General features: G+C 39.4%; 1 protein-coding gene across 1 annotated transcript; it reads left to right on the forward strand.

Annotated features, from left to right (window-relative positions):
* The first annotated feature begins 10,358 nt into the window (after positions 1-10,358).
* PI15 (peptidase inhibitor 15) lies at positions 10,359-37,924 on the forward strand. Its single transcript, XM_033082854.1, has 6 exons — positions 10,359-10,551; positions 11,087-11,428; positions 27,499-27,617; positions 27,833-27,965; positions 28,131-28,246; positions 32,004-37,924. The coding sequence occupies exons 2-6, from the start codon at positions 11,156-11,158 to the stop codon at positions 32,137-32,139; spliced, it is 777 nt and encodes a 258-aa protein (XP_032938745.1). The 5' UTR covers positions 10,359-10,551; positions 11,087-11,155; the 3' UTR covers positions 32,140-37,924.
* The last annotated feature ends 34,165 nt before the right edge of the window (positions 37,925-72,089 follow it).

Raw genomic sequence — 72,089 nt, forward strand, 5'->3', positions numbered from 1 at the left:
TTAGTTTTACTTGCCTTTAATCACATTTTTGTCCCTATCGCCTTGATTTTTATTATAAACTTTTCACGTAAATCTTCTGAAACAATTACAAGCCTTACCTTTCTAATATTTTGATTTACCTTCACATTCATTAAGTAGGAATCATCTTTCTTGGTAAATTTTAATTGCATTCTGGGATTTTGGGATCTTTTTAAGCTTTTTTTTTTTTCTCTGCAGTTCATCTATAGCGATCTGTGCCTGTGCATCTCACTTGTAATGTATAAAGACTTCATCAAATGATTGTTCCAATCTCAGGAGGCAACAATCTCTGCAATATTTCTTGACAAATGCAGAACAAATGACATTGGTTGCTGCTGCATTCAGTTCTGTCTAGTAGAGCAAATGCTGTCTTCATGTTTAGAGTATTTCTAATCTTATTTCTTTTCAACTGCAGTCTAGACTTTTCTAAAATAAAATAACTGTTCAACAGCAGGACACAGTTGAGAGTTGCTTTCATACTACGTGGAGCCTTTGTTTCTTGAAAGCAAGAGCTGTTTCCTGCTTAATTTTTCTTTTGTCTTGCAGTCTCTTTGAAACTGTCACTTTTTTGACCTCATGCTGCATATTCCTGTGAGGTCATGTTTTACAAATTCCCTACTGTAGTGGTATTGTCCTTTTTTATTGTCCTGCTTTTCTTCCAATAAATTGATCTGGTTTTTGCTGCTATCATAGAATAACTGAAGTTGGAAGTCTCAAAGTAAGGTCAGCTCTAAGCTCAGACCAGGCTGCTTGGGGCTTTGGCCAGTTGGGTCTTACAAGCTTCCAAGAACACAGATCACCGAAACTCCCTAGACAACCTGTCTTTTGCTATTTTGCCCACATAAGGGAAAAGTTTATTATGGCTGAATGTCTTGTTTCAATTTATATCCATTTTCTTTTGCTCTTCTACTGAGCACTGCTGAAGATACAGTAATTTCACGACTATAAGGCGCACCCTTTTGACTAAATTTTTTCCCCGAACCCAGAAGTGCGCCTTATAGTCCGGTGCGCCTTATCTGATGGACGAATTTGTGAAATTTGCCAAACCGGATGTGCGAGCCGCAATGGGGGGGCGGTGCCGCGAGAGCGCCGAGTCGCGAGGGAGGGTGGGGAGCAGGCGGCCACGGCTGGCAGGAGCCACAAGGGGAGGGAGGGAGCCAGCGCCGGCCCTGTCCCGGGCAGAACAAGAAGCCGGGCAGCGCCACCACGGGCGCAGGGGGAACGAGAAGCTGGGTGGTGCCAGCCCCAGCCCGGGCGCGAGGGAAATGAGAACCCGGGCGGCCCTGGCCCTGGCACGGGGGGAACGAGAAGTGCGAGCCCGCAACACCCCAAGCAGAGCCTGCCCGGCGGTGGCATCGGAGCAGCGGCAGTGAAGCCCCTGCAGCCACCAAAAGGCAGCGCCAACCAAGCCCTTGTGGCTGCCGAATCGTGGCGCCAACCGAACCCCTACGGTCGCCGAAAAGTGGTGGCAGGGAAGCCCCTGCGGCCACTGAATCATGGCAGCAGCGAACCGGCGGCGGGGAAGCCCCTGTGACCGGCGAATCACGGCGGTGCCAGAGCCCCTGCGGCCGCCGAAAAGCGGCGACAAGTGGGGCAGCCCCGGGGAAGCAGAGAGAAGCGGCGCGGCCGCTGCCACCGGCCGTGGGGAAATGATGAGAAGCGCTGCCGCCGCCGGCAAGCCGGGATGCCGCGCAGCCGCGCGGTGGGAGCTGGGTGCTGTGAGCCGCGCCAGCCGGTGCTGGGGGCGGGCAGGAATGCCGGGGCCCGCTGCATGGGGAGAGCACCTGGGGCTACATTAAAAGGCTACACCCATCTTTGAAAAATGTTTGCAAATTGAGCACCTGCCAGTAATTTGTTACTTTGCTGCGTGCCACGCGGCTCCTCGCTGCAAAAAAAAGTGCGCCTTATGTGCACCTTATCTGATCTACAAAGTTGTGAAATGTGCCTGCTGCCGGGAGGTGCGCCTTATAGTCCAGTGCACCTTATGGTCGTGAAATTACTGTACTGGCTCATCTGCTCGTTCCTCCATGTAGCTTCTGCCAACCTGGTCTCAGGTCTTCCTCAAACCCATCTCTCCTTCAGGCTGAATGTGACCTATTCTTATCCTCTTCTCAGGACAAATGCTCCAGCCCCTGATCATCTTGATGGTCCTCTGCTGAAGTCACTCCATCTTACTGCTGTCTTTCTTTTGTTGGGTAGGGTGTGTCTGAGGAAATTGGATGCACTACAGTGTTCTAGATGTGGCCTAAAAACTGTCAGCCTAAAGTGAGTAATTGCTTCTGCTAATACATCCCAGGAAGCTGTCAGCCTTTGATGTGAGGACATGCTGCTAGCTTATATTCATTTGGTCTACCAAGCCTCAGGTCCTTTTCTACAGAGCTGCTCCTTGCCAGTATCCCAGTAGACCCAGCTTGTATCAAAGGTTTCTGCCCAGTTGAAGGATTTGGCATCTCTCCTTGCTGAAATCCCACTGGAACATTTCTCCACCTGTCTACAATTTTTTCCAACTTTTTCTTCACTTGCAATCAAACACTTCCTCACCTTCTGTGCAGTTGGAGTTTCAGCCTCTCTGCTGAGTCTCTGTCATCTTCCCAGACACTCTATTCCTGATCTCCTTAACATGGAACCTGTCTCCTCAACACACACCAGCGAGGAAGTGATTTCCCATAATGTCAGCCTTTAAGGTCCCTCCAGAGCCCTGCCAGGCCTCCTCTTTCCCAGATGCAACTGCTTGGCATTCCCAAATCAGAAGGCAGCCATGATAAAAGATGTGTGCACGTTTTAATGTAAAGAGCTGAATAAGCATTTAGCAGGTGATAGATTTGGTGGAAGAAAAATTGTGGAATAGCTACCCTTTCTCAGCAGCAGTCACGCTAAAGTTTCTAGAAGACTGTCTACACGTCCCCAAAGATGTTAGAAGAAAGTCTCAAAAGATAAAGAAGAACAACCTGGTAACTATTTAGCAAACTATCCTGTCTCTTAGCTTCAGTTTTGCATATTTTGACAGTTCTTGTTTATGCTAAAGTCATATTTTCCTAGCAATCCCATTCTGATTCTTACTACAATTCAGTCCTGAATTAGGGATTCCATAAACCCTCGAAATTATATATTTAACACCACAGTCTCAAATTTGTTGTAAATGCTTGAAAAGTTTAATCCTCTCTTTAAGTTTTCATAAGAAACTGATATCTTTTACAAGACTCTTTCTCTCTAGGAGTTCTGTTTTCCTAAAATGTCTGTAGTACAGGCTGATAAGTGCTTTATGCCATTTCACTTTTCTGGAATAATAAATGCTTCTCATACCTTTGGCCCAAGAGTGCATATATAAAAAGGAAAATATCTTCTGCTTTTATTTTTTTTAAAGGTGATTTATTCACCCTTATGAAGATATGAAATTCATGCTCAACTTTTCTGCTGTATTTCCAAGGAATTTTTACTGCATTTAATTATTTAGCTTATTAGCTACTAGGCATTTAATAACTCACCACTTCAACTTTCATGTTTTAAGAAACTGTTCCTCCATTTCTTTAGACAGTGGTCTGTGGGAGACTTGTGTCAGATTATGTGATAACATAATACCTAGCAAGCTAGCAACATAAAAATAAAAATGTTGTGAAGGTGAGAAATAGATATTTAAGCAAATCTCTCACTGGAAAAAAAAAATTAAAATTGCAGTACTTGTGCAGTATTTTATTCTACTCCAGGCCTAAAAAGGTTATCTGTTTAGTGCAAATAGGTGACATAGAAAGAGACACAGAAGGGCATTTAAAGACACAGATTTAGACTCTTGCCTGAAGTTGTAAGCAATAAATTTCATAGCCCAGAGTCACAAAGAAGGCCAGCAACTGATCCAGAAACTGATGCCACATTTTCTGCTGTGAATAGAGTGAACTGGTCACTAAACCCTATATTCTTTGAATATTTAGAAACTTTTTCAGTTTTAAATTTTATATCTTTAAGCAAAGTTCATTTGGGCACATTCAGATCAAACATAATTTAGAAGGTTGTTTTGCTCACAGGATTTGTGCATGAAGGAAGAAGGTGAACAGCTTTCCAGATTCCTGGAGTGTGTGCAACATATATTGCTGACACAGCTGGTGAGGGAGTCTAGCAGGGAAGGCTCCCACTGGACCTGTTATTTTTGAGCAGAGAAGGATTGGTGGGTGATGTTGTGGTCAGAGGCCTTTTTGGGCACAGCAATCATGAAATGAGAATTTTCAGTTCTCAGAAAAATAAGGAGAGGGATGAGCAACCCTGCCTCCTAGGACTTCCACAGGCAGACTTTGGCCTGTTCAGGAGATCTTTTGATGAAGTCCCTTGTGGGGCAGTCCTGAAGGGCTAAGGAGCCCAGGAAAACTGGACATTCTTCAAGAAGGAAATACTAAAATACAGAAACAGGTCATCCTCATGTGCTGAGTGTTGAGATAGGGGAAGATGACTGGCCTGACTGAACAGAGAGCTTTGGCTGGAACTCAGGAAAATAAGGATAGGTTGTGACCTTTGAAAGAAGGGGCTGGCAACTCAGGAGGACTACAAGGACATCGTGAGGTTAAGCAGACAGAAAATCAGAACTTAATCTGTCTAGTGTCATAAAAGACAATAAAAATGTTTCTATAAATACAAAGCAGCAAAAGGAGGGGTAAGGAAAATCCTCTTTTAATGCCTTCTTTGCCTCAGTCTTTAATAGCAAGGCAGTTGTTTTCAGGGTACCCAGTCCCTTGAGCTGGAAGACAGAGATGAGGAGCAGAATGAAACCCCCATAATCCAAGGGAAAATGGTCAGTCAACTTCTACACCGTTTAGACAGACACAAGTCAATGGGACCAGATGGGATCCACCCAAAGGGGCTGAGAAAGTTGAGGGAAGAGCTCACTGAGTCACTTTCCATCATTTACCAGTTAGCCCTTGCTAACTGGGAGGTCCCAGCTAACTGGAAGTTGACAAATGAGACAGGATGTTATTGTCTATCTAGATATCAGCAAATGTTTTGACACCATTTCCCACAGCATTCTCGTGGAGAAATTGGTGGCTCATGACTTCGATGGGTAAAAAAACTGGCTGCCTGAATGGCTGGGCCTAGAGAGTCCTGGTGAATGAAGTTACATCCATTTGGTGTCTGGTCACAACTGGTGATCCCATGGCTCACTGCTAGGGACAGTTCTGTCTAATATCTTTATCAATGACTATCTAATATCTTATCCAATATAGATTGGATATTAGGAACATTTTTCTCACTGAAAGGGTGGTCAAGCTTGGAAACAGGCTGCTCAGGGAAGTGGTGGAGTCACCATCCCTGGAGATATTTAAAAGACTTGTAGATGCAGCACTTACAGACCTGGTTTAGTGGAGGACTTGCCAATGGTGGTTTAACAGTTGGATTTGATGATCTTAGAGGTCTTTTCCAACCTAAATGATTCTATAATCCTATGCTCCTAAAATGAATACTCTAAAGGTCAGGAGAAATACTGCAGAATATTCACACCCATTCTCCAAAATGAGTGCCAAGTTGCTACGTATCTTTGCTTTATATAGAAAAAGAAATATTAGAAGTGTTGAAAGTGACATAATGCTAGACTGAGAACCTGATTGGCAGACAACAAATGTTGAACACCCACTAAAATATTATTCTTTTTAATTTCAGTACTTGTCAAAGTTCTAAAAAGGATACTTCAATCCAGCAGAAATGAAACATGAACTTCTGCACTTGGAGTGAGAAATGTTGCTTTTTTTAGTATTGGTATAAACTGGATTTTTCAACTCCACTTTCAATTACAGAGATGCTTAAAACACCACATAAAGACACTATATGATCAAGGAGGTATGAGAGAACAAAAAAAAAGCTTATGTTTGGTTATGATGATCACACAAGACAAGCGCTGAAGACACTACTCTGATACTTAGGGAGATTTTTTTTATAATTTATCTATCCAAAGAAATTAAGTACTGATGCATTCATCTGTTTTCATTATGCTGGTTATGATAAGATTCCTAAGTGATGCCCAGAGTAATGAAATGTGACACAATAACCAAAGGAAACTGGAAAATGTATGCTTGAAATGACAAGTAAGTATACTTAGCCTAGTGAATTCTTAACCCTTCTGCTTCCCTTCTCTGTGACCAATGGTTTCTGCTGATGTGTCCGTGAGAAGAATACTGATTTTATCAATGCCTCCAAGTGTGCTAATTACCTCATTTCTAAGAAATGTTATATTATGACTGGCAACAACTCTTTAGCATTCACTCTACTCAGCAGGAATTTCTGGGCAGAACAGAGTTCTTGATACATGTAATTAGCATTTCCTCTCATTATAAATAATTGTTCCTCATTTTCTACTAATTCTTTTCTAGGCTGTTGATATATTTCCAGTAACAACAGACAAACCTGAGGAAAGTGGGAGCATCTTTCTTACGAGGAGTGGCTGTGGAAGCTGGGCCTGTTTTGTCCAGAAAAGAAGGCTGGGAGGGGACCCCGTTAACGCATATAAATATCACAAAGGTGGGTGTTGAGATGATGGTGTCAGACTCTTTTCAGTGGTGCCCAGTGACAGGACAAGGAGCGATGGCCATGAACTAAAAAGCAAGAAGTTCTACCTCAACATGAGGAAGAACTGAGGATGGCAGAGCACTGGGACAGGCTGCCCAGGGAGGTTGTGGCATCTCCCTCTCTGGAGACATTCAAAGCCCATTTGGACTGTTCCTGTGTCACCTGCTCCTGGTGACCCTGCCTTGTCAGGAGGGCTAGATGTCCCTTTCAACCCTAACAATTCTGTGAAATTGTTTCATGAATTGTTTTGTTATTGTGGCCACCCAATCCTGTGCCATTGGCTACACACTATATTAGGGACATTAATGTTTGCGTTTGTGAAAGTTACACTTTAAACTTGTTTGGAAAAAAATGTATAATGCTGAGAATATGATTGTCCATATCATATTTATTCTATCTTCTTTGTTTGAAGCTTTTATCTTTGGTACAATTTGAAATATTGGATAGGACTGAGTTCAAGATGAAGACCCCAGAAGTATTAAGTACTTCACTTTACTTTTTTTAAGCTGAGTACTTAAACCTCCAGTATAACTAACAAAGCTACACTTGAAGTCAATACAGTCAACGATGTTCAGCATTATTCAAGCAACCTGCCAGGGCATGTGTCTGATGCAATTTGAGAAATATCAGTGTGTGATGTTTTTTGAACTTTACTGTGCTTGGAGATATATGACAGGAAAAAAAAATACGTATTTTAGACTTCAACTGTATGAATTATTGTCTACCACTACAGATATAATATCAAAAGTATCTCATATCCCAGGCAGGTATTGTCAAATCATTGAGAAGTAAAATAAATTATAATAAATATTTCAAGCTTAACTGCCTAATATTAGCAATCAGCATAGAATTATTTTGCTGTAAATACACTATTCTTAAATTACAATAATTTAGCTTTTATAAATTCTTAATTCATTTACTAAAGTAAATGTCACTCATCATAATGACGTTCATCCCACTTTGTTGAGCAATGGGTAATCATCCATTACCCAGAAATTCATAATTTATAGTCTTAATGAAAGGAATACACTGCAGAGGAACCATGATTATTATAAGTCATCACATTTATTGTGCAGTGAAGGTAAAGATGCTACATGTTGTAAACTTACATCCTGTTCTTTTGGACCCATGCCTTTGTACAGCCTATGGCCCAGACAAAATCTAGATTTTATGCTAATATGTTATATTGCCATTTCTCTTTTTTTTTTTCTCCTATGCATGAACACTAGTTCTATGAAAATGTAGATATTTTCTAGTGAAGCCTTGAAATCTAGTCCATTTCCTAGAACTGAGTCTTTCAGAAGATAAACTCAGTTATTTTTCTTTCTTAGTTTCTTCTACATTCTTTCTTATTCTCGATTATATAACTTTTCTCACTGGTAACATTTGCCGACAGTAAGTACAAGAATTACTCCCTTTTATTTTTTTCCAGGCTGCTCAGTAACCATGTTGTGGCCATCTCAGCTGGCACATTCTGTTCTTAATTAGGTTTACAGATATTTTGACTCATTCAAAGTCTCACTAATGCTCTGTCTCTGGCCTGTAATGGTCTTTTATCATAGGTCTGATTGTTTGCTTTGTCTTTTTGGAGATTGCTGAAGAGTCAGGAAATAGTTCTTTTTGTGTATGTTGCAGATGGTTCCATCAACGACTTATTATTCTCCTTGCAGACGTCTTTGATGTGTTTTTTCTTCATTCTTCTTCATTTTAGACATTCCTCTCCTTGGCACAGACCTTCATGACAACTTTGTGTGGCTTCATTGGTCTTGCCTGCTAAATTTCACTGCATATCTGGTGACTGACCCTTTCAGAAGAAAACTGAACACATATGCCTATGATTTTCTTTGCTATCTTACTTGTCAAGACTGAGTTACTATCATGTTTTCACTATTTAAGACTCCTTCTTGACAACTGACCAGTACGACACCCTTGGGTTGAAATACTTATGCTCTAAGGCTTCACATTCACAATACACTTCTTGCTTTTTGCAGTAATGCTTATTAGCATTTGTCATAAGCTTTTTTTTTTTTTTTTTTTTTTTTCTTACATTTAGGAGAGTAGTTGCACTGACTGCATGTTGACATGGAAACAAATAATTAGATGGTAAGGGAAATAAAAAAATTTTCTCATGAACTGTCTGTTTGTAGGGAAGTACAGGTCAGTTTTACAGATGTGAAAGCTATGGCTATGTCACATTTGCTTGTATATCCTTGCTGTTCTGAATAGTGCCCTGTATCATAAGAGCCTCCAAGGTACAAGCAAATAATTAAAGCATTCTAAAATTTGACTAACTAGTAAAATCTACCCTCTGAACTTCCTGACACATTAAGCTGGTGTCTTCCTTTTGATAACTTATTGCAACTCAGATGAAATCAAAGGACCTGCAGCAATTCAAAGGAGTTGAGAATTCTTACTGTATTCAAAAATGGGAAGACAATTCCTGACATTAACACGAACAAATATGAACTTCTTTTCAGAAGAAAGAAAATTGAATGAAACAAATCATGCAACATCTAGACTTGCAAGGACAAATTATGTCTTCAAGTTTCTTGTATGTTCATGGAAAGGAATACCTGCAGCTTAAGTAGCAGTTTTAGGGAGGCCGGGTACACCTATAGTAATGTAACTAATTATGATACTTTATACTTAACACCTTTCATCAGAAAGTAACTACCGTGCACTAGTGGTTTGATCCTTAGGACATGTCTGTAGAAGACTCTTATACTGTTGTAGAGATTGCACACAGAGATTAAATGGTTTGGGTTAGGCCACACAGTAAGTGAGAGCAGAGCCAAAAGGAGAGCGTGAGTGTTGGCTTCCAGCCCTGCACTCCAACTACTGGACTGCACTTCCTTAATACTTAAATCCCATATTGCTTCTCTAACAGAGCTACTGAAACTTTTGAGCACTCCTAAATTTTGGTGTAATATCAAACCTGTCGTGTTTCTCTTTCCTAGCTCCTTTATGATGTCACAAAATAGTGTAATCCCGCTTTCAAGGGTCTGATTCCACAGGCTGCCCCGCGTCGCCCAGCCCTGGTGGGGGGTCAACCTGACATTGTGTAGCTCCCATACGCTGTCCCCAGCACACAATTGCTGGCTGCTGCTGCTCCTCTGCTCGCTTTCGTCATGGCCTCAGCGTTATGCCCTCAGCTCTGCTGTGTGAGTGGCTGGACCATTCTGTGCTTAAACAATTCCAGCTATAGGCTAGCTAATGGGAAGCAGATGTCTCGCTGGCACCGGCGGGAGCTTTCGGTCCTGCCGCTCCCGTAGCTCCTCACTGGCAGACGTTCAGGTAATGCAGTGGGACAGCCACGACCGCCCGGAGCTCTGCCTGTGCCTCGGCGGGCACAGGGCGAGGGAGGAGGAGAAGGGGGCGAGCGATGGATGGAGCGGGGCCGCTTGCCCGCGCTGCCCGGCGGGGCTGGCCCGGCCCGGGGCCACGGCCGTGCGCGGGCTCCTTTCCCTGGCACCGCGACAGCAAACTCAGGTTTGCGAACTCCGCGCTGCGCCCTGCGGGCTCGTGGAGCTGCCTGAAACAGCGCTCCCCGAGCCAGCGTGATGCTCGGGAAATGAGGAAAAACCCAGCCGCGGAGGGGAAAAAAAAAAAAAAAACCTAACTAAAAAGGTAGGAAATGCCGAGTAGCGAGTCGTGCACGCTGGCTCTTTGTGCTGCATCAGGCGGGGGAGTGCCCGGGCCCCCAGACCCCCCCGTCCGGGGTGGCACCCAATGGCTGCAGTATGCTCGCCGCAGCCCCTCCCGGCGTGGGACCCGCGGGACACTGCCCGCGCTGCCTCGCACTGCCCCGCACATATAAAGGCTGTCAGCGGCTCCTCTCGCCAGAAGCTTCGCAACCAGCACCGTTCTGTTCTTTGGGGGGTGGTAATAAGAGACACTTCTTCACAAAGGTTCATGTCATCACATAGGAGAGTGCTATATACACTGGGAGAACAATAGACTGTGTTCTTTCTCTCTTGGTATTATCCAGAGGTAAGCCATTCAGTTCCATAAGTTTACTTTGCATGCAGTTTTATCAATGCTCATCAGATTTGGTGAAATTAAGATTTGAATGCTATTTCTAAGATGTCCTGCTTTCATGATCTATATATAGATATTTTTTTTTTCTTGCCTACAGGTTTATCTCTGCCACACTGTGTCAAAACAGTCCATGCCTATGGGATAGGCATAGCCTAGGATGTATTTTTAATTTTCAGTGGAAAACATGATGTGAGGTTTCTTGCAGTCTCCCCATTTAAGATTTATAGTGTGGCTTATGGACTGATCAGGTGTGATAGCACTATTTCAGGAATACTACTAGCTCTGACCATGTAATCAGTGTGTTGTAGTAAGACCATCATCACTTAATACAGTTATTGCAAATTACTAAGCAGCACGTGTTCTGTCTGGATTGTTTTTATGATTGAGCTGACAGACAGACTGATTTTTCTGGTCACAGCGTGCTAGTTCACTTTGTCATGCTACCCAGATGTACAGAATCACATCTTTGGTATCTTCTCTTCTACAGATTTGCTTTCTGCTGCCCTGACTTAAAGCAGAGTACCTCTGTGACCTATCTGTCTCCTTTGGCCCCAAAATGACAGTAATTGCTGCAATCAGTTGTACTCTCTTATTTTCCGTTCTCTGTAAAACAAGTGCATTAGTGTTACCCAACTCCACTGACCTATTCCTGTCAGACAATAATTTCACTGACATCAAGACAGCTTTGGCAGCTCATCTGGACTCTGCAAAAATTCCCAAAGCCAGGCGGAAGCGCTACATTTCACAGAATGACATGATTGCCATTCTTGATTATCATAATCAAGTCAGAGGCAAAGTCTTCCCACCTGCTTCCAACATGGAATATATGGTAAGTGAACTGTTTATTTCAGAGTAAAACAAACTGTAAATCAGTGATCTGATTTTCTTAAACAAATTGTAATGGTTTAGTTAACTAAATAAATTTTTAAATCTACTATTGCTTACTAAAATGTTCTGTCCTTATATTTTCAAGCTGCATTAGCTTCAGCCAGCAAAAGCTAAATACTCAGCTCTCAACCTCTTACGTGCCCTGTTCAATTTTCATTTCCATGTGTAGTCCCAATGAAGTAAGTGAGGTGGTGAGTTAACTGTTTGTTGGCCTGAGGAATATTATGTGTTCACATGCAAACCAAAGTGTTTAAAGTGCTGATCATTAGCCCCATAGTTTTTGTGGAGTACACTGAAAGTCATTGCCCTGATGTGGGCAAAAAGATACTCAATGACCATTTCTAGTTTATTGCACACATAATATGTAGGGAAGCAATATGGTAAGACTGTTTGGATAGAAATTCATCTGATGCACTATTTGTCTCCTGATCATATGTTTTACTTACTGCATATTATTTGTGTACACCTAATATCTTTATCTTTCCATTAAATACTTTTTGAAATATCAGATACTGCTTTTTAATGTTTCTCTAGTATGTAGGATTTCAATGTGCTCAAAAAAAGTATGTGACAGGCACATTTTCCCCTTATTGGAAAATGCTTACAAGAAATATCTGTTCCTGCAGGTATGATAGAAGTTACACATTCACTGTGATCTCATACTTAGCCCTACTGGCTAAATCCGTGTTTGCTACTTCGTGTTCCAACTTTGCATTCATGCATAATGTGGACTTCTAATACTAAAGATAGGTTGTCCAATAATTTTTTTTTTCACATTGTAATTAAGATATTCACACTGTTTTGAAAGTACAGACAAGTTGTGCCAGCACTATAATAAATGCTTAAAGTCACAGAGTTTCTCATATGACAGCAGACAGTTAATAGGTTTGAGAAACAGGACACCATCAGCTTGACATAAAAAGGGGATATCAGTAATAACAGCTCCTCCTTTGCAGTAGCTAATGACTAACAATTTGGACATGTTTCTATCACAGATGTTACCTAAATCTGGATTTCATCATATAATCTGTTCAGCACATCCCAGCAGCACCTCAGAATGCTGTGTGCTCTCAGAATATTGCAGGATGAACACCATAGGCTGAATTTGAAGTCTCGTTAGGTGGAAAGGTCAGAGACAGAAAAACTAGAGCGGTCAGAAGTCAAGATCAGTCATCATTTTCATTGCTGTGCTCTCCACTGATGTTTCCTTTGATTCTGCGTAAATAAACTTTGTTGTAATGTCTGAGGGAATGGCAGCCTACCATACCCTTCCTTGGCTTCTGTGTTTTAGAAATGTGCTCCTGCAGTTGCTTAAGTGAAGCCAGCACCCTGTCATATTCCCAAGAGTTTTGTAAGTGCAATGTTCTTAGCCTGTACAGTAAAATACCCTTGTAAATAGAAAGCAGCAAGCTTCCTGGATTAAATCTATTTTAATGAACTCATAACCATAAACTGCCAAGATTTTATCTATATTGATGGGTATTCTGCTACAGCTTTGTGGCAACATCAATATAAAATCAAGAATGAAATCATGTTCTTTGCATCTGGCATGCTGTTCTTTTCCTTGCCTTTCTTACTATTGCTTTTGCTAGTAGCATCCAGCCAAGATGTACCTGTGTTCCTGGCAGCATCAGCCCATCAGTAGTCTTAAATGCAAGGACTTAAGGTTTCTTTTACAGTTGACTTTCCAGTCTGAAAGCACTTTGTGACTTCATGCTGCAGAATTCACATCAGCACCTCAAGCTATGTAGGTAATGATCCAGTGTGCAACTTGAGCTTGAATCTCCAAGTGGCAACCACCCCTCTGCCACCAATTCTCTTTTTAGAATTGTGTAAGTCTGTGTGTGTCCCATGGAACTACAGAGCGAAAATGCTCAGTGAGTAACATCACACATGCTGTGCTCTGCCATCTGCATGTGGCCATGTCGCCACCTATGGAACTTCTTACCTCTCTGATTACAGAAGGATTGTGGTAGGGAGGCCTTGAAGATGTCATGGTGCTGTAAGCCATACCAAGACTGGAAACACCATCATCAGTAACTGGGTTTGCTTTGTCCATTCTTTGGTCTCTGAATAATTTCAGTGTGTGGGGCAACATCTGTAGTATCTTACAGGGACATGAGGCTGCTGCTGCTATATAAAAAAGATGTTATGATTCACAATACTTATTTTCATAAATAAGACAACAAACACATTGTCATTACCAGCAGGCAATGTGCATTTGTACTTTAAAGAACCCTAGAAAGTGTGTGTTCCTTTCTGGAATACTACGGAAAAGTGCTGCGGTAGTGAAGAAAATGGCCTATCCCTTTTTCCCTAACAATGACTAAAACGGATGTCACATGTTAGAGAGCTGGAATTGCTCACAGATGCAGTAGATTGTGGAAATCTTTTATAAGTGTGTTGAAATAGAGAAAAACTGAGCAGTTTTGAAGCGCTAGAAATAGATATTTTTTCATCTTTTCTCTGATCACGGTCATAGTAAATTGTGTTTTGTTGTTTTTTCCTAATTCTGTTAGGAGCTGTTCTTCTCATTAATTACTGCATCACATTCTCACTTCTGTGCAGTTTCACTTGCTTTCATTTCCACCTCCCTGGTGGAAATAAAACTCCTTCATAGTTTGGCTGCATGGTTTGGTTCTTGTGATTCCAGTTCTTCACACCCAACCTTTTCTGGGGGTTTTTCTACTTGCCGCATTCTGTTCTTCTCCCTGATGTTCAGTGCAGTCATAGGTACTTCACGCTCCTTGGGTGTTCCTGTGTGTGCCCTTATTGTCTAGAATGTTTATGTACTGTAGAACCGTGGATGAGAGGTCTGGAAGAACAGCTTTGAATGCACATGGCTTAGGCAGGGGAAGTTCAGATAAACAAAGCTGAGAAGTGTTTAATTCTCTTTGGGAGAGTGGGTCTGAGTGCCGCCCCAGCCTGTTGGTGTATGCAGCCCCCAAGAAAGCAGCTGGAGAGTCAAACATGGTGGGAAGCATTGTCCCCAGTGAAAGAAACTGCTGTGACTTATGCCAATTACACTTTGGTAAGTCTTTCTGTTGGGACATTGGTACCCAATGTGTTAGACTTTAAAGCAGTCCTCCTTTTGGCTCCGGTTCTGAAGTTACTGATGCCTTCAGCTGGAAGTTTTTCTACAGGTACAAATCTAGCCAGTGTATATGTGAAGGAAAATTCAAGAAAACAAGAACTTCCAGGCCTATAATGAAGAACTGATGAGTCCTTATTTTAATTTGGACTTTTTTTTTCCCTCATGCTAAGAAACTCTTTGCTTGTGCTTTAAAAGCTGAGGGATACTTGCAGAAAGAAAGATGACACCATACTTTTGGCCTGACAAAGGGTGAAAATAATCTAGTCTTTGCATGTTTTTTGTGGAGAGAGCAGAAAGATTCCATAAAATTCATGATTCAGAAGAAATGAGGTATAGAGTTGCCAGCAGCTGTCTAGTGTAAAAATTATGTACATCTGTAGGTCCAGTGGAAGCATGTCAACAAAGAAATCCTTTTTTCTGAATGCTAATTCTGTACTGTAGAGGCCTGTGCTGCCTTTCTGGAACATCTCAGCTACTTGGTAGGCCAGTAAATATTTGCAAGATGTTGCCAACTGAAATTTGAGTCTCATAAAATGTCTTTTAGTGTGCATTGGTACTATCTTTAGACTTCCAAAACATTCATTCATGAAATATCTCTTCCTAAGAGGATCAGAAGTTATTTTTACATTTCCTACAGTCATCCCCACTAGAGGCCAGTTTCTTCAAAGTCTGTATGGTCTTTGCTGTATCCCACACCACTATGTTTGTGCAAAAGCTGATTCAGCAGGTGCTTACATACAGACATGCTCTTTACAGTTTTGCATGCAGAAGCAGTAACTGATATGAGTGGGTCTTGATGAGCACTGAATACCATCCGCTATGGAATTCCCATGCAAAATGGGAAAATCCGTTTTATTTGAGAGTTCTTTAAGATGATCTGAATAAGTTGTTGAAGAGCCATAGTAAAGGACAAGCCATGAGTAGTTTCCCTGCTGGCTCTGCAAGGATGAATCCTGAGCCCAGTATGGATCAACACAGCTAATAGTGGACTGGCAGTAGCATGTCTGAAGTATAACGGAGTGGGCAGGATTGCATACTCAAAAGCATGTTTATGGAATGCTGTCTGAAGATTTTAAGTGCAAAAAGTGCTCTAGATAAACTTGAGCCTGCTAATGTGCTGAAGATGTGCAGACAAAGTTTCAGTTCTTTTTTGTTCAGTGATATGTAACTGCACTTTTGTGTTTGGGAAAATCTGTCCCTGGTTGAACTTTGTCACTTTGACTCACTTTGTAGAACTCAGAGTAGTAAAAGATTTCTAGACTAGCCTGAAATGAGTTAGTTTAACTACCCAGGAGTTTCTTCATGTTTCTCATGAGTTGATGGCAGAGGAACTGGAAGAGAATGGAGAATTTCAGCATATTAATTTCTAGTAAATCCACATAAAAGACCATAATAGACTAAACAAAGGAACGACCTATTGTTGTAGAAGAAAAGCAATTGTGTTCCAAAAGAAGCTCCTGTAGTCCTGTGAAGGAGTCCATGTGTGTCATGCTGGAAATATGTGTGCTCTGTGTGGCCCAGGAAGGACTCTCTTTGCTGAGGTGATGTATTTGGATAGTTTCTGTCCCAGCAAATTTTCAGGTAACTTCCAAAATCAGGTCAGAGAAGCAGGGTATAACCCAGTTAGTGCTCACAAATGCAAAATAACTGCCTTATTATTTCACTTCTAGATTTTAAAGTCAAGATAAAATTCTTTTGCTGTCAAGGTGATCTTAAAAATAATATGTGAATATGCAGTAAGTAATGGGTAAGAGAAAGTAAAAAAAAAAAAACCCAACAAACTTGCTTCAAGTTTTCCAAAGTCCTGCTTCATACTGAAAGCCTTTTTTTATGGACATTGAAAGAGTGAGTTAGGTTTTCTCTCCAATACAATAGTATTTCTGATAAATAAACTTCTCAACTTCTTTACCTATCTTTTTGTTTGTTTGTTTGTTGTTGGGGTTTTTTTCTGTTTTCAGTGTGGTTTCTTACAGACCATTCCAAATCTTTAAGGACATTTTGTTCTTGAGTCATTTGCCCTGGCTTGTTTACATGGTCCCACTGCAATCACACATGTCTGCGAGTAAGGATTGCAGGGTAGTTTCTTCAAGATTTATGTCTAATAAGTTGGATAGAGTCTCTTAATTCATGTACTTTATCCCTGGCCTGTTGCAGGACTTCCTTCTGCATTACATACATATGGTTTTCATCTTGTCTACTCTTGAACACATATAGTGATGCTGTCTCAGTCACATCTCTTGGCAAATACTTTACCTTAGGAATAGAAATTATTTCCAAATGTCTAACCTAAATATTTCCCTCTAAACCTCAGATAATTAATCTTTATATGCATTTTTAAACTGCCAATTGAATTTCTATCCTTTTTCATTTCATTTACATATTTACTGACAGTTTTCTTGGTATCAAGATGCATATTATCTTTCCTTAATTTGCATGTGAGTATCATTACAATACTTCTTCATATTGGATCAAATTACAGCTGCACTCCATTTACAGTTTGTTTGTTAAATTAGTGAACAAGACCCTTAGATGTCATAGAAGATTAGGCCCATAATTTTAACTGTGTATGTCTAAAGACCCAACTACCATAATGTAATGAAGAATTTACTGTAGCAGTTACTGGCAGCCTGCTTTTTCCATTCAGTAGCCCTGTTCTCTTAAATCCTGTATACATGGGGAAGTTTGAAATAAAGTAACCAGACAAAGTACAAAATAAAAGTAAGTTTAGTCCACCCCAGTTTTCTGGCAAATGAGAGCTCAAGATGCTTGGAGGTTCCCCAGTGTGGACCTCCTATCCCAGTCTGCCATGGCTTTTAGCTTGCTCTATGCTGGGAATTCACAAGTGAGGTAAGAACAAATGAGAAGGGATATAACAGTGGAATGTGTTCACTGGTTCCAGTTTCTGCCTCCTACCACTTGTTTGAGTATGTCCCAGCACCAGGAGTGTCTGAAGAACATGGTCAAATGAATTCTGGAATAATGAGCCTCTCAGAAAATTAGAATAATACGCAGGGAACTGATGTGGTTCACACGGTTACAGTTGATGGTGTCTGTCTGCATCACAGTCAGGAAAGGAAGCAGCTGTTTCACAGCATACTCAGCCTTTTTCTGCAGTGGAGGCACAGCATGGCAACTGACAGTGAGTTGAGAGAAAACAGGAGTAAATGGACCTTACTTTCTAATGATCTGGTCATAATAGAGTTACCCAGCTCTCTTTTGCCTCACAGGTGAGTTTAGCCAGTTATGTATTTCCTAGTCCACCCCTGTCAAAAATGCAGCACTGAACTGCTTGGCTATCACTGAGATGTAGGATGTTGCCCATTTTCCCAGCAGTTTCATTGACAGAAAGCTAGGAAAGCCTGTTCAGTTTCAGTAACTGGTGTTCATCTAGTGTCAAAACCAAGTGGATATTAAGTACAAAAGCCATCTATTATGTTCAGAGTGAATGACAGAAGACCTGTTCAAGAGTTGAATGGAAAAGACCCTTCCTGGAAAGCACTCCTTGAAAACTCTGAAAAACTTCCCCAAAAATGATGTTGATAAATTTTGTGGAAAAGAATGACTGTGTTAAACTTGCTTTGGTACTAGAGCTCTGTTCCAATGTTTTATGAATAACAATTTTAAAACATCCATCTTGATGGTGTTTTAGAAAAGAATATTTACATTATTTAAATTTAGTATTAGCAGAAAGCCTTCTAGGAGTTTAAACAAACAAAAAACAACTTAGTAAAGTCTCAGAAAAGCAGCCTGCCCAGAGGCCTCAGAATTAGACATTCCTTTATTATTAAATGTAGCACCTCTTGAACTTCTTGGCTACAAACAGAGACAGGGCATTTTTCACAAGAATCTTGATCCAAAGTATACAGTACTTTGTTTCATACATGAATGGAAATGATAGTAACCTTAAACCTTTCAACGTTTTTGTCCTCTTACCTGAAAAGATAAAGTCTATCACAGGTCTGTGAAAATATGTATCCTAGAGGGGCAGCAAAAGATGGAAGCCCAGGATAACCCCTTGATTGCTTTTTGTGCACAGAATCCTGTCTTCAGCTCAGGCACCTCCATGTATGAATGCATCTGCATCTGCCCTGGGATGGGCTTTGAGGGCTATTGAAATGAAACTGAGAATGAACTGATTTTGCACATCTCTCTATCTGTCAGTGATGCCTGTTAATCTGTATCAAGAGAAGGAATCTGAAATTGAGCTTTCTTCTTCTGAGAATAAAGAACTATTGTTCTTATTCTTTATTCTGCAGAAAGAAGGAGCTTCTATGTATTTTCTTTTGTCATGCTGCCATATCTTTCAGCTAGAGCTACTTAGAAAATAATAAGTATTTTCTCTGAAAACTTTCAAAGACATTAAGAACATTTTTTTCTTTTGATGGAAAGCTTCAGTGGTTAATAACAAAGAAAAGCAAAATGTAGATTTTTTTTTCTGTATATAAGAGAAATGAAACACCACAAAACAAATACATTTTCATTCATGTTTTGTGTTTCTAAGAAAATGCAACTTGTTCTGATCATAATGAAAATGGGAGAAGTCAGACATGCTCCTTTTCAGACTTCTGACCAATTGTCAGGGTGACATGGGGTTAGAGTTTGGTCCTTTTTGTTACCACTTCTAAAATAAGCTGTTGCTAATTAAAATATGTCTTGCAGTAGGTTAGAAAAGCACAGAATATTTTAAGATCTATAACTGTGATATTTAACTTTTCCAAAAGCTAAACAAATAATAGCATATCAGAGAAGCTTATTTTTATTAAATCTGACAGCATACCAGTTTTCTTTATTTCTTGTTGTCTAGAAGCCTGATGCCAAACATGAAAGGAAGTGCAGACAACCTTTAGAAGAAAAAAAATTGACTACTAAAACTTCAAATGATAGGACTTTGTGTTTGCACCACATAGACATCCAGGAATATAAACTCCTATGTAAAACATAGACTTGAATATTCATAAGAAAAATATTTCTGGCTATGAGGTTTCTTGGGAATATATCTGGTGAATCCTGGATTAAACCAGACCTTCTAATACTGAGCTCTTCAGAATTATGACTCAGATGTTTGGAGGTTTGGACATATGAGACTAAATTGACTATAAAGCATTGCACAGTTTTACTTTGAGTTGCAGTGGGTTGTTGGACAAGCAGTTTGATGTATTAACCCTCTGTTTATTTGCAAAAGAATGACATATAGAACTTTGATTCCCATCAAGATATTTTTCTTTAGAGGGTAGACTGGCAATTTTCTGTGTAAACTTTCTAATTATTACCTAAATTATTACCTAATCCATGTGAGAAAGTACTTGCATGTGTGGTAGGCACCAACTACAATATACATACAAAGATTTCTGACAGGTGGCTGTTGAGATTAAAAAAAAATCATATTCTTAGAGAGAGAGAGTCTGGAGTCCAAATGATCTCAGAGCCTAAATAAATATATAAAGTTTGCCACATCTCTCTGTAAGTTCCAATGAGCTCATATGTTTTCATCACACAGTACTGAAAAAAGTGGGAGCAAGAAGACGAGGCTCTTTCAGTCATTCTGTTGTAAAAGCATGCAGGCAGAAGGGCTGTTGGGTTGTTTTATTAAACATTCTGCCAGATTTGAGAGTAGTGGACGTGGTGGGGGGTCCTACAGAAAGTTTCTAAATCTGAAGATGCTACAGGTCTGGCTATATGAGAGAGAAGGGGAGCAAAGGAGTCCAGTGTGCCCTGCAGGCTGCTGTGGGATTTGGGACAGGCACCGCACGCGCAAGCGGTGTGAGTGACCCGTGGGGACAAGACCTGTGTGTTGGAAGGTGGCAGCCTACATCTGCTAATCCTCTCTGGGACCTGCACGAACAGCTGTGGAATGCAACTGCACAGATGGACTGGACACGTCAGATTTCATCCCTTGGCTTCACAGTGATTTTATCAGAGGAAGAAATTGCTTGAGTCAAGGTTTTCTTCTTTCTCACTTGCTGCCATTCTGGAAGTAAGAGCTTTTGATCTTCAGCTAGGCAAACAAAGAGAAGCAGGGGGCTACTGGAGAGTAAAATAATATGTTTGAGGTGGAAAGGCTAGTTTTTAAACTGATCATTGCTAAAAGAAGGCTATCTTTCTGAGATGCCTAAGAATCACTGTAGATTTGATGGTGTGAAATAACAATCTGAATATCACTAATATGAGTCCACAGTAAACATATATAAATGAAAAATAAGACGCCAAAACTGACAAACAAATTGCCACTTTTTATTGCTTCAAAATGTAGCAGTGTTTCCATGCAACTCTCTGCAATTTGTGTATCCCAGTATTTCATTTGCCATCTCTTCATGTAACTGCACTTGTGTAAAGAGGCTGGTGGAGAAGGGAGTGGTTAAAGCAGTGAACTTCACCTGTTTGCTCTGGATTTGTGTTCACGTCTCTTCCCAGTGTTTGTCACTTCAGCTGTATCTTTGGTGGCAGCCAGCTGAAAGTCTACTCCCACCACAGCTGTCCTGGCATTATGGGCAGCAGCCCTGACTCAGGGCACTCTTAGCAAAGTAGGGAGTGACCAGGGTGTGCATGTTTTGCTTAAACTACTTGTTTCATCATTGAGAAATATGCATACTATTCTCATAGCTGATATGTCATTTAAAAAAAAAAAACCTGCAGCAAACAGACCAAACACAAACAGTGAGGCACTGAGGGCTACTGCTGGTATTTAATATCCAGAGCAATGCTCTGCTGAGGTTCTCTTGTGTTCTTTTGAAAGTTAGGAGAGCTTCCCTGTTACTGGCAATAAAAATGATCTGGGAAAGATTAAAGATCATGATGGCAAAGGAATGAAAACACAGGTTTGGATTGCTTGAGTGTTTTACAGTGATCATTAGCACAGTCCTTAGACTACCAGGTAAAAACATATCTTTGTGGACTCCACAATTAGCCCTCATAGTCTATCTCACAATCTGTCTACTGGCTCTGTCAGGGAAGGAGCACTCCAACTTAGCACATTTTTTCATATTTTCTTTGTGGCCATGAGGGCTGTAAAATTTAAGTGCTTCTAAAAATATCCAGTTTACCCACAGATATCCACATAGAATGGGAAAATAATTAATACAGTGTATGGCTGTATATTCTGTTCCCTTTGTATTTAGATCACAAATTCTTGCTATCTGTTTCCCTTAATAATAATTTCAGAGTACTTGCAGAGACAAGGAGAGGTCATTGTCATTTGAGTGATTAGGTTTGTCTCCTAAGACATTTGTTCAGCAGAGTGTCAAGAAAAAGCTACTCCATTTAAATGATTGAGGGCTGCAATTCTGCCTACAATGACAATGAATACAATCTTGGTTTTAAGTTCAAATTACGGTGAAAAATTATTACAGTAAGTTCACGAATACAAGCCGCACTGAGTATAAGCTGCATCGCCGGGTGTTGGCAAACATTTCAGTTTTTGTCCATAAATAAGCCACTCTGTCGTTCGCAGCGAGGACCCACGTGCAACAAAGTTGCCAATTAGTAACAGAACTGCGGGAGGGTGGGGTTTACTGGCTGAGCTAAGGCTGAGCAGGCTCGGCCCGCTAGGGGCTGCCAACGGGGCCAGGTGGCCCAGCCCGGCGCTGCTGCTCGGCGCCACCGCTCGGGGCCGGCCACCGCTGCCACTGGGCTCGGTCACCCCGGCCCGGTGCTGCCCCGCGGTGGCAGGCAGGGACGGAGCTTCCCGCGCTCCTACGGCAGCGGCGGCGGGCGGGGATGGAACTTCCCCGCGCCCGTGGTGGTGGCGGCAGGCGGGGATGGAGTTTCCCCGCTCCTGCCGCGGCGGCGGCGGACCAGGATGGAGCCTGCCTGCTCCTGCCATGGCAGGCGGGGACGGAGCACCCCGCCAGCTCCCCGAGCCGCGGCAATAGCGGAGCGGGGCCCCCCTGTCTCTCCCCGGCTGCGGCAGAGGAGGGAAGGAGAGAGCTCTCCCGCCTCTCTCGCCGTCCCCTCTGCTGCCTGCAGGGAGCCAGTCTCCACTCGCGACGCAACAGAGTAGCAATTTGTAACAATCGCAAAATGCCGGCTTTGCAGCTACTCGGCTCGGCACTCTGGCTGGCACTTCTGAGGTTGTAAATGTCAGAAAATTATTCACATATTAGCTGCTCCTGAGTATTAGCCGCATTTCCGGTTTGGGAGCCAAATCTTAGTCAAAATGGTGTGGCTTGTATTTGTGAAATTACTGTATGTATGCAATTCCTCAAATTAAAGCATAGGTATCAAAGTAGGAAGGGAACAGTCGATCTTTTTTCCAACAAATATCATGGACAGATCTGTGTAATGTTGTAGTTGTTTCTTTTATTTTTCAACGTCAGAATGTTTATTCAGCTTCACCATTGTTGAAATACCTAAGAGCATAGTTGTGACCAGAACCTCCTGTACCAACAAAGCACAACAGGACAACTTCATCCTTTTTACCTGGAAATTATCTAAGAACAACTGAGACAGCTATAGAAGCAGCTATACCTATAAAATGCTATACATGAGGGAACTGTGAGTCACAGTATTAAAAGGCTTTCCTTGGTGAAGGAAAAGCCCACTTTTTGGACTTCGAGAAATTTCATTCAACATGAAAGAGATTTTGTTTTACACTCTGTTGCTTATTGCACATTTTGGGGATTAAATATTTTACAATTTGTTTACAGAGGGAAACCAACAAAATCTAGGATGAAATTCTGGCTGACTGCCAAAATTCCTGCTGGCTTTATTAATGCTTATTAATGCTAAGATTTTACTCCTAACCCTCAGCAAGTACATGCTGTGTGAGGATAGCCCCGAGCTGCCTCATGAAGTGGTCTCAGGTGTTCAAACTCCCCATGTAGAAACACTGTTCTGTTCCTTGTGTTCAGTCCTCTTGACGATTTTCAAGTGAGATGAAGTTTGGAAGTGTTGTTTTGCAAGGAGCAGTACAGAGAGCACAGTCAGACAGCTTTCTAGGAAAATAATCTTTGGCTCAAGAAAGAAAAATAAATTGGCCAAAGGATGTTCATTTCAAGTTGTCAGTGGAAGTGTGATGACAGACTTTAACTCTATTGTGGCTCAGTTAGACCCAGCTGAGAAGTGGGAAGGTTTCCATGCTGTGATCCAGCTCAGTGATCTGGAGTTTGGGAGTATCTTTATACTGGATAGAAGGTGACTTCCTCCTCAACTACTTGCAGCCTAGAAAATGAAGATTAGCTGTCCCCAGGGAATGAATGATCATAGTTTGGCACTGGGAGTTTGCATGATCAGCATTTCAGGATAAGTCACCTTCTTAGATCTTAACCCACTGAGTATGGAAATCTTTCTCCTTTTTCTCTTTTACAATTTTATGTTCATGTTAGACAGCTTTATTAGATCTGTTTGCTAGGGACACTGGATTGCCCATATTTCAGAGTTTGTAATTTTGTTTATCACTCTGTTTCTTTTAAATTATTTTCTAATTAGCATGAGCTTTTTAATTTCTCCTTGTACAGAAACTGTCTCTCTCCCTTTCAAGTTGCTTCAGTTTCTCTTTTTAGGATATATTTGCTTTTCTTGGTATGCTATTTATCTATGTACAACAATGAAGCCACATGGTTTCAAAATCCAAATGTCTTTTCTCTGTTCTCTTACATTCCCAAAATAGGGGACTAAACTGTGCTAAAAATTAGAACAACTGTGGACTCAGGGTCAGACTTTTTTTGAAAGGGTGAACTAATGGTCGAGTCTCTTACAAGTTTCTTACTTAATTACCCAATATTTTGGGTCATTATGAGATAATACTTTTCAGCCTGTATTAGTTGTTTGCCTTTTTATAGAATCATTTAATGGTTTGGGTTGAAAGAGATCTTAAAGATCATCCAGCTCTAACCCTTCTGCCATGGGCAGGAACACCTTCCACTAGACCAGGTTGCTCACACCTCTGTCCAGCCTGGCTTTGAACATTTCCAGGGATGAAGCATCCACAACTTCTCTGGGCAGCCTGTTTCAATGTCTCATCACCCTCACACTAAAGAACTTCTTCCTAACATCTAATCTAAACCCAGCCTCCTTCAGCTTTAAGCCATTCCTTTTTGTCCTATCACTTGATCCCAGTGCAAAAAGTCTCTTTCCAGCTATTTTGTAGTCTCACTTCAGGTACTGAAAGACTCTATAAGATCTCCCTTATGCATTCTCTTCTTCTGGTGATCATATAGAGCTAGTCCTAGAAGGACTGAGAACACCTTTTCATCTGAAAAAATGACGTAAATCAAATAAGGAAGGTGAGGCAATCAACTGCTCTCATGAAATGAAAGTGGTTTACATAGCAGTAGGGGACTCTATAGAGGCTTTTCACCAGCCTGCTAATGAAAGAATGGAGGAAATTTAAAGATGCTGTGTGTGCTTCCCTCCCCCTGATTCCTTAGTCAGCAGTTATTTTCATTCTCTTTTTTTCTATTGTGTTTTGTTTGCCAAAATAATCTGTCCAGAGATGGATCAAGAATGAATAGATAAGTGAAAGCAGAGTGTACTATACATGACAAACTCACAACGTTTTAACTGAGTTTGAAGCAACATCCCAAAACTTTATCAATCCAATGCTGCAGATGATTCCCGATAACTAGAAATGAAGCTAAAGAGAAGCAAACATGAGCTAGAAATGCTCTAGCTGTCCAAGGCAGGGGCTGTGCCTTGTTTAGAGAGTGTTAATAGTGAAAACCTAGTCCATTCTTCACATTTCTTTGAAACACCTAACATGCTATTTTGCGAGGCAGTTCAGTGCATAAAAATGTGCTGGGTGGAAATGAGGATGTTGGCGCTCTTTGTGTGAATACAGAGCACGTTTAGATTGCTGTGGGAGTGCAGACAGGTCACTTGGGAGCAAGCACGCAAACCTCACGTTCAGCCTCCTGGCAGGAGCACTGGTGCCAGAAGTGTGATTAAACCCAGCAAAGGAGGGTGTTTATGGGGTGTCACAGTCCTGGCAGAGCAGCCTCTCATGGATGCACACCAGGCAGCTGTGTTTGGACCACGAGCTGAGTCCGTGAGCTCCTCTGCTCCCCTGGGTCTGGGCAGGCTCCAAAAGCTGGCTGTGGCTCCAGCCTCTCAGGCACACTCCCTAGGCACTCTTTAATCTTTGTACCTACTCTTTAAGCCCTCCTTCTGGGACCACTGCTGTACCACAGGGATTATAAAGGGGTTTTTATACACTGGCCACATGCAGCTAGTAAACTTAATGGCAGAGATACAAAGCAGAAGAAATGTCTATGCACAGTTTTATTCTGCTTAGGCCCTAGAGCATATCCTGGGTTTTGGATTTTTTTTCTCTAACTCCTCCAAGAAACTCCCATAATTTTTCAGAGCTGAAGTCTAAGTGCTCCCTGGCTTGAAGAGCATTCCTTTCTAGCATGTTTCTTCTTAAGGCTTCTGTCTTTTGTCCTTCCACAAGCAATTTGCTTTGACTTTGTTCTGGAAAATTTTCTGGACAGGTGTGAAATAAATCTTCTCTGCTTTAAGCAGAACCTATTTTACCATCCCTAAGGTGGTTCCACTTGAATGGAAAATGATTTGTGTTAAGGAGTCTTACTGGTCTCTGTTGTGCTTCTTCACCTTTAATCTAGGAAATACCTTATCCACTTCATTTTTGCAAAAACTTGGTTCAGTGGACTAGCAGTTTCATAACATTTACTAAATTTTGTCCTTCTCACTAAGATAAATTTCACAAAGTCCTAGAGTCAGGGCATGAATTATTGTCCTAATCAATATCTTTGCAGGTTTGTGAATTCAGTGTTATGAATCATTAATAGCTCATAGTACAGAAAATATTTGTGATATGGGCCAGTTTATCCTTTGAAAAGTTAATTTCTGACTTTGCCTCTTATTTCATGCGTCAGAGAGCATATTCTTTTTTTCATAACCACTCAAGACATGTGGGTTTCTGTTTGTGTTTAATAAGCACTGATGGTCTGCATAGGCAATTTTACTACATTCTGTTCTGCCTTTCTTCTTGCAATTTACTACAACTATCCTGCACCTAAATGCTCCAAGTATGGTATTCTAAACACCCTAGAATTTACAGCCTACTTGGGCGTCCCTTAAACACTAAGATATACTAGGATTTGTGTGCACTTGTAATGTAACAGTGAGATATTCTTTATCGGGAGTTCCAGTGGTGCAGTAGGTTCTGCTGTCAATATCTCCATTATTTCTGAGAAAAACCTGTTTTGCTGTGGAGAAAACAGCAGAGTTACAAATCAAGCATGTAATTGAGCAGGCAGAGCATATAAAGGAGACAGTGTTTAAGTTCACTTCATGCTCCAAACATTGGTGAACTTAAGAAGTCAAATTGTCTGCTCTTACAGGGCTGTTATCTTTTTATATCAGGCAGTGAGCAATGCCAGTTCCTGTGCAGAATGAAGTAGTGAAATCCATACTGCACCTGGAAACTATCCATAGTCTTTGCCTTTGTGGAATCCCTTTCTTGACTTTGTGGCCTCAAATATGAAGAGCTGCCATGTACATTGTCTCTGGCTATAGATACCCCTGAGGTCCTCTTTCAAATGTGTTGGGCTTTTGGGGTATGTAACACCTATGCTGAATTGTTCTTCCCTGTGTTCCTCTCCTTCACTTTCTATCTGAGTCCCAGCCAACATTTCACTCCTCTCCACAGATGGATCTCATCAGCACAGAGGGGGAAATGGTAGGAGAATGCCTGTTTGGTGAAGGGGTTTTCCAGAAAAAAAAGGGAGAAATCAGAATACTTGGCTTCCTCTGATGATATGGACAGGAATTCTGTCCAGCAATAAGGCAAATCCTGCTGGATTCTGTACATGCTGCTCCACAGTTCTCCACTTAGTTTCAGATCTGATGTATCATGATAGTATATTTGTGAGTTGAGGTACTCGCTTGTTTTGTTCTAGAACTATGATAATTATCTGCTTTTTTAACTGTTCTACTGCTAATATACTTTATTTTGCCAGGTTTGGGATGAAACTCTTGCCAAATCTGCTGAGGCTTGGGCTGCTACATGCATTTGGGACCATGGCCCTTCCTATCTTCTGAGATTTTTGGGACAGAACCTGTCTGTAAGAACTGGAAGGTAAGAGGATACCCTACAAAACAATTATTTTGTCAGTCTTTGAATAACCTTTGAGACCAGATCTCGGACTGATGCAAGTGTAATCCAGTATTCTACATTCTATCCGTCAGTGTTCATTTGGCTTAAGAATATTATTGCTTACTACTGTGACCCTAGTGGTGAGAGGAGAAATCTAAAATGACATATTTTTCTTTCTGTATTTTAAACAAACCCAGGTATCGATCTATTCTCCAGCTGGTAAAGCCATGGTATGATGAGGTGAAGGATTATGCTTTCCCTTATCCTCAAGATTGCAACCCTAGGTGCCCGATGCGATGTTATGGACCCATGTGCACCCATTACACACAGGTTATATAAATTTCCTCTATTCAAAATCTCATGTCCAAAGCTGGACTTCCCTATGATGTATTTATACCCCTCTCTCTCAAATAAATGTATGTGTATATCTATGAATAAATGTTTATGTGTATACCTTTTCAATTTGGACTTCACCAATAATAAATATTTGTTCAGATGGTTTGGGCCACTTCCAATCGTATAGGCTGCGCAATCCACACATGCCAGAATATGAACGTCTGGGGATCTGTTTGGCGGCGAGCTGTTTACTTGGTCTGCAACTATGCCCCAAAGTGAGTTGGTCTCTTTTATTTTTGTTTATTTTTATACTTTGTGCATGTTTTGGTCCTCTCATAGGACTGCTTACTTCTTTTTCTGCAGCATGACCTCTCTTTGTACTTTTTCTGTGGGCCGCTCCTTTGTTCAAGCTTTCCATCTGAACATACAGAAATGTATGACTTCAATATGCAAGGAAGAAAATTAACAACTTGATGTGTGTGGAACAAAATGAAAAACTTGTTTTCCATTATTACTATTATTATTATTATTATTATTATTACTTCTTTGAGCTACCTTCACTTTACTTTGAATTCCTTTTTTCGTCCCTCTTTTATAGATAGGTATGGTGGACTAGACTTCCTCAGGTAAGCAATCCCATTGTAGATCAGCCTCTTGACTTACTGACAGGTGGGCCTGTGCAAACCTTATAAAATTCGGTAAGACCTAACACACCTGGATTGGGCTAATCCAAGCACAGGTACAGGTTGGGTCAAGAATGAATTGATAACAGCTCTGAGGAGAAGGTGTTTGTAGGTGAAAATCATAAAATGACTTATCAGGGCACGCTTGTGGCCCAGAAAGCCAACCATATCCTGGGCTGCATCAAAAGAGATGACCCCAGCAGGTGATTCTCTTCTTCTAGAAAAGAGGTGATTCTCTCCATCTGGAGAGCTGCATCCACTTCTGGGGTCCATAACACAAGAAAGACATGGACCTGTTAGAGCAGGTCCAGAGGACAGCCACTAAATTGATCGGGGCTGGAATCTTTTATCTGTTTCATGAAGGCAGGCTGAGAGAGCTGGGGCTGTTCAGCTTGGAAAAGAGAAGGCTCAAGAAAGATCTTGTATCAACCTACCAGTATCTAAAGAGGTAAAAGAAACCTGGAGAGGGATTTTTCACAAGGGCATGTAATGACAGGACAAGAGGGAATGGCCTTAGCTTAAGGCAGGTAGGTTTAAACATTAGGAAGAAATCCTTTACTGTGAGGGTGGTGAGGCACTGGAACAGTTTACCCAGGGAGGTTGTGGACTCCTCATCCCTGGAGGGATTCAAGACCAGACAGGATGGGGCTCTGAGCAGCCTGGTCTAGTGAGAGGTTCCCTGCCTGTGGCAATGAGGCTGGAACTAGTTGGTCCTTTAGGTTCCTTCCAACCCAAACCATTCTGTGATTCATTCTGTGATACTTGTTGTTGCCCACAGGATACCTTTGCTTATGATCATGCTGCATAATCCATAGCATTGCTTCCACGGCAAATCTATCAGCCCAAGTTCCATGTGTGCAAATCTCTCTCAGTCTTGCCTTCCACATTAGGGTCTATTAAATACAGGTCATAGACACCCACAGGTGGCTGTATATCCCATAACTTGCAGAGGCCTGTGTTAGGTTGAAATGCAGAAATCGATTATCTGTCTGCATTTCCTAGACATCACCCAAGCTTACATTTGGGTGCAGAATGAGCCAGTGACGTGTGGCTCTGGGAGAGTTTCAATTTGCAGTCTGGTTTGCGCCACTGTTGCAAAAGCCACACAGATAGTGTAAGTGGCTGCTTTCTCTGACTGTGTATTAGACAAAGACATAGTTCTGTATAGGAACCTGGGTGTAATTATTTGAGCATGTTTCCCATAAACTCTCAGTGGCACAGGTCCATTTGTGGTAAATAATTTTCAAGGATATGTCATTACTCTAGCTGTTACATGAGTAAAAGAATTTTTAAAGGTTTTGCAACTGAAAAAAAGATAGGATTTCATAAGAAAATTTACTTGGGGGAAAAAAACCACCTTTGGAAATCAAGGGGATTTCTCTGTCCTTTTGTCTTTAATATTTACTGGAAAAGGATGGGAAGAAACAAACGTGAGGGAGCAAATATTAAGCAGCAAAAACTGTATCTGACTTATAGCTCCACAACATGGATAAGATGAAATCTAAGATTGTAAGAGAATTTTTATGTATCCTAATTTGAAAAAAATAAAATTAAAATTATAAACTTTCTGGAATACTTACCTCATTTTCATACATAGGAATAAAATGGATTTATACATTTGCCATTTTTAGAAACTGATTTAGTGTTTCTGTATCAGTTAGCAATGAATTAATGACATTTTATATTTTCTAAGTCTAAAAATCCCACAGCTTCTTGAACAGCAAACCAAAGACTGAAGTTGCAAGCTCTTTCTCTGTGTGAGTAGTTTTTGAGTAGACCTTCCAGTCACAGCAAGTGGAATAATGATTTTCACATCTACTTCTTGTAAGGTCACAAAAATTATATTGAGTGGTCTTCCCGGATTAAGTTTGTATTTCTAGGTTTAGTTGAGTTTAGTTTAGTTGGGCACACACTCAGGAGTCTTTTTGCCACTCAGTAAAGTCTGTGTCCTTCTGAGCAACCAGCACATCAGAAACTTCTCTAAAGAGGAAGGGAGTGAATATTGCAACCCCAATCTGAGTTATTAAGATTGGAATTTGGCAAAGATTTATGATTCAGAACTCCAGTAATTTTCACTGATGCCATGCTGTAACACCGAAAAATATTTATGCTTCTGAAATGAGTGAAAATCCCCTAAATTTTAGGAGGAGAATTGCAGTGTAGCAAGACCTCAGATTATCTAGCAGTCTGACACAAATGCACCATGTGTTGCATAGAAAATTAAGCAGAAGGCAGTTTTCAGCAAACTCTGAATTTCCATATCTGTTATCAGACTAAATATATTTCCTGAGCACTTAGTCTGCTGTACCCATTTGGAAGAGAAGCAGGAATGAGCAAATTATTTGCGATTCCTACTTTCTTCCGAGGCACAACCCAGACCAGGGCTTTTGATCCAGTTACTGGCTGGGAGGTGGGGGATGACAAAATGTTTCATAAATAATTGCATTACTCACTGCTATTCCATGTCACTTGCAAACTAAAGGAAAGTTCTCTGCTCTGTGAGACATAACATTTAAATAAAAATCTAATTTTAACTTTCTGCCTACATCATGAGTATTACATGATTCTCTAAAAGTCTGTGGTTTATATAAACCCCTAAAAGTCTGGATGTGTTTTTCAGATGTTCCTAGATGTTTCAGAGATCACTCTTTTCATATGATCATCCTCCAGACTTTGTACTCTTTTTCCCCCTAGGGTCCATTGCACACCTCTGTTCCCCAAACAGGAGCCCTCCTTCTCCTCTCTTTTGCATCTGTGAGACCTCTGAAAATGCCCCAATCCAGTTCCTTTTAATATATTACTGGTGCAAATAGTTTCTATCTTCCCTTTCCTCTAATCATGAATTCAGCCTCAGAGCTTCACGATGTGAACTTAGGGTGGTGCAACCTAAGAGTAAGGTTTCACTCAGTTTGTTTTTTTCATCTTCCAAGCACAAGCTTTTTTTTTGTCAGACAAAAACGTGCTGAAGGAAAACCTTGCATCAATTCTTATTTTTCCTAAATATAGACCTCCAGTAAAAAATACTCTGTCTTGGGATCTGAGAATCAAAAATCACCTGGTTGTAGCAAAAGCAGGAAAACTGGGACTTCACTGACGAGACTAAAGGATGTGGAACGGATATTATTGGCCTGGATTCACATGGTCATTTTCCTGCTCTTTTTTGGGAATTGCTGGATCAATGTTTATCAGTAAACTACAGAAATTAATTAATGTCATCTTTTTAGTAACAGAGTATTTATGGGATATCAGTGGAGACCTTAACTTTAATCACTCGAAGCAAGTATGGTTAATGATTTTTTTTTCCCCACTCTGAAATTATTAAGCATTCTTTTTCATTTTTTATTTTTAGGGGGAATTGGATTGGAGAAGCACCATATAAAGTAGGAGTCCCATGTTCAGCTTGTCCTCCAAGCTATGGAGGTTCTTGTATCGACAATCTTTGTTTCCCAGGAGTAACATCAAACTACTTATACTGGTTTAAATAAGGTTAACATTATTTTAAAGTAAACCCACAGATGAGTAACAAGAACCTTGTGTATTGAATTTTGCACATATTATATATAGAGAGATTGTAATAATACTCTGATATTTTCTTTTTGTATGCTTTTGTATAATTAGCTTTCAAAGTACAGTATAATTTGGATTTTACACTTTGGGATTTAAGATTCACACTATCTCTTTTAGATTAACATTTTGTTAAAGGAGAGCAAGCTTAACAAATGTAGCTTCCTGAAGATTAGATTGTATTAAAAGCACATCAGAATATAGAATATTACTTCCTTTTAAATATAATAGCTCTAGAAAGAGAAGGATCATTGTTTAATACTGTGCTTTAAAAATGGAGTGTGCAACAAATTGTCCTCGCACTCCCAATGGTTCCTCCTGTTTACACCTGTGCTTTCACCTGCAATGTCAATGGGACACTGAGCAGAGGAAAACATATGTGCAAGAGAAACTGCGGGATATTACCTACCTCATGCACAGCATCAATTCATTTATGGTGTTTCAAGAGTTCAGCACATGGCTGCTGCTATCACATGTCTGTGTGCAGACAGGAATATTTAAGAGAATGAGGAACCACACTGACTGATATGCAGTGGCTGTTAACTCACATGCCTGAAGTCTTATCTAGATAGAAAGCTACATCTCTTGAAAAATACTGGTATAACAGCTCAGTTTGACTCTACCTTCCTGTACTTCTGAACACAGTTATTGTTCTATAATGGTGCTTTGGAGGAGTATATTTATTCTTTTATAGGAAGAAATATATTGCTACAAAGCAATATACATCAATACATTACATCCATAGCGTTATTTACACTATAAGTTTACCAGTATATATCTGTTGTCCCTCTGACTGAAATTCAGTTGAGGATCAGCAGTGATCAGACCTACAAATAGGTAGGAAGATTTCTAAATAAAAGACATTAGGGTGTTTTAAAATTCATATAGATTTGTTGCAAAAATTCCAAATTTCTGAAGCAATTGCCAGTGTCCGTTAAAAATATACTGCACTGTTTCCTGAAAATATCTCTGTGCATTATTAAAAACCAAATCTGCCAAAAACTTTCTGCCAAAACCTGAATGCCTTATGGGTACCTAATAGAGACAATAAAACTGAAATATTATACAGGTACTTTTCTTGAAAAGCAGATTATTAAAAGGAAGAAATCAAACGTCTGCCACTATTACTAGGTCATTGAAATAGCCTCAGATTTTGGCTTTATGTTACAGGGCAGAATGTACTCCACTTTAAGTGTTTAGTCTGCTTGCACTACTACATTTAGACCTCTGAAATTTATGAACTTTGAAAAGCAATACTGAGTAGAGCAAGTAGAACTACAGAGGATAATTTCTCTAGAGCTACAAATGTACGTATTTTAAGTCACTAATTCAATCTTTTTAGGGTATTTGAGACAGTCTGACACCAGAATATGAAGTAACATGCTGGCAATATAAAAAGAAATATGAGAATTTGAATTCTTCACATTAGTTATTCTTTTTCCAGCAAGCTATCTGGAGCAGGCTGTAGAGTGTGTGAAATGTAGCAGCCCCTCTGTATCTATCTGTACTCTGATCCCTCAGAGAATGTCAGCAGCTGATCTATGGCTCTTCAGATATTTCTGGTTAGTGGCACTTGTGTATCTGACAGGACAAGAACTAGACAGGCATATTGCCTTTAGATGTGTCCATGCTGTAAAAGGATAACTTTGTAATGTTCTGCTAACTTTTATCCTAACAGGTACAACATAAATATTTTTACTTTTGTATTCAAAGGAGTTTGGACTTGAATAGTACTCAGTCAGTCAAATGTTTTGGTGGAGTAAAAGCCAGTCCTGTTTTGGGAGTGAAAGACAACCTCTTTGCATTATCTAGGTACACACTGAAATAAATGAGTGAGACAAAACTACTTGGTGGGTCACTACCCCCTCAGCCAGCACAGCTTTTGACAAAGATGCAGGTGAAAAATGCATTTTTATTCTACATAAGAAATCTTCTATAAAGGTAAAGACAGCACAGTTAAAACAGTGCATCTAGCCATTTTCAGTATTTTTATTTAATACAAATAGGAGGCAGAGCATAAGAAAAAGTTCAGGTTAAGCCATGGAGCCTGCAACAGTAGGTCTAACAATAAATGACTATGCACTTTGAAACTTGCAACTTGTATGTTGTATGGTACACTTTCCAAACAGGACTAGACATTGTAAATTAACTTATAATTCTGTAATTCAGCTGAAATTATTATCACGGGTATATGTGTTATCGTATCTGTTACTTTTTAACTTGCTACAAATGCCTCGATTTTGTGGAAGATTTTGTTTTCTGTGAATATAGAAAACTTTGCTTTTAACAAACAGTTATGCAGGTTTTTTCACAACATCCCATAATGGTGCTAGGGATTAACTATTGCAATCACACTGTAATTGACAGCAGCAAAATATGATCTGGAAATAAGCTATTTCATACGAGCAGCTCCTGATAAAACCAGCTACAAGCACTCAAGCATTAGCTGAATATTTTTCATTTAACAGAGAGGATTGCAGATAATCAGATATTTGATTGCCACATGAAATGGAAGGCCTTTCTGTATTGCCAGTTTGAACTGCCCTAATTTCTATTACTGTTTTGCTCTTGGCCAGGTAATGACAATGCCAGTAAAGCTCTGTTTTGATTGCCAGTGCCAGTGCTTCCTGACTGACTACCTGACACCAAGTGCTGCTACCAAAAAAGCACTGAAATGTGCAGAAGACTTCAGATATCTTTGGCAGCTCTAATACATGCTGAGCTTGATGGGTTGAAGGCCATGCTGAGGCAAACCACCTCCAGTTGCTATTCTAATGGCCTTGAAGTACTAATTTCTTCTCAGCAGAAGGGTGTGCCTTTAAAGATAGAGAAATTAGCTCAGACTTCTGTTCTAAATATAAAATTGTAAAAGTATGCACAAGCTAAAATAAGGTAAAAATTATTTTTTGTCAAAATACTGTGAGAGGCATTAGAGTAAAAAATGATATAACAAAATTGATATAATTATTGAGTGCAGCTGTTTATAATAATATCTGCTTGTGAATTTTTGCCTCATGTAAACATCTAAGGTAATGGATAGCAGTTGATACCTTTTGGTGCTAACCTCTGTGTTCTGGTGCTGAAGTAACAGATTATTTTTTGTGGAAATATTGCCATATACACTCCAGTGTTTGTGAGATATTTTTCAGATAAACATATAACTTACCACTAGGTCAGATTTGGTTTCAGCATTCCTTTTTATGGCTGTTTCAGGCTCTGATAAGAGTTTTACCTGCATCAGAGAGAAAAATGTATTCCATTTCAAAACCAAAAGAAACAGTACCCTCTCCTCATTGCAACAGGCAATAAATTATGGGGAGAGTAAGACCTCTGAGAGTCATGACTTCAGATTGATGCTGAGCAAGTTTTTGTGATTCCAGATCATCTCTCTGAAAAATAAATTACTTCAGAAAATCCGGGCTTGACCTTGCACACTTATCCTTGGGATCTATTCTTTGAGATCAGTTTGTTTCTGTCTGAATTTGAGGTGAGTTTGATGAAGTCTCAGTGAAAAAAGGCAGAGTTTTAATATAACTTCTGCAGGAATGAAAAATTGGATTCTATGAGAGATTTGCGAACAGCAAAATTAGACTTCATATGCCATCCCCTATTAAAAACTGGGAAATACTATGGGGCTTTGAAAGAGGAAACTGCCAGAGCAAAAGTACTGTGACTGCATGGAAAGAAATGTATTTGTGTCTATATCCATATCTATGTTTGTAGGTAGGTGGATAGGTAGGTAGATATATGTGTTTATTCACATATATGTATGTGTGTTATATGTGTTTATACATTCTCCCTGAGGATCAGGTTGCAAGCATGGATGCCCTCTTGTGGTTGAGAATGTCCCTACTCATTACATAGGGATCCAGGAAGTTTTAGGATATTTTGAAAACAAAAGCAAATCTAAAGTTTTCGGCCATGATTGTAGAGACACATGACTTTGTCTGTTTCCTTTGAAAAAAGAGATGCAGTGCAGAACTCTTCCATTTCTAAGTTTTACCTAATTTGCAAAAGTACAGCGTTCCATTACAGTTTTATTAGCTGGTGACTACCTAACATACAGAGTTTTATGGGTATGAGGTAAAACAGAGTTATTCACATGTCAGGAGAATTTTTAGAAGCGTTAAGTAAGATGTAGTTCTTAAAAACCAGGGTGTAGGAAGCCTCATTACTCAGATACTGAATTATGATGATCCCTAATAAAATTTTAAAGCCCCAAATTACTGTTGCAATCTGCCCATTACTGCTATGTTTTCAAGACAAAACTCTTGCTTTCCTATTCTAGAATGAGACAATCTTGGAATCCAAGCACAAAAATTTTTTGTGGTGCTTTTTAAAACTGCAGAATTGAAAATTTGTATGGTCTAGTTCTCAGATCATATGTAATCGGTCTGGTGGTCTCAAAGTGCACAAACCTTCTTTTTTAAATTTGCAAGAATGTTGAAATTCTATCAATAGAAGCCTGAAATAGCAATAATCTTCTCAAATTGCTTTTTTTTTCCAATAGAAAGCAGTTTAAAACATTAAGAAAAATTAGCAATTACCCATCGGATTAATTCAACAGATGGGCAGCAGCCTATCTGGTTAATTCAATAAATGATACACAAAATTGATTACTATTCCAATTTCTTTCAGTAATTTCAATACTTTCTTTTTGCATAGCCTTCATTTCCCAACTTTCCCTCAGGGTAGAGTTATTTTCTGATAGAAAATTATTAAAGGCAATGCATTTTAAAATTCACACATGTTGGTGGAACAGATAGAAAATTTTGATTGTTATTCACATTCTACAGTTCCTCTGAGTGTGATCTGTGAAAAATCCAGACTGAAATGGTTGCAATTCATTATCTCCTTCTGCCAAAAGACAAAATTCAGAGTGGAAGAAGATTTCAGCATGTTATTGTTGGGTAATAAGACTGTAAAAATCCCTCATACTGAAAATGCATATAAATTATATTTGGGGTTATTTTGGCCAGCAGGAAAGAGAGGGAATATCTCTCAGGTTATATGTTTAGCTCACAACAGCAGTTGTCATTCAAATTACTGGCTATTCATCATGCTGCTAACTCACTACAGCTTCAATAGACCATCCTCTAAGTCAGGAAGTATCTCAGATGTGACTTTTAACGTAATAAAATTCTTCCTTAAGAGTGAATGGTAATATTAGAATCAATAGCTCTTAGGAGTTGAACAGCTTTGTTTCATGTAGGGAGTGCTAATGTAATTGAAATGGTGCTTAAAGGCAGGGTTCATTTAAGTAGCAAACAATCTACAGATGCTTTTTTCCATATGCAACAAGGAAAGATTTTTCTGAGGCTTAAAGATCTTGGGGATTGGAAAATAAGTATATTTCTATGCTTTATTATCTGAACCCATGTCAAAAAAATGTTCAGTGTTTATAGAGTGAAATGGTCTTTCCTCCCCTCTCATTATATATTTTCATTTTTATTGTTTAGAATTTTGATGATTGTGTGGGTGGGGTTGTATCTGGTTTTTTGGAGTAGAAAGCTTGTTGTCTAACACATGTTGCAGTGAACTTACCAATGTATAATTTCTTTTGTGTTGTCATACCATGCTCTATATATATGTTATACCTGAGATATAAATTTGTATCCATGTTCCAGCTTCTAATGCTATGAAACTGTACATCATTTTGATCTATTTTGTAACATCTATGCATTTAAATAAAAAAGTAAAATTATCAATATTAACAATTTATGTTCTTTTGAGACATTTTTTATTGGTTTTTTTCCCATTTATATCCTGAAGAAGACTAGTTTTCAGGGAGACAGTAAATGACAGATCTAAACTAAATTTTAATTCAGTTTGAATATATTTATATAAGTGCATATGCTTTACAGCGGAGCTCCATTATGTACAGTAATATCATGATTATAAGCTGCACCATTTTGACTAAAATTTTGGTCCAAACCCGAAGTGCGGCTTATAATCAGGTGCGGCTTATATATGGACAAAGAATGAAAAGTTGCTGTTTTAGGAGGACAGGTGTCTGCTGAGAAAGGCAGGAACTTCTCTTTGAAATGGAGAATGTAAATCCCCTCCCTCCAAATTATTATAGTTTTGAAATCAAGGGGCTTTCAGGCAAAAATATGGGAATTAGGAATAACAGTTCTTTTCTAGGGAAATTAAAATAGAAATACAGTACTACAAAGAAATAGACTCCAAACCCTGACAAAGTCAGAGTACAACCTGAAACCCTGTCAGGCAGGGTGTTGGCAGCAGTCCCATTAAATGGTGGCTGCATTCTCCTGCAGTGACAGATGTGATTCAGTTGAAGCAGTGCTCCTGTAGAAGGTGCAGTTTCCCTCCAGAGGTCCAGTGGTGATGTGGAGAAATCCGGTTTTCCTCTGGAGTCCAGTAGAGAAAGGGGCTCCCTTAGTGTCCCAAAACCTCTGTTTTTATCTTGGTAAGAAATGTTGGGCTCTTCCCCCTGGCTGGAGCAACTCCCAATGGGATGCAGTAATTTTATCAGTCACAGAATGGGACTCAATGGGTCATTAGCAGAAAATGACTGGCTGGAGGAAGGATGGGTTGTGAAAAGATAAAGAACAATGCCCTGCCTGGTGTCAATGGGTGGCCCATTAGCAGAGATAAGGATCAGTGCCCCCACCCTCAACAGAAGGTGATAGAATAGATACCTTTTATCACACTCTGTATTGTAACATGCGGCTTATAATCAGGTGCAGTTTATATATGGACAAAGAACGAAAAGTTGCTGAAACCCAGAAGTGCGGCTTATACTCAGTGCGGCTTAACCGTGAAATTACTGTACTAGAAATCTGTCTTAATGCATCCATCCACATGGATAGAAGCCTGTTTTTTGGTGTTGAGAGATGGAACTTTTCATCAGAATTAGCATTTAGTGTTCAGGCTATATTTTCTTATATGCCTCTGGCCCAGAAGAAAAATCTGAACTGTGACCAAAGGAGATATCCACAGAAAATCACAGAGGAATGATGGTCAATTGGCCAAGTTTGTGGGGTTTTTTTTCCATAGAAGGAACTATGCTACAGTCAGAAAAAGAGTAATTCTTTGTTCCTGAATGATTATTCTTCCTTCCAAGGTATGATTATTCTTCCTTCCAAGGTTGTACCAAAGCTGTAAAAGCTGCATTTGAAAGCAAAACCCAGACATTTTTAAAATAAAAAGGAACCTGTGTCATGAGAACAAGGGAGAACAGAAGGAGGAAGAAAAGGCATTTTAAAAATGCTTAGATTTAGCATCACAAAAGCTATTCAAACTCAGTGTGTAAATCCTTGGTTCTCTTTGGTTCATACATTACAAGCTGGACACAAAAAAACCTACTTTTCTTAAAATTCAGCATGACACTAAGTTATTTTGTGTATCATTTAGACATTCAGCCAGGAGGGCACAATCTTACAGAAAATAGGAAAGAATAGAAGGAAGAGCAGATTATTTTAGAATGCCACCATGCATTTTCCCTAGTATACTATTTTTTGTGTAATGACATTTCATGATTTTATAGCACCTGTTTCTGATGTAGAAGTTTAAAGACATTTGAGATTAATTTTATGAACAACTGAATAAATACAGCACAAGCTGATGGCAGTCTCTGGGGAATTGTAATGAGATTATGCCAAATGTCAGTATCTCAGCAACAATATTCAGTGTTGTTGCTAGTCTCTCCCTCATCTGAGCCCAGTATTGTTTGGACCATGACAAAAAGAACATGATTTTGCCTAATTTACTATTTCACAACACACTTTTTTCTTTTTCTCTCTATCTTGCCTCTCCCTTCTTTCTCATGATCTATGAATTGGTCTGCAGTTTTTCGAAAGACAATGCTAAGACACATCAGTCCTCTAGAGTATTTTTCATTTTCTCTGTGTTTTCCTTTTACCTGGACCTGATAATGAAAGAGAACTGATAACTGAATGCCATGTCTCAGTCTTCGAGTTTTCTAATCATGGCTTCTATTTGGTCTTCACACCTTGATTTTTCTCCAAGAAGAGCTAAAACATTGAGAAGTTGATGTGTATGTAGCTCACACACCAATATGGAGAGTAGATGAAGATGGAGCGTGGGAGTTTGAAAGCAGTTGTGGCTTTCACAGTTCAGATGTAATGAGCTGCTCTAAGCTGTGATTACAACAGGAAAAATTACATCACTCTTGCCAGGAGGCATCAAGTCCACATTTCATTGTAGTGCCATGGTTTGGTGCACTTTTATGTCATTCCATAATGATTATGGCCAGGCTGGGAACCTCTCATGTAAACTAGAAAATTGTATTTTCCTTATTTTTTTGAGAAAGTGCCTACCATGCCAACGGAGTATGTGTCCATAACCCTATATAATATAATAACCACATATATCTACACACAGTCGATGTGGCATCATAGCCATATGCAACCAACTTCCTTCTCATGCAATCGTGCAGTGCCTGAGAGCCCAGTTACAAAACGTTTTGCCTTAATCTCTAATTCTCCATATCTCCAGTGACTTTGACACCAGGGATGTTAATTTATTATTTTTGGTTCTTTTTTCCTGTTAGGTTATTTTTTTTTCTTCGTATTAGTAACAAAAAGCTGAAAATTATTTCTTCATCCAGATGAGGTATTCCTGTGTCTTTAACATACTGTGTTTGTTTCACTGGGGGACCATTGTAGCAGTTGCATTCCTTACACATATGACAAGCCTTTGCAGAAATATCATGAAAACATGTACTGGAAAACAACAAAAAGTGTTCTTAACAGATAATAGCAATTGAGAGTGTGTTTTCTCAACTTGGCAGTCCTTATGGGTTTTTTTATTTTCTGTGGGATTTCATCCTGAGCTCTAGCTCTATCATTTTGAATCCTCTTTTCATCTGATGCAGGACAGGTTTATTTGGTTTTGTCTGTGAAATCTAGCACTGGACTTGCTCCATCTCACTTTTTTGTAAAAAAAGTTTGAAAATATGTCTGTAAGTCCAAAACTCTGAGGTTTTGGCCAATTTGCAGTCCATATATCTGCAGCTACAGCCTTGGAGTGCTGTTTTACAGCATTTTGTAGACATTGGCAGTGCTGAGGTGATGGTGATTTCAGCCAACAAGCACCCTGAATAATGACAGGAGATTTTTTCACCCAGGTAACATCTGAAGTCTCCTCTTTAAGTGAATATATTGAAATTCACTTTCATTAGCAGCCATGGCAGCTGAGTGTATACTTGATCATATTTGTTTTACTAGAGTATAGAACAGAACACAGAGAGGCTTGTGCTAATACACATGTCGAAGGTGAATAAATAATTTGCCTTTTTTAAATAACATTCTGTGATCTGTAAACTTTTAATATCTCCACGTTTGTTTGAGCACTGTAGGACCCTTGGCTGGCTGCTTTAAGTTGGATTTTATTTTGGCCCCATTTTTCTGCACCATTCTTCAAGGAGTCTATGTATTTCCTCCCTATTTGCAGGATCAGATTCGTTGATAAATTCTTCATGCTTACTGTGATCTACCTGCAAAGCTTGCCAGGTAAACTGCTCCCTGTATTTGCTATTTTCATTACAAAGAACTGTTTTTTACTTTTCAAGCTTTACCTAAAATCTCCAGCTTGTCCCGTAGCTGCATAATCTTGTAGTCATTCTCATCTTATTCTCCTCCCTGTAGAAAGCGTACTGGTTAATGTGCTGTATACCACCAACATTTTCTATTTTCCAATGAAAAACATATGTGCCAAACATAACTGTGATGGCAGTCTGCAAAAAAACAGTGTCTTCCTATGGGTGTGTTGAATGTGCACAGACATGTGGGGTTTTTTCCTATGGGCAATGCCAGAATCCTGCTGATATATCAGACATGGAAAAATGTTTGTCATTAGCCATCTCCTGAAGGATTTTTCCCATCACAGGTAGTGGAAAATATTCCTCTTCTACATATCTGTTTGATTATTTTGGGTATGTCCAAAAGCAAGAATAAGCACACTGGTTTTAAGTGAGTGTGTCTGTTTTATCCATTATTCTAACCCCAGTGCAGTCACCTGGAGCTGTATACCAAAATCTGATGCCTGGAAACAGTATAGATCAGTGGGCTGAGGGCAAGGAATGCTCCAAGAGTGGTTCAGGAACAGAAGATGTCTTTGGCACTCCTAGAATTCCTTTATTTCCTTTCTAAACAAGTCTACATGGGCCCCACAGCTGGACTTCATGATGACATTGTGACATTTCCATCTCCAGAGTCTGTTTCACTGCCTTCCATAAGCCATGGCATGAAACCATCACGCAGAAGTAGCCTTGTTTGTACGACAAAGCTGCAGCTGAAGATCTAAATGTAATTCCTACAGCAACTCAAGAGTCATAGGTGGGAAGCATCTGTTTTATTGCTGGAATAGCCTGACTGGAGAATGCAGAGCACTGAAAGATTCTCCCCTCTTTGGAAGTGTCAAATTCCTTACCTGCTCAGCTTCTTTTCTTTCTAAAGCAGAATTTTCTTCAGAAGACCAATGGGGTGACATACTTTTAATGAAAAATAAGTTTTAAAAAAGACAACCCTTTACTCAGCTTTTATTGAAGTTTCTATAACTGCCATCATTTAGTCACCCAGGGAGGTAACTCCTCTACTGTTCTGTGGCAGTAAACTCAACCTGAATTGTATCCACTCATCTTCTATTAATTGTAGGTCGTCTGAGAAAGATGTGAGGAATGTTTCAGGAAAAAAGGAAGCTAAATTTTTAAAAATTATTTTTCCTTCTATTTCTATCCATTTATTGTCTTTCCATGACAAGAAAATGTTTAACTATGATCTGTAATTGTTGATATATGCATAAGTTTTCAATGTAGTTGACTCTTTCAGTTTTTTATTCCTGCATAAAAGGTATTTTAATTTTTTTTTAATCTTTATGCCACTCTCTTCTTCAGATGTTTTACAGAGGTTTATGGTGGCCAACATGGCTTTTCAGGCAGATAATTCCCCACTCTTACAACTGGATTACCAATCTGCCCTCAAACATCATCTCTCTTTTGTGTCATCTTTAAAACTGGTTACTCAATCTCTGTGCCTGCTGATATTATTGAACCTTGCTGATATTTTTGCATAACTTTCTCCCTGCTTCTTGCAGGAGATCATGTTATCTGTTTTTTTTTTCTCTTTTTCTTCTCCTAAGCTAGTATCCTAGTATCACTGGATGCTAATAACTTTTTCACAGAGGCCCGTGTAGTGATACCTTCTAAGGAACTCTCCTCTGAAATTATGCCGTTTAGGTGCATGTACTGCTACACAGATATATAGCTATGGACTCAAACATCAATCTTTTGAAGTCAAGAGTCACAGGATAGGCAAGGTTGGAAGGGACCACACTGGGTCATCTGGTCTGACCTCCCTGCTGTAACACAATCATCCCAGAGCACATGGCACAGGACCAGGTGGTTCTTGAATATCTCCAGTGAGGGGGATTCTACAACCATCCAGGAAAGCAGAGCTCAATTTTGCATAACAGTGACTTGGGAAGACAATCATCATCACTCCCAACTCCCTTCCTCCTTCTTCTCCCAGTTCTAAATGCTCAGCACGACACCAGACAGTATAGAATAGCCCTTTGGTCAGTTGTGGTCAGCTGTCCTAGCTGTGTTCCCTTCCAACTCCTTGTGCACCCCCAGATGCTTGCTGGAGTGGTGGGGTGAGAAGCAAAGAAGGCCTTGATGCTTATCAACAATAAAAACAGCCATATATTATCAGCACTGTTTCCAGCACAAATACAGAACATAACCCCATACCAGCTACTATGAAGAAATTAACTCTATCCCAGCCAAAGCCAGCACACAAACCATTTTAAGAAATATCTCTTTCCCTCAGCAAAAAAAAGGAACTTTAAAAATACCTACAAGCTTTATCCTCTTCAAAAGGTGCATGAGCATGTAACATACAGGGCTAGAAAAACAAGATAACACATCAGAAGGAGTAAAACACCAGCTGAATGAAACTGTGCAAATGGAAATGATAATTTTAACTCAGAGTCTTTGAAATTTCTACTTTAGCAGATGCTGCTTTTGTGCATTGAAGATGTCATACTGTGGAACTCACTTTAAGTGTAAATACTTTTATTTCTGACAGCTGCATTTACAGAAGAAACAGAAGCAATAAAAGTCCTTAATCTGAAAAAGGTAATATAAATAAAGTATTTGACTTGGGTAAAAAATTAACTTCTTTAAGGGCCCTTATTTTCTTACAGTAAACAATGCTGTTTATTTAATGTAAATCCAGTGACATTAGAAATTAGTTTCTACTCTAAATTCCTACAATTGTATTCTATTTATTCAACAAATTTTCTCCAATTAAGTTTTAACTATTACTTTAAAATATTTTAGTCCACTTTAACTAGTGTTATGGTATGTCCTTTTCAATGTTAAAACAGTCTTTGGTGTCTGCCAATTAGAAAATAATGGTTTTTAAAACCACAGGGCATGTCTTGCTCTCTATTTTCATATAAATTATGTACTTTCAAGACAATATGTATGAAATTAGTTTTAACTAGTCATTCAGAATGCTGTTTATATGATATATATTTTCAAAATTTCTCACCATTATATCAATAAAAATCTCATACTTACAGAGTGAGAGGTACTGAAACAATAGTCCATGCACCATGTGCTATAACAGCTGGGTAAAAATGGCAAAACTCCAGAAAGCAACTTGTTCATTTAAAGAGTTGCTTAGACAGAATATAAGTATCTTCATCTAAGAAAGTGACTAATAATTCTTTCTTTCTATTAACAATGTCCTAATATAGATGACTTTGCATAGAAGCAGAGCATGTTCACCTGTTTTCAATGGTAAAAGGAAAACTGTCTTTTGACATCTCAAGTATTGAGGGCTAGAACCTTCCTCCTAGAAAGAAGCAGAGGGATCAGAAGAGGTACAGAGCATGGAGTGTTCCTTTTGCTGCTAGGAAGAAGAGGCTGAAGTTTTGGCAGAAAGTGCTGCTTATATAAATGTTTAGGTTTTTTTACATACTGTCTATTATTTTTTAGATAACCCTTACTAGAAGTAGGACTCTCAGTTACTTTCATCCTTGTCCAGAGGGGATTCAAGGCCTTTATCACACTTTCTGTAGACTTCCAAATAAAGCTTTCTGTAAGTGCAGAAGAGCACTGTCAAAAATCACTGGCAAGGATCTACAGCTGCACAGCCAGGTGTACGAGAGCCATGTTAGAGGCTCAAGGGAAAACAAAACTGGTGGTTTGGATTCCTAACTATAAGAGTTACAAATCTCAGCTGTTGGGGAGGATGAAACAGGAAAACCTTATAAATACAATTGCCTGGCAAAAGATTTTGAGAATATGGAAACTATAAGCGAGATTGAAATGAAAGCCATCTTTGTGATACCAAACCTTAGTTACTAAATAACTAGAAGACAATAGAATGGCCAGCTGAAAGTAATCCCCTCTTGATTGAACAATTCCCTCTGCTTGCACACAGGTCCAAGGGTCAGAGAAGACCCTGCTAGCTTGGCAGAAGAGGTCCAAATTGTAGTTTTTAGGGTTTAAAGTGCAACAGAGTATGGTAATGTAATGCTTCTTATAGGCTGTATGCAAATGCTATAGGATTTGTATCTTGTATTAGATTGGTTAGTAAAAATTAGAATATTCAACACAGAGGAAGATTTATTGTATTGTAATGGGAACCTCGCTCTCAGAGCTCTTTCTCTTACCACCCTCTTACCCCTTGCTCTATTACCCCTTACTCTCTCACAGTCCTGCTCCGAGCTGCAGCTGGCAGTCCAGGCAGAGCCCTTTCACCCATGCCCTTTGCAATAAACCACAAGTTCCAAGGCCTGGCTTAGAGATCTCTCCATCTGTCCTGACCACCCTGCTCACCGTCGCTCCTACACTCAGCCCCTGCTCTCAGGACTGTGGCTGCTGTAGACAGTAATTTTGGTGTGCAAAATGTCTAACACCACACAATGCAAAATGTCTAACAGTATGCATTTATTTTTAAAGATAGAATGTAAAATGCATCATTTCAAGGAACACAGACTAGAATCCACCACCTACTATGGAATAGTGTATGTCTTACCTAAGCATAGGGCTGTCACTTCATCTCTAAACCTTTCATAGTCTGGGCAAGTCCCCAGAGTCACTAGGTAGAAGCCAACTCTGAAGTGTGTGTTATTTCATGCAGAAAAAATATTTAATGCAGAAAAAATTCAAAAAGGAAGTAGACATAAATCTGATTTTTAAATGAGTTTTAAACATCACGAGTGCGCTCTCTTGGATGTTTTCTAAATTCGAAGTGAAGGAGAGCCTCATCTGATAAGCATGGATCTTACCCTACAGATAGGGTGTGGGAGGGAGGGATGTGAGCTCTGTAGTGCTAGGGTTACAGAAGGCCAGATTTTGCTACTTTTATTCCAGATGTGTAGTTGAAAGGGTTACTGACTTTATGTAGTGGGATTAATGGCAAAGTAAGATAATACAACAGTAAAGTCATGGTAGAAAAACAAAGACTATGCTATTTATCTGTGCATGTAAAAGTATATTTGGATCTGCATATATTCCTAAGCTTTCACATTCCTCATCCATGAAAAGTTTGGCAAACCTTAACATTACTACAAAGAGTATATATTAATCCATAGAATTTGCTTCATAACTTTTTTCCCCTGTACCTTAGCCAAGCTTCACCATGTGTGTGCATAAGAAACCCCTGACAAAAGCCAGCTGAGGGCTGAAATGTTGGGAATTTGCCCTCTTCACCCTTATGAATAAATCTTTCTTTAAAAGCGAGGAAAAAAAGTCCTCTTGGCTTGGACTATCTCAGCATGCTGACTGTGCACAAACCAAGGCTGGAATAATTGTGCATTACTGTGATTTGTTTTTGTATTGCCTCCTTGTCATGTTTTTAAAAAAGAACACAAGTATTATAATTTCTTATTGCTGTGCACCAGGTGCTTGCCAGACAGCTAAGGAGGGCCAGCTGTTAGCTTTCAGGAGATGCCAGTGGAAGGACTGATAAACTTTTTAAACCAATGCATTCAGAAACCTGCAACATTCCAAGAAGTAGTACAGCATTTTCTTGCCCTGAGAAGAACCACTAGCAAAGCACTGAATCTGGATTTATCTGTCTTGTTAGAAAGGAGCAGGAAGGAAAAGAAAAGCAGTAAAATGTCCATTGTGTGATGAGTTAATTCTTCATGGACCACCACTGAGTGTTTTGCAAGCTACACTTTGGGAAACATTTCTATTAATGATGCCAAATGAAAGCATGGTCTGATAAACCCAAAGAAAAGAGTTCTGTCTGTCTCTACCTACCCCTAAGCTGTACAATGAAAGCACTGGGGCTCGTTCCACTCCTACGCTTGACACCTAGGTTTATGGAAGCTGCAGGTACATGAAGAGAATTTATATAGAAAAGAATGTGACATCAGAAAATCTAAGTGCAAGTGTTATCAGTGCCATTCTTAAAACAGCTATTGCAACAGGATGATTTTGGTTTTCCTGCAGTTAAAACACAAATTCTCATTATTCGCCAATTGATTTACAGCACCAGCTGAGATGCTTTAATAACCAGAGGCATTCTTTCTTGTTCTATCCCATCCTTTAAATTAAATGACTTTTAATTAAGCTCAGTTCTATAGATCTGATCTGGCACTATCCCAGGTAGAAAAGTTTGCCAGGACTCCAGTAAAAGTTGGTTCAGGTCTGCCCGGCAGTGTGTGTGGTGGCAGCAGCACTGTGGATTTCTCCCTTTCCCATCATGTCAGGCCACCATGGCTGTGGTCTGTGAAAGCTGATAAGAAGACAGGACATACAGGGAGAAAGGCCAGATTTCACTAATGAAACACTAATGATACCTGGGGATGTGCAGAGCAAAGCTATCCTCTTGCTACTGTGTAATCACAAAGCACCTTTTTCACGGTGTCTAACACTCTGAATCTTCTTCCCTGCTCTTATTCCATTGCTTTGTGCTTACCTCAACCCATAGTCACTCCTTTTTGTCCCTGCTTTACTGGAAGGGATGGGGGAAGGGAAGTGGCTGATTTGGAGTTTAATTTCCTGCTGGTATTAAAGCCAGCACACCTGACATTGTGAGGAAGGTGAAAAATTTGCCAGTTTATCTCCAACAGCAAACTAACTACTGTCCACCAGAATTAATCATTAGGCAGAATCAAAGCTTTAAAAATTATATTGTACAAAAAGTCAGGGAGTCCATATCCTGAAGAAACTATTATGTTTAGGGGTAACAAAGAAAGAAACAGCTGCTCTTTTACTAAACTCTGTGAGACAGAGAGAAAGCGATGCTAGAAGAGATGGCATCCAAACCCAATTCTCTGTCTTGTGCTCTCACTCTTCCTTCTAGTTATAACCATGGGAGGGTAAATTTCTTTGGCTTAAAAAATCAGTTTTGTATCAGTCATTTCACTTTGAATTAGGAGGTAACCTGACTTTAGGTACAGTGGATGACACTGGCAGTATTAGCATCTGAAATAGTTTGCAAAGAAGCACGTTCATTAAGAAAGTGTCAGGAAATACAGTTGGATAAATAACTTATACAGGTAAAGAGGTAAGAGTTCCTAGCACTTGGCTGGTTTCATTCTTGACATGGTCCACTGAAAATTAAACAGACAAAGTTATACCAAACAACCTTCAGATCAGATTTTTTCGTAACTTTCCTGCTCCTTCCTCAAGATGAAAATACCTTTTTGAGTTTGAATCTTTTGAGAAGAGAAACTAACACACTTAGTAGAAGAAATCTTATTGTCCATACTGTTTTATCAGTTCTGAGACTGCACATGGGCATGCTCAGATATGTTAAAAAAACTCACCTGCCACTTCCCTCAGCAAGTAGCTTCCCTTTATATTTCAGAAGTTTAAGATCTGCATACATGTGAGCTGTGCTCCTGGACTCTATCTATTCTAAAAAAGGGAAAGTAAGATTCTACTGATTTTTTCTGTGATTTCTCTCACCTAGTCTCTGAAACAGAAGGTGATTTTAAAGGCAAAATAAAATTTATAAATCTGACTGGATATAGGGATTAGAATTTGAGGAAGACATTATTAAAAAAATGTTTGGGAGCTGTTTGTACTTAGGTGAAATTGCTGATAGATTTTGCATAAAAAATGAATCCGGTAGATCAATATGAGTAAGGAGAAAAAAGAATTAGGGAAATGACTGCAGGATCTGATCAGCAAAGCAGGATGAGAATGAAGCACGCATATAGCAGAAAGCCAAGAGAAGGCAGAAATCAGAGAAAGTGAGAGAAGGAGGAATTGCAGAAAGAGTAAGAGGCAGAATAAACACAAAGATGATAGAAACATGCACATTAGGTTTAACTGGAGTGACAGTTAAAAGAAACCTCTAGCTTATATTATCTGTTGGCAAAGGGAAACCATTTTTGGTAAAATCATTTTTAATCCCTGTAACTTGTAATTCTATGGCCCACTTTTGCATACCAAAATAAACTTTCTCCCACATTCTATATCACTCTGTCATTACGACTGTTATTTCAACTTTTCCTTTTGAAAAACATTCAGCCCTCTAATAACCAGTCAGGGAGAGAAGATTTATTTTATCCTTAAAAAAAAAAATTGTAGGAGCCAAACTGTACTGAAGAAAAGTGCAGCGGAGTAGTTCCAACACACAACACTTTTTCCAAATGCAGTGAAGGTACAAGACAAGCTGGTCACATGAAGCACATGATAATACTGAACAAAAGAAAAAAGTTATAAAGTGTTTAGACTGGTTCTCCCTTTTCTTGGAGAGAGTTCTAACTTCTGCTAGTTATACCTCTTAGAAGAGTGAGAAAACATCTAAGGGTAAAAGTTAAGAATAATTACGACTGCAGTGTATACCCACTGCTCCCCCAAGGGTGAAGGACATGGCATGGCTTCTGCTTCCTTCAACATGCATGTTGGACAACAAGTATTGCTGCTTAATTTTATCTTTAAGAAATCTCACTTTTTTTTTTTTTTTTTTTTTTTTTTTTTTCCAGGCAGTTGCACTGCTTCCTTCCCCTAAAACCAGCTCCTCTTAAAGGGAATGTAGGGAATTTTGGCATTCTCATTTCACATTTTTCTCATCTTACACCACTTTTATACCACTAAGCATTACTCTGTTCCTTTCAGCACAAAGGTCCCTGGTTTCCACACCTACAGGAGAAGAAAATGAACAGATCTAGATATTTTGTCTACCTCTCTGCTTACTGATCTTTTTGCTGCAGAATTCAGTGTCAGCACATTTTTCTGGGGCCTGAGGATATTCAGCATCTTGGTCAAGCCTCATACACCCATTTTTTCTGCTACAGGAAGCAGTTGGCATTCATTCGCACAGCTGGAACATCGCCTCAAGTACTCATGTGTCCTTCCCTGGTCATGACTGATTCTGTCCTGCCTCATAGGCATGGAGAATGCCTCTCTGTCCTTACCTTATTGGAAAATTTAACACCTTAAAATGACAAAACCCAATATTTTTTTTCCTAGTATGGGATATCTTGCTTATCCCAATACTTTTCATTATTATCTTCTTACATTTTATATTTCTCCACTCTTTACCAGTACTTGAGTGGGCTTTGTCGATGTCCTTTGTAGGACAAAGAGACTCTTTATGACCAACCTTCAGAAACTGACAATGATAAATAGAAACAAGTTCCAGCTTTTATTCAACATTTCATATGAATTACAGCGATTTGTAAAGAAGTTTTATTGAGGAGCTGATTCATTCCCTCAAGCAGTATTTCAATGAATCAATGAATCCTTATTTTAGAAAACAAAACATAGGTTAAACTTGAGCTTTCAGATGTTTAGCCTACCAAAGAAGATTTTCAGAGAAGGAGGAAAAATCATCATCCTACAGTTTCACCATGTGATGTTACTGAACTTTGTTTGAAGCAGAGGGGAGAAGCTGACAACTGTGTCATCAATAGCAAAGTGACACTCCGACATGGTCTGCTACATATAACCTACCCTCCACTGTCTGTATTCATGTATTGAAAAGGGAAACCAATAAGATCCATTTTGTTTAGACAGAAGGAGTTATATCTACAACAGGGAGCGTTCGTCCCTGTAAACCTCTGTCATCTGAATTCAGTCAATTAATGAACAAAGACAGATTCAAGTGATTTGGGGAACTATAGGAATGAGGAGACACCCATAATGTTGGAGAAGTGGACATTGACATATTTGAAAAAATTAAAATTTGTGTGGCATTGATATTGACATTGATATTGACATCGTCTTTTTTTTTATATACATATGTTACATCTTAAAAAAAGAGCTATTTATTATACAACTTAAATTTAAAAGGTTTTTCAATCCATTTTTGTGTATTCTGGCCAGTTTCTTATGCTGTATTACTAGCATGAGTCCCTCTGTGAGAGCTTTAATACTGCACCTTTAGTGAACAGCGTTTATCACACTCGCATAAATTGAAAATATGAAGAAAAGAATTCCAAAGTTTCTAAACTAGGGTTTCACCACATAATGAGCCTTTTTGTTCACTTAATGAGGTGTGAGTATCTTGAAGATCATGTGGAAATCAGTTTGCTAAATAAAGGTAATTTCACCACCCACCCTTCTTCCTTAAAACAAAGTGTTCTAGACAACTATGTGTAAATAGAGAACTACAGCTGTCATCACATCAAGTCAAACAATATATGAATTATCTATTCAGAAGCTGTATTAGCCAACATTTATGTTATATATTTTTTTATTGCTGCATAATTGTGTGATATTTGCTTTGGACTAACAAAAGTTTGAGATTATGCAATGTATTTTACTTTGTGCTACTCCTGCAGTGTTAATGATTGAGTATTTTCCAACTATGTCATTGTAGTTTTGCAATTTTCAAATTTTGCTGGTTTAAATTTCCTCCCATTATTTATTAACATATATTACAATCAAGTATTGCAAAATCCTATTAAATGGCAGACTATAAAACCCCTAACACTTATTCTGTAAGAGCAATACCATTTCTCATGAAATAAAACCAGAATTTCTGTGAATATGGTGGAAGAGTAAAGAGTTAGGAGAATAGTTTTGGCAGTCTTGTTAGAAATTCCTTGTCACCACCTTATAGGAACAATTGGTCTGCCAACCCTCTGTGAAAGCCCAGGTGACTCTTCTAAAAGATGCTATCAAATAGCAAGCTTTTGAAGTCAAAAATCACAGACTGAGTCAGACCGCAGTGCACCATCTCGCCAACCTCCCTGCTCAAGCAGGATCAACCTAGAGCACAGGGCACAGGATTGGTATCCAGATGGTTCTTGAATATCTCCAGTGAGGGACATTCTCCCACTTTTCTTGGCATTCTGTTCAAGTGCTTAGTCACCTGCACAGTAAAGAAGTTCTTCCTCAGATTCAGGTGGAACTTCCTGTGCATCAGTTTCTGCCCATTCTCTCTTGTCCTACTGTTTGTCACCACTGAGCAGAGCCTGACTCCATCCTCTTGACACCCTCCCTTCAGATAGTCACAGACACTGATGGGGTCCTCTCTCAGTTGTCTCTTCCTGAGGCTGTTCAGGCCCAACCCTTGCAACTTTTCCTTAAGAGAGATGCTCCAGTCCCCCAGTCATCTTTGTCGCTCTTAGCAGAACCCACTCCGGAAACCCCACGTCACTCTTGTCCTGAGGATCCCAGAATTGGACACAGCACTCCAGATTTGGCCTCAATAGGGCTGAGAGGTAGGATCACCTCCTTTGACATGTTGGCAATGCTCTTTCTAATGCTCCCCAGGATACCATTGTCCTTGGCCTCAAGGACACACTGCTGGTTCATGGACAGCTTTTCATCCACCAGGACTCTTGGTCCCTCTCTGCAGAGCTGTTTTCCAGTAGATCAGCCCCCTGTACTGGTGTGCAGCGTTATTCCTCACCAGGCGCAGGACCCTGCATTTCTCTTTATCGAATTTGTGACAGTACTTCTCTGCCCATCTCTCCAATCTCTCAAGGTCCTTCTACCCTGCAAGAGAAAGCAGCCACAGTCTCTTAGCATGTGGGAACTCTTGTTTTCCCTCTGCCCTGCTAGTTGGCAGGCTTTCACCTGCTGAGGGCCATGTGTAAGTGAAAAGACAAAGCTGTACTATTCTCTAAGAGGACAGAGTGGCCTTCTTGAAGCAGTAGAACCCTGGCTTAAACTCTCTTCTGCAGCATGGAATCACATGGAGGTTGGCAGTGAGAGTAGGAGGAGTGTAACAGAGTGTATTGGTTGCTGCTGCTTACTACTAGACCTATGTGCCACCATGGCATGGCTGTTTCTCTTCTCTCTTCTCTCTTCTCTCTTCTCTCTTCTCTCTTCTCTCTTCTCTCTTCTCTCTTCTCTCTTCTCTCTTCTCTCTTCTCTCTTCTCTCTTCTCTCTTCTTTCTTCTTTCTTCTTTCTTCTCTCTTCTTCTCTCTACTCTCTTCTCTCTCTTCTCACATAATTTGGGAATTGCTGCTGGAATACCTCACATCCTTGGACTCTTGACCCTGTGCTCTCCTTTACTGAGGACCCACTGGAACAGCTGTGTTGTACTGAGTATGGGCACTGCAGGATTTTAAACATCCTGCCTGAAGAATTTACAGCCTTGGTTTCAGTTATTTGAGGAGGTGCATGGAGAGTGTGAAACTGCTTGTGCTGGGTGAGGAACTGAAGTGTCCATTGAGAAAAGAATCATAGAATCACAGGTTGGGAAAGACCTCTAAGATCATCATATCCAACTGTTGTCCCCAAACCAACATGTTACTGCTAAACCATGTCCCACAGAAATGCTAACATAAGAGGTAAGAAGCCCATCCTAGAACGTTAAAGAACAGAAGAATTTACTCAGGGTAAATTCCTTAAGAAGGCAGAGTAAATGAAATTCTTACTGATCACATTCCATCTGACTAATTATAGGACCTGTGTGAAAAAATGAAAGAAAGTATATTTCTTTCTTTGACATCAGTGTTTTATGCTAAACTTTATGCTGAAAGTTTCCTGTCATGGTTGCTTGTTACGTGAGTGGCATGTCAAAGCCACAAAGTGACAGGATTAGGAAATCACTGTAAGATCAACATAGGGATATTTTAGCATCAGCTCAGCTCTGTGAAGATGTCATTGCATCTGAGCACATGTGGATTTGTAGGGAAAATGTGCTGCACCATAGAAGTTGCAGTAGGAGACTGAAATGGCATGTTTTTGTGTAGCTCTTAAAGGACTCCATTTTCTGAGGATCAAGCTGCAGACAGAGAAATCTGGACCTGAGGCACTCTGAAGGAATAGTTTGAAAATCATGAGTAAGTTCAAAGCAAGTCTCCTACTGAGAAACACAAAGAGATGTTTATTTTCAACAGAAAATAACCGTTGGTTTCAAAACAATCTTGTATTTCCAACCGAGTTATTTGTAGGAAAAAAAGTATGAAAATATTGGAATGAAGTGCCATCACAAGAATGTAGGGTGAAGTTAACAACTGTAAGGTTGTCATTATGAAAAATCCTAGGATTCAGTCTTTCTTGCCAAAACATACATAAATATATATAATGCTGTTAACAAGACACATATGTCTATCACCAGACAGTATAATTATGTCTGAGAATTATTATAAAAGCTAAATAGGTGTTAATTGAACACTTCCTTTTTTTTTTTTTCCCTTTTTTTTTTTCACTGACCCCTTCCCTTGTATCCAAGATCATTAGCTCCTTGGCAATTGCCTTGTGCCCTCACCACAAGACTGGAGGAAACTCCAGGCAGTCAAGATATGGAAAAGGCCCAGCAGTTCCACCATGTAACTTCATTTATAGTGCTGAATAGAAGACAGTTTCTTTTAATATTACTCCAGCACCTCTGTTGGAGAACATGACATTAATCTGTAGCTGCCTCGTTCCCTGGAGTTGGCAGAAGGACATCATAAACACGATGCTCATTAAGGGGGAAAAGTACTTTCATCAACTGAAAAAACTCTAAACCTCTTTGTAGGGACAGGAAACCATCAGTGATATCAAACCTTCCATGGCATTGAACTACTGTGTCTCCTTATAGAGGCATTAGTGAAGTGTTTTATAGTCATGTTTTTGTGGCTTAACAGGTAGAAAAGCAGAATTTAGCACAATTAATTGTCTTTTAAGAACAACCAGTGACCATTCCTGAGGGAGAAAGACTTTTGATCTGAGATTTAGGTTATTCATTTCTTTCAGAAGGTACTGAATGCATTTGATAGCAAATTCCTGGAACTTCTCAGGTGTCATTAAAAACTTTCAAAGGAATGTTTCTGTTGTTATTTCCTCTGCTATCCCAGAAGCTAAGTATGATCCAAACTATTTCAGTAGGAGAACTTACGTTTCTATCAACAAATAATTCTGCCTTTGCTCCTCCTGTGTCCAATGTTTTAGAGAACTATTTTGTTACTGTATACACACATTAAGTATATTACCCCATGTATATAAAATATTGTTCCATATTTTTCAGTGATTGATGTAGCGACCTTTGCTCAAAAACAAAATCCAAAATAAATTGATACATTGACTATTTTTATAAAGGTTCAAATCAGCAAAAATAGCCTTTTTAAACTCCATTAGCCAGAAAAAAAAATTATTGTTACTGGAATAAATAACTTGACTCTAAATATAAACTGGGGGCAAAGTTACAAATTCGCAAGAGTTTTCTGGTTGATATTTAATCCGCGTGGATAATGCAAACAGATCAGTCCTTTCCAAAACAGCAGATCAGGATATGCTTTTAGTATTGGAGATCTATGTCACTTCTCAGTATCCTTGTTTTGCCCATGGTGACTGGATTCAAAGTCTAGAACCTACCCCTGCCTGAACGGTGATTAAACCCTCAGCTCTAGGATGCTGTGGCAATGCAAGAATTTAGTGCAAGGCTCTGTCATAGTGACACCTTGGAATATGCCAGAGCCTGGCTGTTTACAGAGTGGGAAGAAACTTCTGGTGAAGGAGAGATGAAAAATGCTAAAATTGCCCAGAATTTTAATAACTGGCCTGTTGGGTAAAACAGGAGTTACATTTTCAGCCAGCTTGGGAATGTGTGGGAAGCGGGGACATGGGCAAGTGTTGATAAGTATGATCATCTACCAAATCAAAGTGTATTTTGGGAGAAGCGGAGGAATGTGCATTTTATGAGCCCTGAAGGAGTTGAGCTATGAGAGAGGAACTCAAGTCTACTGGTGTCAGATTGCAGGCAGATATGTACATACCCAGTAAAAGGTTTCAGTATATTTGCAACACCCGCAATGGAATTACAGGCTCCAAATGAGAAAAGTTTTGGTAGTCCTAGGTTTGTGACTGCCAGAATTGACTTGAAATCAAGTTTTTCTTGCATTTAGACGCTTAAGTAGCCATTGAATGTCTAATGGGCAGATAACAATTTAACAGGCAGTCAAGAGACTAGGATGCATGGAGAAAAAAAAATAGAGTTGTTTTTATTTTTTAAAAAGTACTTTTTCTCCTGATCTAGAATTAGGATTAATAGAGTTCTGATTTTATACTCATTGAAGATCTGGCTTTTTCTTGTTTATTTTATATGTTTTTCACCAAAAGTCCTAAAAAACTGTCTGAAAAAATATATCTAAGGAACACAGATATGTCCTAACAAAACTCAGCTCCGAGCTAATTGAACAAGATGAACAAACCAATTCCAAATCCTTTGAGATTAGAGCTTTTAATGTAAACATCAAGGGAGAATGTGACTATATTTTTAAATATTTTTAAATTTCCAACCAGTCACATTTCTGCAATATCAATGCACAATTTGCTTTCAGTCTTTTAGAGTTTCCACCTAATACTATTTGTTTTTTACCTTCCTTCTCACTTCATATTTAATGTTGATGTTGAATATTTGTAAATATTGTCTTTGGGTTACTTTATTGTAATAGCTCCACAAGTGAATTGAGAAGTATGACAAAAGCTTTTGATTAAGGCTACCCAGATGAAGCATTTTGCTTTCTCCAGTTTTAATATGGTCTTATGGATGCTGTCAGGGGAGGAGTTCTTTTTTAGAGTTGATAATGTATAACATACTGAAAATTATACCCTTTCTCCCTCTTTAGTTTTTTGTTTTTTTCTTCTTCTGTCAGACAAGTGTCATGGGTTTAGCAGTCGTGCTGCTTTGCCTTTTGAATCTTCAATTTTCTACAGTACACCCATTACTTTCCTGTTTATTTGGCTCTATCACAGCACTTCACCTCTAGCTACAGACAGAAAACACTGAACCATTATGAATTAGGCAGGACTGAGAAGAGGCTCCAAAGGAGCCATTAGCCAAGAAGAATGCTCATCTATTTCAAAAGGCACCAAGCATATCCCAAGGCTGCTGTCAAATATAGATCTGTGTGAGAACCTTTTATTTTGCTTAACCTTCTGGTACCTGCTAATGATGTGATCACTGAAGTACACATGTGCTGCAGTGAAAACATGATGCATCTCCTCGTGCGTTTGCTCATCAGACCTCTATTAGCTGATCTAGTGGAGTTGCTGTTTTAGCTCACTTGGGTGGAGGTCTGTGGTTTTGGAAGCCACATTTAAATCCCAGTGTTGTGTTTGTGGCTGGCTGATGATCCTGGGGTCAGTTTGTCTGTGGTCACAGATCATTACACGCCGTAGACAGCAACCCTTGTACCACACTACCAAAAATTATACCCTGTGAACACAGTCATGTCTTCTGAACCATCTGAATATTTTAAATTACTAATTTTTTTAAGATTTTAAATTTTATCACATTTAAAAGTTTTGTGTCTATATGTATAATCATCTTGTTTGTCAATGAGCACAAGAGAAATTATATTACATTAGCACATCATAAATAATGTACAGTAATTTCATAACTATAAGGCGCACCCTTTTGACTAAAATTTTGGTCTGAACCCGGAAGTGTGCCTTATAGTCCAGTGCACCTTATACAATGGACAAAGTTGTGAAATTTGCAAACCCGGAAGTGCAAACTGCGAGCCGAGTCTGGAATCACAGGAGCCACGGCCACTGGGTGGGGTGACGTCGGGACACGGCGCGACTGCCAGCTGGGGGGAATGTGGCGACAATCGGCACCGCCGCGGGGAAGCGGCAAGAAGCGCCGCCGGCCGGGGGGAAGCCAGGACGCAGCATGGCCCCGCGGTGGGAGCCGGGAGCCGTGCCAGCTGGCGCCGGGGGCGGGCGGGAGTGCCGGGGCCCGCTGCACGGGGACAGCACCTGGGGCTGAGTTTAAAGGCTACACTGATCTTTGAAAAATGTTTGCAAATTGAGCACCTGACAGTAATTCGCTACTTTGTTGCGTGCTGCGCGACTCCTCGCTGCAAAAAAAAAGTGCGCCCCATAGTCCGGTGCGCCTTATATGATCAACAAAGTTGCGAAATTTGCCGACTCCTGGGGGGTGCGTCTTTATAGTCCGGTGCGCCTTATGGTTGTGAAATTACTGTAACTTGAGACCATATATTATGAAAGAAGAACACAATCCTTCCACTAACTTCAGCAGGTGTTGGATCAGTCCCTGAGTACAAGAATATGTCAAATTCAGATCAGGCACAGAAATAACAAACAGGCCTAGTCTTGCTATTTTTCCTTATATTACACATTGGAGAAATTAACTATATTCTTAAATGTACATCATCAAATTCTCTACATAAATGATTCCTATATCTTTGCCGAAAAGAGACATGGAATCAAGTCATAGAGTTTTTGCTTTGGGGCAAAGCAGAAGAGCACACACAGCACTGCTGCAATTGGCAAATATGAACTGCATGAACTTTGAAGACTTGAAGACATAGCTGTAACCTGAAGTTAAAGCATCTGTGACTCACAGATCTGAATAAATATTTGTTTGTTGGAGTCCAGTTCTGCTTTACTAGAAGAGGCAGAGGGTTTCCTATGTGTCTCTGGATGTCTTGCAAGTTTCTGTAATTGCTGGCTGCACATGTACAGTGCTGGTTAAAAATGGTCTGGCATATGTGAGAACACTAACCAGCCTCTTTCATGGATGAGGAAACAAGAATATGAGGACCTTTATTCCTTAGAGATTCTTCTAAAAATACTTTTCAATATGCAATTTTAACTACTGGATGCAAATATATGTGTTGGAGTCCAAAACACTTTAACACAGTTTGATTTTGCAAATTTTTTGGCTGGGTTCCTGAAAAAATAGAAAAAAAGTGATGCGCCCCTATAAACTACAGTAATTTCACGATTATAAGCCGCACCATTTTGACTAAAATTTTGGTCCGAATCCAAAGTGCGGCTTATAATCAGGTGCGGCTTATATATGGACAAAGAACAAAAAGTTGCTGTTTTAGTTTGGAGGACAGGTGTCTGCTGAGAAAGGCAGGAACTTCTCTTTGAAATGGAGAATGTAAACCCCCTCTCTCCAAATTATTATAATTTGGAAATCAAGGGGCTTTCAGGCAAAAATATGGAAATTAGGAATAACAGTTCTTTTCTAGGGAAATCAAAATAGAAATACAGTACTACAAAGAAACAAACTCCAAACCCTGACAAAGTCAGAGTACAACCTGACACCCAGTCAGGCAGGGCGTTGGTAGCAGTCCCATTAAATGGTGGTTGCAGTCCTTTTGCAGCGACAGATGTGATTCAGTTGGAGCAGTGCTTCTGTAGAAGGTGCAGTTTCCCTCTGGAGGTCCAGTGGTGATGTGGAAAAATCCGGTTTTTCTCTGGAGTCCAGTGGAGAAAGGGGCTCCCTTAGTGTCCCAAACCCTCTGTTTTTATCTTGGTAAGAAATGTTGGGCTCTTCCCCCTGGGTGGAGCAACTTTCCATGGGATGCAGTAATTTTATCAGTCACACAGTGGGACTCAATGGGCCATTAGCAGACAATGACTCGCTGGAGGAAGGATGGGTTGTGAAAAGATAAAGAACAATGCCCTGCCTGGTTTCAATGGATGGCCCATTAGCAGATTATCTGCCATTGAGATAAGGATCACTGTCCCCACCCTCAACAGATGGTGATAGAATAGATACCTTTTATCACACCCTGTATTGTAACATGCGGCTTATAATCAGGTGCGGCTTATGTATGGACAAAAAATGAAAAGTTGCTGAAACCCAGAAGTGCGGCTTATATTCAGTGCGGCTTATAATCGTGAAATTACTGTAGTTGATTTATTTCCCAATCTACCCGGATTCTCAAGAGCACCTTCCTTTAAACATATGTTCTGGAAGAAATATCAATAACAACCCTCAAATCTAATTTTATAATTTAATGTCACTTCCCCCAGCTATGATCTTTCAACATGCATATGTTGCACATGGTATGGTTCCATTAATAATGTAACCACAGTAAAAAAACCAAGCAGCAAAACAAAAAACCCAGGTACTTCAATGTCAACGTATTTTGGACGGTGTGCTTGCAGATTATTACATGCAATAAGAACACGTCTCAACTCCGAAAAGACAAATCTGTGTAGTTTTAATGAGCTCCCTACTAAGTGACTTCCACATATAAGATTTTTTTCAAACTTCACTGCAACACAAACAACACAAATAGCCCTCTAACACTGTCTTAAATAGAAGAAACTCAATTTTGCAGAAATGTAGTCCATTTTAATGTTGAGAAGTTGTACTAGGAAATCATGCTTGTAGCTCCTCGGTTTACAAGCTGGACTTTTAGGCAGGAGTCATCATTTCAGCAGCACTGGCTCCCATACTGAAAAGAACCTTATTAGGATTTGCATACTTCAATATTTGAATGCAGGTAATTATCCCAAGTTGTTTTTCTGCTGCCTATTGAGCGTATCACTTCCTATCTGACCTGCTGTACATAATTAAGGAGCAAGGCAAGGGAGTAAGGAAGGAAGGAGATCTCTCTTCAGTATGAGGATTCCCTGTGTATCTTCATCTGGATGTGTCTAAATCCACTCTTACTTCTAAATATGCTTAATTGCTACCCCCCATTTCTTGGTGTTTATATTGGTATCGTTCAGGCACCTGTCTATCCTGAGCACTTCCAGGTGCTCCACTTCATCATGCAGCCTGGAGCAGTTCAGGAAGCTGTAGTTTGAAAATGGAGGAAAATAATTATACTATCACTTACAAAGTGTCCCCACATCTGGGTATGCCAGCTCTGAGTTGCTGGACTCAATTGCCCTGCTTGGAGCATGTTCAGTGCTGGAGCATGTTCAATGCCTTCTGGAAAACTGACAAAACACAGGGATCCTTATATAGATGTCACAGAGTGAGGCAGAAAAGGGAGGATTTATGGAGCTTATGCTGTCTAAAAGATAAGAAGTGGACTGTAAGTTTATTTTAACATCAAATCATGAAAAAAATTGACCACTGTAATTATGATTTAAAACCCGCATGCAATACAGGGCACCCTGTTCTGTAAGACATGGGCCCCAACCACAAAGCTCTTAATCAGAGCAGCCCAAAACTGATTTTGCAGATATAGGCACTGCTTTGCTTAATTTGGAGACAGGTAAGCTATCACTGTGGTCATCAGGAGATTTTTTTCCAAACAAATCTGAAAACTCTTCACTATGTTTGAAGGTATTTTGTGTGACATTACACCACGTAGTTTCCACAGATTTCTGCATGAGGGCTAAATAAGGCACAATTAATGCTTCACTTGTGGTGCTCTGCAAGTAAGTTTCCTCTTGCCCTGTTGTCTTCTTCCTTGCTCTTTCTCAGTATGTTAAAAAATGCTGCACTTGTCAAACTTTAATCTGTATTTCCTAGCATTCAGTTCCACCAGCCTATTCTTCAACCCATTTTCTGCTTATTTATCCATCCATCCAGCCTCCCACCTCTTTGCTTTCTCTAGCCATCTCTGACTGACAGGATTATGAAGATCACGGAACCATTTATGTTGGAGAAGATCCTAAAGATCATCTGGTGCAATTGTCAACCCCACACTGCCCAGTGTACCACTAAACCATGCCCCTAATTGTCAATATGTACTGTCTAAAAATAATAATGGCTGCATTGTCTGGTGTTGTGGGTTGACACTAACCTGATGCCGGGCACCCACCAAAGCTTCAAATGGGAAGGAGGACAGACAGTATAACAAAGGGTTCATGGGTTGAGATAAGGACTGGGAGAGATTGCTCATCAAATACCATCATGGGCAAAACAGGCTTAACTTAGAGATATGAAATTAATTTATTACTAATAAAATTAGGGCAGGATAATGAGAATTAAATAAAGCCCTTAAAAACACCTTCCCCCCACCCCTCCCTCCTGTCAGTGCTACCTCCTACCCCAGTGACACCAGGAGACAGGGCCTGGGGGTTAGGGTCAGTTCACCATCCATGACTTCTCCTGCTGCTCAGGGAGAGAAGTCCTTCCCCTGCTCCACTGTGGGGTCCCTCCTATGGGAGTCACTTCTCTATGAACTTCTCCAATGTGAGTCATCTCATGAGCAACAGCTGCCTGTGACCTGCTGCAGCATGAGTCCATCCCATGGGCAACAGTCCATCTTCAGACTGCTGCAGTGTGGGTCACTTTTCCATGCAGTGCAATCCTTCAAGGACAAGTGTAGGAGCAGGGCCCCTCTCTCCATAGGTCTCCCATGGGCTCACAGCCTCCTCTCAGGTATCCACCTGCATGGGGAGGCATGGGGCTCCTCCACAGGCTGCAGTCAGATCTCTGCATCCCTGTGGATCCCCATGTGCTGCAGGGGCAGAGCTGCTTCACCATGGCCATCACCACGGGCTGCAGAGGAATCCCAGCTCTGGTGCCTGGAGCACCTCCTGCCCTCCTTCTGCACTGACCTTGCAGAGTTACTCCTCTTATGTGTCCTCATTCCACTTTTCTCTGGCTGCAATTAAAACTCTCCACCAACTTTTTGTTCTTATTTCATTGCCTTGGCCAGCAGCAAGTCCATCTTTGGAGCCACCAGGGATTGGCTCTGCTGGACATGGAAGGAGTTTCTAGAAGCTTCTCACAAAAGCCACCCCTGCAGCCTCCCCACTACAAAAAATCCAGACCATGCAAAAACAATACATCAGGCAACACAGACATAAACAGAAAAGACAAAATACTAATCAAAATGTACAGTGACTCTATTTTGGGCTATAGTGTATTGGGTAAGCAGACTGAAAGTAAAGCACCACTTACAGATTGAACTTCTCTTTTATTTCTATGCAATCTTAGTGCAAATTTTTATGGAAAACAGCAGCATAGTATCTGCTAGTTTGCTCTTTGCCTTTTGTGAGAGGATGGTCCCAGTGACTTGTGAACATTTATACCTGGTGAGGCAGGTACCAGACCCATATAGAATTGCTATATTGCCACACAGATACTCCAGCCATAATATGCATAGAGCCCATATCCATTTTTCAGCATTAAAATACCTTTCAACAATTATCCTTTTGTTATAAAGATAATTTTTCTGTAAAAATGTTTTGCTTTTCCAGAAGAATCTCTCTTTAAGAGCAGAGGGCAGAAATGCCAGAAGTAGAGGGGAGGGAATAAGGAAAAGTTTCACAGAAATGAGCTGTACCATCATTGAGCTCAGTATCATGGCCAGGTGTCCCGTATTTGTAGCACTAATCTAGTCCACTAGTCCAGAATACAGCCCTTGTCAAGAAAAAGGTCTCCACTGCTGAAATTGCTGCAGATTAATGTTGTGCTTAATACCGTTTTTCCTCTTTCTTCTTCTTTTGTCTTATTGCCATGTCATCAAAAGCCCATGGAACTAAAAAAGCAAATCCAGCGGCAGTAGAAAAAGTACAGGATAATCCCTTTAGTTCCACCTAAGGAAGGGAGGTGAACATTTCTAAGAGAGTTATATTCTATGTTTAAGTGAACAGATATACTCTGCAGACATGCTTAAAATGGTAAGCAAGGACCAAGTCATATAAAGAGACGATAGTCAGGTATTTTCGAAAGCTGCAGATCATGAGCATCTTTGGATAAAAGGAGGGAAGGAATTTTATACTCTGCTCTCATGTCTCTGGACTGATCTGTTTACTGCCAATCTTTTGTTGAAGTAGTGTAGGATTTTTCTTCCAACACACTAAACTCAGATTTGTTTATAGCAAGGACTCTCATTATTTTAACATTCTAATTAATGTCCTCGTGGAAGGTGCTTATTATTATTGGCTCTCCCATGTCTGTAATTCTGACAAATTAACAGATTGAGGGAGACTGTTGATGTTGCCTATAGCTGTTTGTGGCTTTCCCATTTGAAAGAGTATATTAAAGTTGGATCCAGATTACAAATGTTTAATCTGGCAAAGATTTTTGGTGGCCTCTAAAACAAATATTGTGTCATTAATATAGCAGTATCCGTAAATGGGACTGGCGACATATAATGCTGCGTCTGTGGATATTTTCAAACTCTGTTTAGGATCCTTAACTAACCCCGTTCTGCCTAGGTAGTTCCACCTCTTCAGTACCTAAATGCAACAAAATAAGTTGAGACTGTATTTTTAGTATTAACTCTAAACTCTCAGGAGTTTGTGGTTTTTAAATGAGACCCATAGTATTATCTGCACTTAGACTTCTTTTGTGGTTCAATAGAAAATACACAGTATTGAGTTTTTCACTTTTGGTGCATTTTTACAATAGCATTAAAAATAGTGAAGTCTTTCAAGTTTATTCAAGTTGACATGATGAACCATAATTACATTGTTTAGCACAGTTTATTGTATAAATACAAGCTTACATTTTTTGAGTGAATTTTGATCCAATGCCAAAACAGTTCTTTGAACTTTTTAGGCTGATCTTTGACATGATATTTAAAGATGTATCATCTCCATCCAAACCACTGAGCCATTATAACGTTGTTACAGGAAAGAGGTGTGAGCCAAAATGATATGAATATTGAAGTTAGGAAAAAATTACTGCATAGTAACTGATGGAAAATAAAATAAAATTTTAAAAAAAGGTCAATTTTATTAATTTTCTACTACCAAAGCAGAAAATTTGAATCTCTTTTGCAAACAGCACCCTTTATGGACTGTGTGGAATAGCTGCTTCACTGCAGGGACCACAAAATGGCAGGCCTGTGTTTTAGGCTTTTACTGCTAGAAGGGCAACAGTGAAACCTACCACCAGTGGCAAATCCCCAACATCTTTGCTTAGAGTTTGCTTTGAAGCATTCCATATCACAAGACAGATGATAAATTTATTCCTCATGGGAACAACAGAATTCAACCAGTCAATCATTGCTTAGGAACCTTCCATTTTGTTTTCCATACTATCTTCACTTCACTTCTTTCTCTGCCTCAAATATATTTGTCTTTTCAAGATCTCTTTTGTGTATGCACATTCTTTTATAAGGTTTGCCAACCTCCTGAAAAAGTGAAGAGAAAATCTTGAAACCTTAGAGAACTTCCATACTCTTTTGCAAGAAACTATAAAAAAACTCTTAGTAGATGGAACTATAAATACAAACTCTATTAAGGAAGCATTTGTTCCATGCAAGGGGAGGGGAGGATATGTGTTGTAAAATATAAATCATGTTTATACAGTGGATGTGTAATTTTTATGGCTATCAGATGTCATGGGCATCCTTTTGTAAATAATTCACACCTTCTGTCCTTTCAGGCAGTTTTTAAATAGCAAATATTGCTTTGCAGGTACTTTTCTTTGAAGATCTTGCTAGACTGAAAGCACAATCATAAAATAGGAGATTGCCATTTTTCATAGCTCACGTTTTTCTGAAGTGCAAATAAATTACAAGTTTTAGCTTGAAGTCTCATGGTGAGAAGACAGCAAGGCCCTTAGGAACAATCAGTCAACAACATGTGAAATTTTTGCTGTAAGGTTTTCTGAAAAATCCAACTTCTAGGTAATGAAACTTGGAATATTAAATCCAGTGGAAAACAACTTTCCTCCTCTAACTCCAAACACAACTCTTTGTCTTGATTGCTGCAAAGCCTATTATTTTATGTAGCTGATACAAAAACTTCGAGTTATTCAGTAAAATATTCACTGTTTCTCAGAAGTATGAACACAGAAAGATCTTCTGTATATACTTGGGTTCCACTGGCCACTAGCCTGGAGACATGGAAGGGATTACACCATTTTAATGAAGAGATAAGCACTGAAATTTATCATCCCCTTGTCAACAATGATTAACGTCTAATTAAGAAAGCAACACAGACTTTTGTGAATGTTAAGAAAGTATTTTAAGAGATAAGAAAGGAGGAACAGAAGCAGAAACAGTCACAAAAAAAATCAGAAAGCAAAGTCTGGATTATGATGCATATGAAAATTTCAGATTCCTATGAAACATCAGGCCAAAATTTAGAGGGAATTTAAAATTCTGCCTGCTCTTCAGTGGAAGCATTAAACTCTAATGCATTAGCCCATTATTTTCACTCTAGAAGACATTTAAAAATAAAATAATAAACAAATCTGGTGGCTTTTTCAGTGCTTCACTGCCATCTGTTGGGCATGAAATATATTGAGTGTTCTTAAAAATTAAAGAAATTTAATGAGCAAAGTAACTTAAAATCAATGATTCTGTATCAACTTCATCCATGAAAGAAGACGAACTCTCCACAAAGTGGGACCACTGACCCCCACCCATAAAAATTGTGATGATATTGTAGGAAATGCAAGGAAAAAGCTTACATCTGAAACTGTTATGTAAGTCAAGAAAAAGGTCAGCTGAAGAAGCCCAGGAGAATGGGGAAGTGGAGCATCCTTGAATCGTCTCTCTCCCTGTCAAGATGAGCAACACAGGGCTTTCCCATTTACAAAGAGATCAAAGCAAGAAAATACGTAAAAACAGTGGGGTTTATTTATATGCTTATTTATTTAGGTTTTTATTGCATTGCTTAGAGTAAAAGAAAAGTTTTATAAAAACCAAACACGAACATCCTGTTTTTCACAGACTCCCCTCAGAGCAGATACAGTACATCACATTTCTGTTTTCTTTCTGAAGTATGGAATTATGAAAATATTTATAGACATATTTTGATTTGCCCCTCCATTAGGGGAGGTGTCCTTGAGTCTTGGAGGAGTCATAGTCACCCTTCTCTCAAGATAACAGTAATAAATGTATAAATTCCTTTTATTTTATTCTATCTTGAAATTCTAATTTTGTCAGTATTCTACCTAAATAAATTCTTATCTAAGCAACCTAGATTTAGATATTCTTCACCAATAAATGTCAGCTGGGAACAATACTGAAATCTGGTACATGACTCTCGAATTCATGGAGATTGAGTGCCTCCTGAATTTTGCTCAGCAAAGATATAAATTTATTTTTAGCATTTACCCCAACTCTAGGTTCCTCTAGACTTGAGTTGTCTTTAAATTACGGGTGTAGGTGGGAGAAGTATGGAAATGCACATATTGTCTAGACCCTGAGTTCTGCTGCATTTTGATGTCTGTTTCAGAAATTTGATCTGTTAATGTTTTGTGGGGCTCACATTGACTCTGCTTTGATTTTGAATGTTGTGCCTGAAGAAGTGAAGAAACTTTATTCCTGATAGAAAAGCTGAATAGCAGAGCTTAAGTTTATCCCTATTATATCTTAACTATCAATGTATAATCCCTACTCTAATACATTATATTACATTACATTGCATACTGTAATACATTAGAGAGATTATCTGCCATAAAATTAATTTCCTGACCAATGACAACTCTATAAACGTTACGGAAGACTACACCCACCCACGTCCCCACCCTTAAGAAATAAAACAATATAAACATTAAATTAATTTGGTTTTTTTGTTGTTGTTGAAATGTTTCTTTGCAGTTAAACAATAATTAAGCCTGCCTTTTAAGATAGGTTAATCCAATTGGCATAAGTAGAAGAAAGCAAAATAATGAGGTAAATGGAAAGACTTCTGGGAAAAGCAACATACTACTCAGCATTCCCACATTTTCTAAGAAATGGTTTAGTGAAGATTTTTGAACATTATTTTTAGTAAACCCATCTAGTAAATGCCTAAACATTCCTGAGAAGAATGGAAGGAATCAAATACACCCCAGGCCAAGGAGGAAAGCTGTGAGGTACTTTGAGGTACTTTCATCTGTTTTGGAAACACACCAAAAAGCAAGAAGTTTTTTTTTTCAGAATCTTAAATGCAAATTTTCAGCCTTTTCCTGGCCGAAAAAACTCAAGCAATTTAATATGGTTCTTTCACATATCTTTTCAAATATGTTTTTCATGTTCAGACTTATAAAGGAAAAAGAAATAGGGCTGAATAGGACTGGTTGAAAAGCAAATAAATAATCCATTTATATTGTATTTGTGTAAGTATAAAATAACATAATTTAAGCTTTTCTTTGTTTTGTCACTTCTTATAAAATAATTTTTGTCCCTTTGCAAAGGGATAGAACAATTGCATGCTATAGGTGGGGTTTGGTGACTGCCATCATACATGTAAGGCATGTTCTCCTGCATTCTCAGGAGTATGAAAGTTAATTTGCAAATAGGGCTTAATGAGGATCTTGGCTGTGAGACTTTTCCCTCACCCCAGGCATCATTCTGTGGTTAAGCCTTCCTCCAGCCTAGGGCAGGACAAGCAAGTGCCTTAGCTCATGTCCTCAAGAAGCCTTATCAATTCTTCACTGACTGAAGGCGACTCTGAAGCAAGTCTGCTAATTCACCACAGCCTGTCAGGAGGGCTTTTGGGACAGCTCACCCTGCTACAAGAGGGAGAGCACCCCGCTGCCCTGGCATCTACAGTGACCATGGCACTTGCAAAGAACGTGCATCAGTTGTTCACTGGGCTGGAGCACTCATAGTGACTGAACTTGAAGCTCTTGCAGCCTAAAAAGAAACAAGAGGCATTGAGTCCTGTGCACTGAATAATCAACTCATACATTCTGGCTGTCCTTCATGCAAAAAAAAGTAAAAAACTTCTTTCTCATGGTGTATTTGTGGGAACCCAACACCTCATCTCCCCACATGAGCCTGCAGCCAACAGATTCACTCCCAGCAGAAACACAAGCCTTCAGAACTATCATATTCATAGATGCATCTAAGATGTTGAACAGAAAACATAATTCCAAAATAACTATTTTTTTTGGATTGTAGATTTTCAAAACACCCAAAGAAAACTTTTGAAAATGTTTTGCTCAGACAATATTCATATTTGGAAAATATATTTTAAAAAATACTTCTTTACATCCAGAGGAAAAGCTAGAAGTCTTTGGTGGTAGAAATGGCCACTTCCTTCTCTCCCATTACAGCAAAACCCACATATCCAAAGATTTCACTAACCAACAGGTAAACAGCTTCTAATTGCTTTTACGATTCTTTGGCCCTCTTTAAATAGCTTATTCAAAAGGATTAAACATAACTGCCTCACTGCCTGTGTTCTCCTGACAGTGAGGTTATTTCTATTTACATGGGCTGGAGGCTGGAGCATGACCAGCACAGTTTCTCAAGGTAGGTTTCCTTTTGCTTCCTTCAAAATTTCTTCTGGATTGAGTAAATGGCTCAGAGGTATTTTATGATGTTTTATGTTGTGTCTTTTAAGAAGTAAAGCACAGAACTGCCATGTATATTCTTAGTCTCCTTTGTTGAATTAAAGCGAATTAAACCATCACTTAACAATTTTAGACTGCATCTGGATGTTCTAGATCATGGTGCATATCATATTGATGAAGTAAGTAAGGCTGGCAGCATATTCTCCTAATGAAATAAAATCTAGTGGCCACATAAAGAAATGAGGGCCCCCATCTAAAAGGAAAGATAACATCTCCCTTAACACATATGTATTTTCTGTTGGTTTTGTCCTATGCCTAACTATTTTTTAACAGATTTAGGGATTGAAAAATCAATTCTTGAGCCATAGCAACAACAGATGTAGATGATGTTAAATAACTACCTCAGGTATGGATAACCTGGAGGCTGAAGCACAGAAGTCACAAAACTGTATTAAGAGGTTAGTAAGGTGAATGTACATGCATTTCTTCATGCAAGTAGCTCCAGCTAGATGGCTTCAATTAATGCTCCTCCTTCCTCAGATCTTATCCAGGAATCGAAAGCCTTTATATTTATATCTAAAAATATAGATATAAGTAATCTGATTTATATCTGTCCTTTTCATGACTCTTGGGATTTTTCAGGATTCAGCTACATTCACACTTCAGTCATATCCTTTAATGGAGCAGGGAAGAATAGACAACTACATTAACAGGGAGGTTAAAAAGACACTGCAAATAATTGCTCTACAGGCCCATAACTTTTCTACCCTTTACAAATAGCAGTTTCTGTGGTTCATCAGAGTGAAACCTATGGACTTTTTAGTTTGAGTCTAAAAGGGTAAACTGAGCTCTCAAGGGATCAAATTTTTCTTTATAGGGCAGACACTTTCCTTCTCACTTGTCTATACTGCAATGTCTACACTGCTGCTGTTAAAAAATCTACATGTTTTGCTGAAAATAGTTCTCCCTTCATAATAACTTACATTAACCCAAGATGGAAACAAAGCAAAGAATAATTTCATACAGTAAAGCCGACCAATAAAATAAACAATGAGAAACTGCTAGTCACACAGCAACTAGTCAGGCAGGCTTGGCTGTATTATGATCATCTGTACAAGGAAGAGCATATGAAAAATAGCATGAGAATGAACACAGTTCACACCTACATCAGGACCCTGTATGTAAGAAGACTAAACAGATAGAATAAGCAAGGAGAACTACCAGCACAGAATATATAATTCTCTGCAAAACAGATTTTTCTTGTTTTTCAAAGTCTAGAACCTCTGTTTCATGAGATTTTTGAACCTACAGTGAGTTTTTAATTTATATATCTGACCTTTATATGTGCTCAGTTTTACCGGTAAAGAAATCCACTGCAGTCTTTTCCTTTGTGGATAAGGGGTTATTTAGAGTAAATGCTGCTGTTTATTTTCAGTGATTGCAGGTTTCTTACTCAGAAATGTAACAAAATCTAATTGAGAAGAAAGTACTGAAGTTTTTCCAAGTGTAAGAGTGAGAATGAATTCCAATGACACTTGGTTTGGATGTTAGACAAGGACAAGGAGAGCTGTTTGGGTTTAAGCATGTGAAGAAATGGCACAGCCAGTGTGCAATGGAGAAAAAAAAAAAGAATGGTGGAAAAACACCAGGGAGTAGAATTGGGACATGGAGCATGAAGATTTCCTAATGCAGTGACTACTTCATCTTGATGAATGGTACTTATGTGCTGAGGACAAGGAGCAAGAGTGGTCAATACTAAGATTTGTTTGGCTGACAGCAGCATGGGACAGACCTGACTCACTCACAGCAGCAGAGGCAGGTGGATCTCACTGCAGTGACCTGCAATATACACTCAGAAGTAAAAGGAGCTATTTGAGACTGCAAGATCAGGAACTGCAACAGACTGTGCCTGAAAAAACTTTGAGAAACAATCCAGACATCAAGAGTAGGAAATTCAGCATCGTGCAGGAACACAAATAAACCACACAAAGCTCAAATTGTAGTTTATGTAAACCATGAAAGCAACTATTTGTTCATTAAACAAATAAAATTGAGAAAAAATTTAGTGTTTTTTTTTTATGAGGGACACTCACTGATTTTGAAACTTTTCACCTATAGTCCAGGTGTGCTATAAAGGAATATTTGAGACAATTCTGATAAATGTTTTACCGTATTTTGTGCAGAGGCTGACATGGTTTTCTAAATGTTTACGCAAATAGAAAAATCAGTTTCTGTCTATTTTTATGCAGCACTAGAAGGAAGGAAGGAGGGAAGGAAGGAGGGAAGGAAGGAAGGAAGGAAGGAAGGAAGGAAGGAAGGAAGGAAGGAAGGAAGGAAGGAAGGAAGGAAGGAAGGAAGGAAGGAAGGAAGGAAGGAAGGAAGGAAGGAAGGAAGGAAGGAAGGAAGGAAGGAAGGAAGGAAGGAAGGAAGGAAGGAAGGAAGGAAATAATGTTTCTTTTTCAAAAACTTGTAAGAAAGGCATCCTAAATGTATTCTTACATTAAAAATCTAGCAGGAAGAGATTTTACTGTGTCTGTCACATGTTAAATTTTCATTTAAATGTATCTTGATCCTCCTACTTTCCAGTGCTCACTGTCATAATGCT

Source organism: Catharus ustulatus, chromosome 1 (genome assembly GCF_009819885.2).
Source record: "Catharus ustulatus isolate bCatUst1 chromosome 1, bCatUst1.pri.v2, whole genome shotgun sequence".
In the NCBI taxonomy this organism is placed as follows: domain Eukaryota; kingdom Metazoa; phylum Chordata; class Aves; order Passeriformes; family Turdidae; genus Catharus; species Catharus ustulatus.

Coding starts and splice junctions, on each gene's coding strand:
- PI15 (XM_033082854.1), top strand. CDS start 11,156: ATGACAGTAATTGCTGCAATCAGTTGTACTCTCTTATTTTCCGTTCTC. Junction 27,618..27,832: donor CTGTCTGTAAGAACTGGAAG/GTAAGAGGATAC, acceptor AAACAAACCCAG/GTATCGATCTATTCTCCAGC. Junction 27,966..28,130: donor TGTGCACCCATTACACACAG/GTTATATAAATT, acceptor ATATTTGTTCAG/ATGGTTTGGGCCACTTCCAA.